Source organism: Ambystoma mexicanum, chromosome 13, assembly GCF_040938575.1.
Source record: "Ambystoma mexicanum isolate Mex_15411 chromosome 13, UKY_AmexF1_1, whole genome shotgun sequence".
Taxonomy (NCBI): Eukaryota; Metazoa; Chordata; class Amphibia; order Caudata; family Ambystomatidae; genus Ambystoma; species Ambystoma mexicanum.
Window position 1 is genome coordinate 780182360 of NC_090938.1, and position 72089 is coordinate 780254448.

Below are 72089 nucleotides of genomic sequence, written 5' to 3' on the forward strand. Positions count from 1 at the left end.
ATGTCATGCTATTTGCAGGTAAACAAAGTAATCCCCACAACATGACACTAGTGTCACAATGTACAGTGTCCCTATTAGAAACTTGCAACACCTGAAATGCTCACAGTAATGCCGGACCAACAACAAACTTGAGCACGTACTACCATTAACATGACATCACTAATGTTTAATATTAGTAGTCTCACCACCTGGAAATGCCTGCACTCCCACCACTACCAACTGTGCAGTGTTGGCGCCTGTAGAGTTGTAGGTGCACTGCTGCCAACATGGACCACATCTCCAGACTAGAGGTCCTTGTGTAGACATGAGGAAGGGACCTGCAAATTGGGAGGTAGACACAGAAGATGAGTTACACATCAATGCAACATGCAGTGTACAACACAACAGCAATATGCACTAGGAATGTATACACAGTATTAACTACAGACTGCCCACACAGCTCATGGGAGTCCAACGTCACTGTGTAATTCACTGTCACTTGGGCACACCCTTTGCAAGCCCATGGAAACGGGAAGCAGGAGGGGTGTGTGTGACTCAAACCCAAGCATCTGAACCAAATACATTACAAGCCTGCATGTGCCCAGCCACAATGCAGCGTATGCCCACAGGAACCACGGAAGCCAACAAATCGTCCCAAAAAAATTGGGAATAAAAGAAATAAAAATAAAAACAAAAATAAAAATTAAAAAAAATCAAAAATGGCCATTGAAGGGCCCGGGGGGGTTGGGGAGGCCACCCAGGAGGTCCGAGGACAGGATGCACACCAGAACCCACCTGCGTGGATCCTGGGAAAAAAAAACACCTCCATGGGCTCATGGCCCACACGGCTACCCTATTGTGGGAGTATCACTGCTGTCGCTATTATCACCCTGTGCAGCTGCATCCGGAGGTGGTTGCACTATGGGAGGCAGCCCACGCAAGGCCCTAGTCTGCTCCTCCATGGCTGCAAGCATGCGGGTGTGGTAGGTCTGGTTCTGGAGGATGAGTGTGCGGAGGTCCCCATGCAACAACTCACGGGATGCCCGGACCTCCGCCCTCGTTGCCTGCATCTCAGCTGAGAGCGTACGGGTGAGACGCTCCAGCTGCTGTTCTGTCCTTTGGTGTGTTGAAGCCTCAAGCTCAACAAGAGTCGTCCTGAGGTGAAGGAGCTCCTGCCTCAGGGCTTCCCTGTGGCCCTGGGACTCAATGGAGATGGCCTCCTGCAGAGTCGCCAGTGCCGCCCGCCTGTCCCTGTTGGACCCCAACATGTCCTCCCTGTGTGACTGGCAGATGGAGTCGGTTGCCTGCTCTAGTCGCTCCATCAGCCTTTCTTGGGGGACAATGGAAGTGGCCACCCTATCCATGGCCTGAGCCATCATCTCGGATGATGCAGCCTGTTAGGTTGCCATACCGTAAATGGATTGCTCCCATGCGGTATTGCCGGGTGGCGTACGGCCACCACGTCGGCGGGCACCACACCTGTCTGGGGCAAGGCGAACTGCGCCTTGCTGTGCCGGCACTGCCTGAGGCTGCAGGACTGCATTCCCCCTCTGATCTGCTGGCCCAGGAACAGGATCAGATGTCGCGGAGTGTGACCCTGCATCCGTAACCACCGAAGGCGTAGCTGCCAACACTGACATCCCCATGGAGGGTACTGACCCTGGTGCAGGTGGGTGAGACAGAACAGAATCCCTCCCTGGAACACTCACCTGCGACGGCACGTAGGTCTCATCCGAATCAACACCTGAGTACAGCTCGGGGGAGGTGCAGCCAGAGACACCCCTTGAGAGCAGGACCTGCAGCACTTGTGGGTTCTCACCCACCACCACACCACGTCCCTCACTGGTGGTTGGTCGGCCCTCGGACCCCTCCTGGGTCTGCACCATCTCCACAACCCCAGCAGTATCAGGTGCGTCTTCCCCTGCAAAGACATAAAAACAAAGACATGGAAACAGACATTAGCACCATGGCACACAATGAGGGCTGAGAAGCAAGAGAAACAGTACTTGTTTGACACATGTCCCACATGACTAAAACCCTCCCATGCATGCACCCTCACTGCGTATGAAGGGCAGGCAAATGGCACACACTGATGACACCAAGATGGAAGATGAACACATTTTCTGCATGCTGCCTGGCAGTGGCATCACACATTGGCCTGTGATTGGCAGGTGAAACACACATGCCATCACACAGATGGCATGTACCATTGCTATTGAGTGAAGATGGAGAGGAGGGCAGCACCTATTCATTCTGTCCAGTTCCCGCATGTAATAGCTTTTCTAATTCAAACAGGTCAGATTCTTCACCTAGAGCTGCCAGTCCGAAATGGTCCAATTGCACAGGGACATGTTTGAACAAATGATATCCAGGTAACAAAGTCACTCCACTTTACCATAGCCATGTCAGACATGTGACTAGAGGACTGCGACATGGCTAGTAAAAGTGGTGGAATGCAAAAAATCTGACTAAATGAACACTGGAAAATTTAGCAACAATGTTGTGGCAAGGTGACACTTCAAGGGCAACTGGCGTGCAGTTGGGCTAGATGTCTACTGTTGGCAGAAGGGATACTGCTATGGCCAAATGCAGCTGCGCAGGATGTATTGCATGAAGCACATGGCTGACCCATACGACTCAGGCGCACACACTCTCACCTGTCACACAAACAGAAGCCCTCACACACACCATGCACATGGATGACACACACATGCATGTGCACTCACCGGACAATGCCTCGTAATCAGCCAAATCTCCCACGCCTTGGATCTGTTCCTCCGTGACGTAGGTCCCAGCGACTGACTCATGTGGAGTGAGTTCCATGTCTACTACTGGAGACCCACCTCCAGTCACTAGAGTTGCGGCATGACTTGAGGCCAGCTTACTCTTTGCCCTGCGCTTTAGGTCATTCCAGCGCTTATAGCAATCATTGGCTGTGCGCCTCACGATTCCAAGGGCACTTACGATGTCCGCAACGGTCTGCCAGTGTGCCTGGCGTTGTGCAGGTGTGGTCTTGGATCCTGCAACAATGACCATCTCGTTGTCATGTGCGGACACATACTCGACAAGTGCATTCAGTTCGTCATCCGTGAAGCTGGGCTTCCTGGACGGGCCGGACTGTGTAGCCGTGTCTGGGGCATCAGCCTGTGCCGGACAAGCACTCTTCCTCTTCCGCTTGGAAGGTGGTGGTGATCCTGAGTGTCCTGCGCCGCTCTGGACACTAGGGACAGGAGCCCTGGTGGACTCTGTATCAGGAGTGTGGGATTGCACACTCAGCATGGGAGTTGGTGCAGGCATTGGCTCTAGTGTGATGGTGTCAGGGGGAATATCAGCAGCATGAACTAGGACCGACACTGTCCGGGCTGGGTGTGTGAGGGCTGGGGTGGATGGAGCCGCAGCTGCCCCTGCAGCCTCTCCGCCCTGCCTACTTGGTGCAGCAGATGACCTTGCTGCCCCAGATGCACGTGGCGTGGTGACATCAACGTGCACCAGCGCACGTGTCATAGGCCTGCTGACCTGGAAGTCAGCCATGGAGTCAGCCAGGTCTGGTGCCACAATGGGCTGGTCCAACAAGGGCTGAGCATGGATGGTGTCTGCCACATCAGCCTCAACGGGAGGGGGTGGGGATTATGGGTGCCCTTGACTGGTCCTCCACACATGGGGGGACAGGCTCACCCTGCAAGTAACGACCACGTCCCCTACCGGATCCACCACGGCCACCACTTGTGGCTCTTCCACCTTTGCCACCCTTACGGAATCCTCGCCTCCCAGCCATGGCACTGATGTTAATGTGCGTATGGGAGTGGCTGTAAAATATTGTCCTGGGCAATTGGGGGTCAAAGGGGTTGGGTACCAGATGGTAATTGTACCCTAGTGCTCTTGCAAGGCTGATTGTAACCCCTGGGGAAAGATGACGGGTCACGCTACGCACAGGAGCCCCAAAAAAGGGAGATGACGTGCACGCAACCCCTCCTAGACCACGTGTGCAGAAAGAAAAACCTGCACTACGCTGTGGCACCCAGTAACACAAGAATGAACGTATGCGTGTCACACACAGCCTAGAATGACCTCTGAAGGGGTAGGCTACACACAGGGCAAGCACAGATGTTAGATACGTGCGTGACTCACCGTCTGCCAGGTAAAAGAGCGTGATAAAGGAGCGCGTTTGGTTGGCAACAACCCCGCCAAAAGAAGATTTGTACGCTGTCTGAGGAGACAGGACAACAGCAGAAGGGAACACTGTTTGAGGGAACAGGCCCAGGTAAACCAGTAAAAGAGAAAAAAGAGAAAAATCTGTCAGAGGTAACAGGGAATACGAACTTGAAACGCCGTGAAGTAAATCGCGTGTGAACCGACAAGAAGTACAGAATTCACCCACTCGCTCTCCACGAAAAGCACGTACAAGGAAATGGTGTTCTACGCGTACCTTTTATACAGGGCCACACGTCCAGCGTCACTTACGCGGCGTCTACGCGCTAGCGCCATTTCCACCAATTACACGCTTTGTCACTTATGCGTGTAGGGCCATTTCCACCAATTACACGCTTTGTGACTTATGCGTGTACGGCCATTTCCACCAATTACACGCTTTGTCACTTCTGCGTGTACGGCCATTTCCACCAATCACACGCGATGACACTCTGACGTGCAGTCTTTCCACGTGTGCTCTGTCATCACGTGCTGTGTGGGAAACACCCGTGCGGGTCACGTCACAGACGCGCTTACGCGCTGAGGGCCTTTGGTCCAATAGAATCGCGTATGCGTGCTGACGCGCTTACGCGCTAAGGGCCTTTCCTCGGTTTTCACGCTGACGTGCAGGATTTTCACGTGCCAAATCACTCCGTACCAAGCTGGCCACGCGTAAGCACACGGAAGACCACGCTCCTGCCCAGAAGGCCGAACTACTGCCCCCCAGAGCCCCGAGCACGCTCTCACCTGCCATCTGCTGCTGCCTGACTGCCTGCTGCCCACGTGCACTGCCATTTGCTGCCTGCACATCAGCCAGGGGTGCTGTTGCTGTGACCACCCCTGCTGGAACCGAAGACTCCCGACTGGAATTCCATCGCTCCACAGCCCAGCCCCAGGACCCAGTTGCCCACCCACTCCTGCCTCTGGGGTTGTCATGTCGGGGCAAATACCATCTATGACCACTGACAACCCCCGGCCAGAGAGGCAGAGGGGCACCAGCTTCAGTGCCACCGAAGTTGGTGTCCTGGTGGAGCAAGTCCTGGGGCAGTATGATGCCCTCTTCGGAAGTTCCCGCGCCGACAAGGAAGGACGGACTCGGATCTGGACTGACATCGTGACTGCCATCAACGCGGAGGGGGTGGCAGTCCGGGACTTACAACATGTCAGGAAGCGCTGGGAGGACTTCAGGTCCAAGACCCTGAACAAGGCCCGGCGCCTCTTGAAGGCAGCAGATGCCAAGGGGCGCCGGGGCCACTTGTCGGAAGAACAGATGGGGGTCCTGGAACGCATATCCCCAGCGCTCCACGTCCAGGTCCTAGAGAAGCAGACCCGTCTGGAGTCGAGCGGTGAGTGTACATGCATCCTGATTGTGAGCAGTGCGTGTGGTGATTATTCGGCATTGTGCCGGTTGCACATCTGTTTGTATGGGGTCGAGTATGGGTGAGGGTGTACAGGGCCATGGGGCTGACACATGTGAGGGCTGTAATGTGTGAGACATGGATGGTGCTTGTGTGTGTGGGCTTGCATGGCAAATGCAGTTGTGCGTGCACACGTTTGGATGAATGTGTATGTAAGTAGACATGTCCGTGATGTCAGGCATGTATGTTGTTTTCGGCTGCATGTATGAGCACTGTGTACATGTGCATGTGTGTGTATTTGACAAGGGTGCAACAGTGATGCAACATGGATGCATGTGACAGCGGTATGTGGAAGCCTGATTGGCAGATGTGACATGGATGCCCGTCTGAACAGTGCGACACTTGGCAGAGGTGTAGACATGCATGCAAGTGTGTTGGTGTGTGTACATGTGTGGTGCACTTCCTGTGTTGCATGTGATGTCTGGCTCCCCTTTGGCTGCTGATGCTGTTGTATGTGTAGGGATGGTGGTGGCAGTTGCGATATGGCTGTGGTATGGCTCATGTGTGCCAGTTGCAATGACATGTGTGTTGGGGATTGTGATGACATGTCTGAGGTTTGCCAATGCCACTCATGTGCAACTGTCATGCGTGTATGTTTCCATTGTACAGTGCCCTGATGCCTGTGTTTTGTTTCTCCCTGTCTGCAGCGTCAACTGATGAAGAGGGCGGAGAAGGTGCTGTGGAGCACAGCGGCGGGGATCCAACCGCCAGCCGGAGACGCAAGGCCCGGCTCCCCTCCCGTGTTGTCATCTCGTCGGGGAGTGAGGAGTCCGGTGCCGCGTCCCAGGCCGCAGCTGCCGGGGGGGAGGTCCAAGAGGCAGAGGTTGCAGTTGGACTACTCGGCAGCAGAAGGGGCAGCTGGGACCCCACAGGGCCCAACAGGGGAAGATGGCACGGAGTCATCCAGGTTGGTGGGGGGTTTGGTGGAGGAGGGGGCCGTGCAAGCACCAGAGACGGGGTCTGGAGGTGGGGATCCCACTGGTGCTAGTGGTGCAGTGCAGGACCAGGGACAGGAGGCAGCACAGGCGGCCGCGGAGGTGCCTGTGTGCAATCCTGTCCCCGATCCTGTCCCTGCATCATCTTGCACCAGCAGGGATGCCTATGTCCAGACCCGTTTTCAGGCAGGGGATGAGCTGACATCAACTGGGTTTCCTCTGCCTGCGGACGTGGCCATCCAGGTCCGGGTTGAGCCTGTCCTGGCTGGTGTGGCGTTGCGTCAACGGGCCATGCGAGGTGACCTGCAGTCTTTTCATGGAGAGACTGCATGTCACCTCGAATGGCTCGTTGACCACGTCAGCCTGCTGGGACAGGTCACCCAGGCCGGATTCCGCTGTCTGATGGGGCTTGCTCCGACCCCCTCCTCAACTGGACCCCCTACGCGCCAGTCGTCCTCTGTGCCATCTTCCCACCCATCAGTCACCTGGGTGCCCTGTGGAGCTGCCTCTGACGGTGCGGCCAGGCTGGTGGAGGAGGCATCCCTGCCACAGTCGGGAGTCGGAGGTCCAGCAGGGGTGGCCACATCAACAAGTGCACCCCAGCCGGCGGAGGATGTGCAGGCAGCAGGAGGCAGTGCACGGGCAGAGGCAGAGCAGCAGCAACATGGTGGGAGACATGAAGGCTCGGGGCTTTCGACATCGGAGGGGCAGGCATTGGCCGGAGGGCAGGGGGACCCAGGACAGAGAGTGTCTTCCGTGTGGCAGCGGTTGGGCCACGCCATAGGTGCGGAGCGGCGGCGGGCAGAAGAGGCGCGGCTCACAATGGTCAGGGCGGAGAACTCCATGCGGAGGGCCCTGAGGCGGGCCAAGTGCCTCGAGGCAATCCGCAGGGGGTTGGAGGAGGACACAGCGTCGTCCCTGCGGACCCTCGGGGCCATGGAACTGGACCGCCTCCGGGACATCGGACAGGAGTTCGATGATGCCCTGGCCCGGGACACCACGGAGTGAGCCGCTGGACTTGCCCGCCGCCTTTGTATATAGTTCTTTAGTTTTAGGTTTCCTTTCTTTCTTATTATGATTTGGAGTCGACGGACACTGCTCCACTTTTTGTATATAGTTGATTTTTAGGTAGGTTTTTTAGTAGGTTTCCTTTGTTCAGTTGGGCTCATGGACCCTTGGTATTTTTGTACATAGTTCTTTATTGCATGGAGATTTTTTTACATTTGACTTTGGACACATTTTTTTTGGATTTGGATTTCCAGTTTTGTGTTTTTATACGGACATGCAGCTTATTTTTTCTCATTCACATTGTAGTTTGTTTTCTTTCTTTAGCATTCTTTATTTTTTTCAATACAATTTTGTTTGCATACTTCACTGTGTGGTATCATCTCATTGGTTTCATGCATGTCATGTTGTGTGTTTTCCCATTCAATTGCAACCATTGTGTGTGACGGACATGGGTTCATTAGCTTCATGAACATTGGGGGTGTAACATGTGATTTCCATTTCCATGTGGGTGAATGGGTTACTTGGTAGGGCTTTTTGGCTGTGGAGGCTGACCATTACGCACATGATTGGGGATTGTGAGGACCTGGTGGGGGCTGCCCATGGTGGCAGGGGGGTGGGGGTGGTGGGAGACATGAGTGGGGGCCTGGTGGAGGGTGACCCTGGATGCTGGGGGGTGGGGGTGGTGGGAGACATGAGTGGGGGCCTGGTGGAGGATGCCCATGGTGGCAGGGGGGTGGGGGTGGTGGGAGACATGAGTGGGGGCCTGGTGGAGGCTGCCCCTGCACTGCTGGGGGGTGGGGGTGGTGGGAGACATGAGTGGGGGCCTGGTGGAGGCTGCCCCTGCACTGCTGGGGGGTGGGGGTGGTGGGAGACATGAGTGGGGGCCTGGTGGAGGCTACCCTTGCACTGCTGGGGGGTGGGGGTGCAGGGGAACATGAGTGGGGGCCTGGTGGAGGCTGCCCCTGCACTGCTGGGGGGTGGGGGTGGTGGGAGACATGAGTGGGGGCCTGGTGGAGGCTGCCCCTGCACTGCTGGGGGGTGGGGGTGGTGGGAGACATGAGTGGGGGCCTGGTGGAGGGTGACCCTGGATGCTGGGGGGTGGGGGTGCAGGGGGACATGAGTGGGGGCCTGGTGGAGGATGCCCATGGTGGCAGGGGGGTGGGGGTGGTGGGAGACATGAGTGGGGGCCTGTTGGAGGCTGCCCCTGCACTGCTGGGGGGTGGGGGTGGTGGGAGACATGAGTGGGGGCCTGGTGGAGGCTGCCCCTGCACTGCTGGGGGGTGGGGGTGGTGGGAGACATGAGTGGGGGCCTGGTGGAGGCTGCCCCTGCACTGCTGGGGGGTGGGGGTGCAGGGGGACATGAGTGGGGGCCTGGTGGAGGATGCCCATGGTGGCAGGGGGGTGGGGGTGGTGGGAGACATGAGTGGGGGCCTTGTGGAGGCTGCCCCTGCACTGCTGGGGGGTGGGGGTGGTGGGAGACATGAGTGGGGGCCTGGTGGAGGCTGCCCCTGCACTGCCGGGGGGTGGGGGTGGTGGGAGACATGAGTGGGGGCCTGGTGGAGGCTGCCCCTGCACTGCCGGGGGGTGGGGGTGGTGGGAGACATGAGTGGGGGCCTGGTGGAGGGTGACCCTGGATGCTGGGGGGTGGGGGTGCAGGGAGACATGAGTGGGGGCCTGGTGGAGGCTGCCCCTGCACTGCCGGGGGGTGGGGGTGGTGGGAGACATGAGTGGGGGCCTGGTGGAGGGTGACCCTGGATGCTGGGGGTGCAGGGGGACATGAGTGGGGGCCTGGTGGAGGCTGCCCCTGCACTGCCGGGGGGTGGGGGTGGTGGGAGACATGAGTGGGGGCCTGGTGGAGGGTGACCTTGGATGCTGGGGGGTGGGGGTGCAGGGGGACATGAGTGGGGGCCTGGTGGAGGCTGCCCCTGCACTGCCGGGGGGTGGGGGTGGTGGGAGACATGAGTGGGGGCCTGGTGGAGGGTGACCCTGGATGCTGGGGGGTGGGGGTGCAGGGGGACATGAGTGGGGGCCTGGTGGAGGCTGCCCCTGCACTGCTGGGGGGTGGGGGTGGTGGGAGACATGCATTGTTGATCAGTAGTGCAAGGTGACATGTGGGTTGGCTGGGGGGCATGGCCATGGTGGATGGGCTGCCTGCGGGACATGGGCAGGGGTGCAGGGTAGTCCCCCGTGGTGTGGGCTGCCTGCAGGGGCCGTGGAGGTTGTGGAGCGTACACCTGGGAGGACCCACACGGCCAATTCACGTGTAGTACTCCCCAGAACCCCTGAAATACACATTCCCTGCTGGTATCGCGTGTGCAACTTCCCGCGCACCCCTGAAATACACGTACCCTGCTCGCACTGGGACTATCGCGTGTGGAACTTCCCGCGCACCCCTGAAATACACGTACCCTGCTCGCACTGGGCCAATCGCGTGTGTAACTTCCCGCGCACCCCTGAAATACACGTACCCTGCTCGCACTGGGACAATCGCGTGTGCAACTTCCCGTGCACCCCTGAAATACACATACCTTGCTGAAATCGCGTGTGGAACTTGCCGCGCACCCCTGAAATACACGTACCCTGCTGAAATTGCGTATGCAACTTCCCGCGCACCCCTGAAATACACGTACCCTGCTCGCACTGGGACAATCGCGTGTGCAACTTCCCGCGCACCACAGAAATACACGTACCCTGCTCGCACTGGGACTATCGCGTGTGGAACTTCCCGCGCACCCCTGAAATACACGTACCCTGCTCGCACTGGGCCAATCGCGTGTGTAACTTCCCGCGCACCCCTGAAATACACGTACCCTGCTCGCACTGGGACAATCGCGTGTGCAACTTCCCACGCACCCCTGAAATACACATACCTTGCTGAAATCGCGTGTGGAACTTCCCGCGCACCCCTGAAATACACGTACCCTGCTCGCACTGGGCCAATCGCATGTGTAACTTCCCGCGCACCCCTGAAATACACGTACCCTGCTCGCACTGGGACAATCGCGTGTGCAACTTCCCGCGCACCCCTGAAATACACGTACCCTGCTCGCACTGGGACTATCGCGTGTGGAACTTCCCGCGCACTCCTGAAATACACGTACCCTGCTCGCACTGGGCCAATCGCGTGTGTAACTTCCCGCGCACCCCTGAAATACACGTACCCTGCTCGCACTAGGACAATCGCGTGTGCAACTTCCCGCGCACCCCTGAAATACACATACCTTGCTGAAATCGCGTGTGGAACTTGCCGCGCACCCCTGAAATACACGTACCCTGCTGAAATCGCGTATGCAACTTCCCGCGCACCCCTGAAATACACGTACCCTGCTCGCACTGGGACAATCGCGTGTGCAACTTCCCGCGCACCCCAGAAATACACGTACCCTGCTCGCACTGGGACTATCGCGTGTGGAACTTCCCGCGCACCCCTGAAATACACGTACCCTGCTCGCACTGGGCCAATCGCCTGTGTAACTTCCCGCGCACCCCTGAAATACACGTACCCTGCTCGCACTGGGACAATCGCGTGTGCAACTTCCCGCGCACCCCTGAAATACACATACCTTGCTGAAATCGCGTGTGGAACTTGCCGCGCACCCCTGAAATACACGTACCCTGCTGAAATCGCGTATGCAACTTCCCGCGCACCCCTGAAATACCCGTTCCCCGCTTGGCGTTTGCTGTTTGGCAGCCCGGTGAACTGGTCCAGGGTTCGCGCAGCCCTTTGCGATGATTTAGCGATTTTGATGGCTTTTCCTTGCGCGAGGGCGTTCTTGGGGGCGTTACTGGCGCTGCTGCAGGGTCGCTGCGATTCTCTGTGCCACGGCTGGTTTGGGAGCCTGAAATCCATGAATACGCTGTGCGCAGAAATCGGTTTTAGCGCACGTGCCTGGCGCAGACAATCGCACGCGGACACTCTGCGCCAGCCGCTTGCGACACTTTTCTGCGAAATTCTATGAATTACCCTGCAAGTTTGCGGGCTTGTTAGTCCAGTTTGAACAAAATCGCAAAGGGTCAAGTTTTCATGCCTTTAATAGCACTAATTAAAAATATCACAGTGCAGTGGAATAATGCATACGCTTTTGAAGTCTCAAATACCTCCTTCATCAGATGGTAGCAGGCCGAAAGTGAGCAGCGAAAAAGCTGCTGGGAGTTTTGCATCCAAGGATGTCATGCAAGGAATGCAGCAAGGATGGCGTGCAAGGAATTCAGCAAGGGTGGCGTGCAAGGAATGCAGCAAGGATGGCGTGCAAGGATGGCGTGCAAGGAATGCAGCAAGGATGGCAGGCAAGGATGGTGTGCAAGGAATGCAGCAAGGATTGCATGAAAGGATGGCGTGCAAGGAATGCAGCAAGGATGGCATGGAAGAAATGCAGCAAGGATGGTGTGCAAGGAATGCAGCAAGGATGGCTTGAAAGGAATGCAGCAAGGATGGTGTGCAAGGAATGCAGCAAGGATGGCATGCAAGGATGGCGTGCAAGGAATGCAGCAAGGATGGCGTGCAAGGAATGCAGCAAGGATGGCGTGCAAGGATGGCGTGCAAGGAATACAGCAAGGATGGCAGGCAAGGATGGCGTGCAAGGAATGCAGCAAAGATTGCGTGCAAGGATGGCGTTCAAGGATGCAGCAAGGATGGTATGGAAGAAATGCAGCAAGGATGGCATGGAAGAAATGCAGCAAGGGTGGCTTGAAAGGAATGCAGCAAGGATGGCGTGCAAGGAGTGCAGCAAGGCTGGCATGCAAGGATGGCGTGCAAGGAATGCAGCAAGGATGGCAGGCAAGGATGGCGTGTGAGGAATGCAGCAAGGATGGCATGCAAGGATGGCGTGCAAGGAATGCAGCATGGATGGCGTGCAAGGAATGCAGCAAGGATGGCAGGCAAGGATGGCGTGCAAGGAATGCAGCAAGGATGGCAGGCAAGGAATGCAGCAAGCATGGCATGCAAGGAATGCAGCAAGGATGGCATGCAAGGAATGCAACGCTGTGCTCATCTTATCTAACAATTGTAAGTCTACACTGCAGAACCCTTAGCTTATAGGCAGGGCAGTTAGAAATATTGCACTGTTTAAAGAGATGCTTGCATTACATAGTTAGCGCAGTCTAGTCTTGTGTGCATTACCACACATGGTGGAAGTGCTTTCTAGAGAGGGGCCCAGTGGATTTTCTAATATGTGCATTTCTGTTCATGATTGCCTGCCACCATCTGATGAAAGGGGCCTTCCATACTCCGGAAGCTAATGCATTATTCAATTGCAGCATAATATGTTCAGTTACTCTATAATAAAAAAGAATATCAAGACACAAACTCTTGTGATTTTTTTTAACGCCTTAAGTGCCAAGAACGAGTATGATCGTCCTTTTTACATTGACTTGCACAATAGCCTGGCAGTTACAACACAACAAGAAACATTTGTTTAACTGCAACAGATCAGCAAAATGTGCAGAAAACAGTTGCACTGCTGTTAGATAGAAGGGAAAGAAGCTTAGATGGAACGTGACATCTACATCCTATGGCCTGCAAGAAAAAAATATCTAATACCAATAGGAGTCGGGTTCTTGGACCCCTCCTACCCAACTCCCCAGGACCACCCATAACACAGAATACGCTGAGCAGACATGCTGAAAAACATCTGAAAAATTAAGGGACCATCTCATAGACCAAATTTACTCCAAGCGAACAACTACGAGCAAGGGCATAAACAATGTCACAACCAGGCTACCACAACATGAACTGCTCAGCACTCCAACTGACTTGTGAACTATAAAAGAATATCAAAACATGTGATTACTTATTAATTCAGAAGAACAAGAAATTACATTGCATTTGCAACTGCGCAGCTATGATAAAGCAAGTATGAAGTGCTGTTCTGTGGCTAGACTGGAAGTTTGGTGCAGCCAATCTAGCTATTTCTTACTTTGGCTTGGCATTGTGTTACTGGCCATCTATGATAAGCAAGCATGATGTGGTATTACTTAGTTAAACTGGCATGTTGGCGCAGCCGGGATAGATATTTCCAATTTTACCATGGCATTTTATTCTTGGCATCTATAATAAAGTAAGCATGATAAGCATTATTATTTGGCAAGGTTGGCATTTTGGTGCAGCCATTCTAGCTATTTCTTACTGCAACATGGCATTTTTTCTGGGTGTCTACTATATAACAAGCATGATGTCTTATTACTTGGCTAGTCTGGAATTTTGGTACAGCCAGTTTGGACATGCTTTCATATTGTGGCATAGCACTACTTACTGGAAAGGTCAACAGGAGCATCTTCTGGCGTGGGGATACTGCCATATATTAGCAAAATCAGCATAGACATGGTTTCTTATAGAATCATGATTAGAATCAGTACTGGCATTATGAGGAAAGCAAACTTCAGTATTTTCTTAAATGAGAATGCTGGCATATATCAGTGCAGCCAGCATGGAAATGTATGGGCACATTCATTCTGAAGATATTTCTGTATTTCTATACTGGCATATAATATGGGCAAAGGCATCAGGAAAATGCATTGGGAAATGCTCCTTTGCACTGTTGGTGATATGTGTCTGTAGGATTCTTTTAAGGGTTACCCTACTAAATTAATTGCAAACTGTCTGGCTTTTTACCCAATTTTTCACATAAAGTCTACAGAAAAGAAGATTTGGTTTTGACGTGCCACTCTGCAAACCATAAACCAGGACCAAAGCAAACACAGAACAATACAGAATGAAGAACCACACCCTCACACCACTCACATACTACACACACCCAGAGATCACCTGAAACCAACTAACCACCCACTTCTGTTCTCCACACCCTCACGCCTCTCACACACTACACACACCCAGAGATCACCTGAAACCAACTAACCATCCCCTTCCCCACACCCTCACACCTCTCACATACTACACACACCCGGAGATCACCTGAAACCAAATAACCATCCCCTTCCCCACACCCTCACACCTCTCACATACTACACACACACCCAGAGATCACCTGAAACCAACTAACCATCCCCTTCCCCACACCCTCACACCTCTCACATACTACACACACCCAGAGATCACCTGAAACCAACAAACCATCCCCTTCTCTTCTCCACACCCTCACACCTCTCACACACTACACACACCCAGAGATCACCTGAAACCAACTAACCGTCCCCTTTGCTTCTCCACAGCCTCACACCTCTCACACACTACACACACCCAGAGATCACCTGAACCCATCTAACAACCCTCTTCTCTTCTCCACAGCGTCACACCTCTCACATACTACACACACCCAGAGATCACCTGAAACCAACTAACCATCCCCTTCTCTTCTCCACACCCTCACACCTCTCACACACTACACACACCCAGAGATCACCTGAAACCAACTAACTATCCCCTGCCCTTCTCCACACCCTCACACCTCTCACACACTACACACACCCAGAGATCACCTGAAACCAACTAACCATCCCCTTCCCCACAGCCTCACACCTCTCACATACTACACACACCCAGAGATCACCTGAAACCAACTAACCATCCCCTTGCCCACACCCTCACACCTCTCACATACTACACACACCCAGAGATCACCTGAAACCAACTAACCATCCCCTTCTCTTCTCCACACCCTCACACCTCTCACATACTACACACACCCAGAGATCACCTGAAACCAACTAACCGTCCCCTTCCCCGCACCCTCACACCTCTCACATACTACACACACCCAGAGATCACCTGAAACCAATTAACCATCCCCTTCCCCACACCCTCACACCTCTCAAATACTACACACACCCAGAGATCACCTGAAACCAACTAACCATGCCCTTCTCTTCTCCACACCCTCACACCTCTCACACCTCTCACATACTACACATACCCAGAGATCAAATGAAACCAACTAACCATCCCCTTCCCTTCTCCACACCCTCACACCTCTCACATACTACACATACCCACAGATCACCTGAAACCAACTAACCATCCCCTTCCCCACACCCTCACACCTCTCACATACTACACACACCCAGAGATCACCTGAAACCAACTAACCATCCCCTTCTCTTCTGCACACCCTCACACCTCTCATGTACTACACCCACTCAGAGATCACCTGAAACCAACTAACAATCCCCTTCCCTTCTCCACATCCTCACACCTCTCACGTACTACACACCGACAGAGATCACCTGAAACCAACTACCCATCCACTTCCCTTCTTCACACCCTCACACCTCTCATGTACTACACCCACTCAGAGATCACCTGAAACCAACTAACGATCCACTTCCCTTCTCCACACCCTCACACCTCTCACATACTACACACACCCAGAGATCACCTGAAACCAACTAACCATCCCCTTCCCCACACCCTCACACCTCTCACATACTACACACACCCAGAGATCACCTGAAACCAACTAACCATCCCCTTCCCTTCTCCACACCCTCACACCTCTCACATAGTACACACACCCAGAGATCACCTGAAACCAAATAACCATCCCCTTATGTTCTCCACAGCCTCACAACTCTCACATACTACACACACCCAGAGATCACCTCAAACCAACTAACCATCCACTTCCCTTCTCCACACCCTCACACCACTCACGTACTACACACACCCAGAGATCACCTGAAACCAACTAACCACCCTTCCCTTCTCCACAGCCTCACACCTCTCATGTACTCCTCACACCCAGAGATCCCATGAAACCAACTAACTATCCCCTTCCCTTCTCCACATCCTCACACCTCTCATGTACTACACACACCCAAAGATCACCTGAAACCAACTAACCATCCCCTTCTCTTCTCCACACCCTCACACCTCTCACATATGACACACATCCAGAGATCACCTGAAACCAACTAACCATCCCCTTCCCTTCTCCACACCCTCACACCTCTCACATACTACACATACCCACAGATCACCTGAAACCAACTAACCATCCCCTTCCCCACACCCTCACACCTCTCACATACTACACACACCCAGAGATCACCTGAAACCAACTAACCATCCCCTTCTCTTCTGCACACCCTCACACCTCTCATGTACTACACCCACTCAGAGATCACCTGAAACCAACTAACAATCCCCTTCCCTTCTCCACATCCTCACACCTCTCACGTACTACACACCGACAGAGATCACCTGAAACCAACTACCCATCCACTTCCCTTCTTCACACCCTCACACCTCTCATGTACTACACCCACTCAGAGATCACCTGAAACCAACTAACGATCCACTTCCCTTCTCCACACCCTCACACCTCTCACATACTACACACACCCAGAGATCACCTGAAACCAACTAACCATCCCCTTCCCCACACCCTCACACCTCTCACATACTACACACACCCAGAGATCACCTGAAACCAACTAACCATCCCCTTCCCTTCTCCACACCCTCACACCTCTCACATAGTACACACACCCAGAGATCACCTGAAACCAAATAACCATCCCCTTATGTTCTCCACAGCCTCACAACTCTCACATACTACACACACCCAGAGATCACCTCAAACCAACTAACCATCCACTTCCCTTCTCCACACCCTCACACCACTCACGTACTACACACACCCAGAGATCACCTGAAACCAACTAACCACCCTTCCCTTCTCCACAGCCTCACACCTCTCATGTACTCCTCACACCCAGAGATCCCATGAAACCAACTAACTATCCCCTTCCGTTCTCCACATCCTCACACCTCTCATGTACTACACACACCCAAAGATCACCTGAAACCAACTAACCATCCCCTTCTCTTCTCCACACCCTCACACCTCTCACATATGACACACATCCAGAGATCACCTGAAACCAACTAACCACCCCCTTCCCTTCTCCACAGCCTCACACCTCTCACACACTACACACCCTCAGAGATCACCTGAAACCAACTAACCATCCACTTCCCTTCTTCACACCCTCTCAGATACTACACACATCCAGTGATCACCTGAAACCAACTAACCACCCCCTTCCCTTCTCCACAGCCTCACACCTCTCATGTACTACACCCACTCAGAGATCACCTGAAACCAACTAACCATCCACTTCCCTTCTCCACATTCTCACACCTCTCAAGAACTACACACACCCAGAGATCACCTGAAACCAACTAACCACCCCCTTCCCTTCTCCACATCCTCACACCTCTCACATACTACACACACCCAGAGATCACCTGAACCCATCTAACAATCCCCTTCTCTTCTCCACAGCGTCACACCTCTCACATACTACACACACCCAGAGATCACCTGAAACCAACTAACCACCCCTTCCCTTCTCCACAGCCTCACACATCTCACATACTACACACACCCAGAGATCACCTGAAACCAACTAACCATCCCCTTCCCTTTTCCACACCCTCCCACCTCTCACATAGTACACACACCCAGAGATCACCTGAAACCAAATAACCATCCCCTTCTGTTCTCCACACCCTCACACCTCTCACACACTACACACACCCACAGATCACCTGAAATCAACTAACCATCCCCTTCCCCACACCCTCACACCTCTCACATACTACACACACCCAGAGATCACCTGAAACCAACTACCCATCCCCTTCCCTTCTGCACACCCTCACACCTCTCACATAGTACACACACCCAGAGATCACCTGAAACGAAATAACCATCCCCTTCTGTTCTCCACACCCTCACACCTCTCACACAATACACACACCCAGAGATCACCTCAAACCAACTAACCATCCCCTTCCCGTCTCCACACCTTCACACCACTCACGTACCACACACACCAAGAGATCACCTGAAACCAACTAACCACCCCCTTCCCTTCTCCATAGCCTCACACATCTCACGTACTACACACCGTCAGAGATCACCTGAAACTAACTACCCATCCACTTCCCTTCTTCACACCCTCACACCTCTCATGTACTACACCCACTCAGAGATCACCTGAAACCAACTAACGATCCACTTCCCTTCTCCACACCCTCACACCTCTCACATACTACACACACCCAGAGATCACCTGAAACCAACTAACCATCCCCTTCGCCACACCCTCACACCTCTCACATACTACACACACCCAGAGATCACCTGAAACCAACTAACCATCCCCTTCCCTTCTCCACACTCTCACACCTCTCACATAGTACACACACCCAGAGATCACCTGAAACCAAATAACCATCCCCTTCTGTTCTCCACAGCCTCACAGCTCTCACATACTACACACACCCAGAGATCACCTCAAACCAACTAACCATCCCCTTCCCTTCTCCACACCCTCACACCACTCACGTTCTACACACACCCAGAGATCACCTGAAACCAACTAACCACACTTCCCTTCTCCACAGCCTCACACCTCTCATGTACTCCACACACCTAGAGATCCCATGAAACCAACTAACTATCCCCTTCCCTTCTCCACATCCTCACACCTCTCATGTACTACACACACCCAAAGATCACCTGAAACCAACTAACCATCCCCTTCCCTTCTCCACACCCTCACACCTCTCACATACGACACACATCCAGAGATCACCTGAAACCAACTAACCACCCCCTTCTCTTCTCCACAGCCTCACACCTCTCACGCACTACACACCCTCAGAGATCACCTGAAACCAACTAACCATCCACTTCCCTTCTTCACATCCTCACACCTCTCACATACTACACACACCCAGAGATCACCTGAACCCATCTAACAACTCCCTTCTCTTCTCCACAGCGTCACACCTCTCACATACTACACACACCCAGAGATCACCTGAAACCAACTAACCATCCCCTTCCCTTTTCCACACCCTCACACCTCTCACATAGTACACACACCCAGAGATCACCTGAAACCAAATAACCATGCCCTTCTGTTCTCCACACCCTCACACCTCTCACACACTACACACACCCAGAGATCACCTCAAACCAACTAACCATCCCCTTCCGGTCTCCACACCTTCACACCACTCACGTACCACACACACCAAGAGATCACCTGAAACCAACTAACCACCCCCTTCCCTTCCCCATAGCCTCACACATCTCACGTACTACACACACTCAGAGATTACCTGAAACCAACTAACTATCCACTTCCCTTCATCACATCCTCAGACCTCTCATGTACTACACACACCCAGAGATCCCATGAAACCAACTAACAATCCCCTTCCCTTCCCTTCTCCACATCCTCACACCTCTCACGTACTACACACCGTCAGAGATCACCTGAAACCAACTACCCATCCACTTCCCTTCTTCACACCCTCACACCTCTCATGTACTACACCCACTCAGAGATCACCTGAAACCAACTAACGATCCACTTCCCTTCTCCACACCCTCACACCTCTCACATACTACACACACCCAGAGATCACCTGAAACCAACTAACCATCCCCTTCCCCACACCCTCACACCTCTCACATACTACACACACCCAGAGATCACCTGAAACCAACTAACCACCCCCTTCTCTTCTCCACAGCCTCACACCTCTCACGCACTACACACCCTCAGAGATCACCTGAAACCAACTAACCATCCACTTCCCTTCTTCACATCCTCACACCTCTCACATACTACACACACCCAGAGATCACCTGAACCCATCTAACAACCCCCTTCTCTTCTCCACAGCGTCACACCTCTCACATACTACACACACCCAGAGATCACCTGAAACCAACTAACCATCCCCTTCCCTTTTCCACACCCTCACACCTCTCACATAGTACACACACCCAGAGATCACCTGAAACCAAATAACCATGCCCTTCTGTTCTCCACACCCTCACACCTCTCACACACTCAAACCAACTAACCATCCCCTTCCCGTCTCCACACCTTCACACCACTCACGTACCACACACACCAAGAGATCACCTGAAACCAACTAACCACCCCCTTCCCTTCCCCATAGCCTCACACATCTCACGTACTACACACACTCAGAGATTACCTGAAACCAACTAACTATCCACTTCCCTTCATCACATCCTCAGACCTCTCATGTACTACACACACCCAAAGATCCCATGAAACCAACTAACAATCCCCTTCCCTTCCCTTCTCCACATCCTCACACCTCTCACGTACTACACACCGTCAGAGATCACCTGAAACCAACTACCCATCCACTTCCCTTCTTCACACCCTCACACCTCTCATGTACTACACCCACTCAGAGATCACCTGAAACCAACTAACGATCCGCTTCCCTTCTCCACACCCTCACACCTCTCACATACTACACACACCCAGAGATCACCTGAAACCAACTAACCATCCCCTTCCCCACACCCTCACACCTCTCACATACTACACACACCCAGAGATCACCTGAAACCAACTAACCATCCCCTTCCCTTCTCCACACCCTCACACCTCTCACATAGTACACACACCCAGAGATCACCTGAAACCAAATAACCATCCCCTTCTGTTCTCCACACCCTCACAACTCTCACATACTACACACACCCAGAGATCACCTCAAACCAACTAACCATCCACTTCCCTTCTCCACACCCTCACACCACTCACGTACTACACACACCCAGAGATCACCTGAAACCAACTAACCACCCTTCCCTTCTCCACAGCCTCACATCTCTCATGTACTCCACACACCCACTCACACCTTCACATACGACACACATCCAGAGATCACCTGAAACCAACTAACCACCCCCTTCCCTTCTCCACAGCCTCACACCTCTCACGCACTACACACCCTCAGAGATCACCTGAAACCAACTAACCATCCACTTCCCTTCTTCACACCCTCTCACCTCTCACATACTACACACATCCAGTGATCACCTGAAACCAATTAACCACCCCTTCCCTTCTCCACAGCCTCACACCTCTCATGTACTACACCCACTCAGAGATCACCTGAAACCAACTAACCATCCACTTCCCTTCTCCACATTCTCACACCTCTCAAGTACTACACACACCCAGAGATCACCTGAAACCAACTAACCACCCCCTTCCCTTCTCCACATCCTCACACCTCTCACATACTACACACACCCAGAGATCACCTGAACCCATCTAACAACCCCCTTCTCTTCTCCACAGCGTCACACCTCTCACATACTACACACACCCAGAGATCACCTGAAACCAACTAACCACCCCTTCCCTTCTCCACAGCCTCACACATCTCACATATTACACACACCCAGAGATCACCTGAAACCAACTAACCATCCCCTTCCCTTTTCCACACCCTCACACCTCTCACATAGTACACACACCCAGAGATCACCTGAAACCAAATAACCATCCCCTTCTGTTCTCCACACCCTCACACCTCTCACACACTACACACACCCACAGATCACCTGAAACCAACTAACCATCCCCTTCCCCACACCCTCACACCTCTCACATACTACACACACCCAGAGATCACCTGAAACCAACTACCCATCCCCTTCCCTTCTGCACACCCTCACACCTCTCATGTACCACACACACCAAGAGATCACCTGAAACCAACTAACCACCCCCTTCCCTTCTCCACATCCTCACACCTCTCACGTACTACACACCGTCAGAGATCACCTGAAACCAACTACCCATCCACTTCCCTTCTTCACACCCTCACACCTCTCATGTACTACACGCACTCAGAGATCACCTGAAACCAACTAACGATCCACTTCCCTTCTCCACACCCTCACACCTCTCACATACTACACACACCCAGAGATCACCTGAAACAAACTAACCATCCCCTTCTCCACACCCTCACACCTCTCACATACTACACACACCCAGAGATCACCTGAAACCAACTAACCATCCCGTTCCCTTCTCCACACTCTCACACCTCTCACATAGTACACACACCCAGAGATCACCTGAAACCAAATAACCATCCCCTTCTGTTCTCCACACCCTCACAACTCTCACATACTACACACACCCAGAGATCACCTCAAACCAACTAACCATCCCCTTCCCTTCTCCACACCCTCACACCACTCACGTTCTACACACACCCAGAGATCACCCGAAACCAACTAACCACCCTTCCCTTCTCCACAGCCTCACACCTCTCATGTACTCCACACACCTAGAGATCCCATGAAACCAACTAACTATCCCCTTCCCTTCTCCACATCCTCACACCTCTCATGTACTACACACACCCAAAGATCACCTGAAACCAACTAACCATCCCCTTCCATTCTCCACACCCTCACACCTCTCACATACGACACACATCCAGAGATCACCTGAAACCAACTAACCACCCCCTTCGCTTCTCCACAGCCTCACACCTCTCACGCACTACACACCCTCAGAGATCACCTGAAACCAAGTAACCATCCACTTCCCTTCTTCACACCCTCTCACCTCTCACATACTACACACATCCAGTGATCACCTGAAACCAACTAACCACCCCCTTCCCTTCTCCACAGCCTCACACCTCTCATGTACTACACCCACTCAGAGATCACCTGAAACCAACTAACCATCCACTTCCCTTCTCCACATTCTCACACCTCCCAAGTACTACACACACCCAGAGATCACCTGAAACCAACTAACCACCCCCTTCCCTTCTCCACATCCTCACACCTCTCACATACTACACACACCCAGAGATCACCTGAACCCATCTAACAACCCTCTTCTCTTCTCCACAGCGTCACACCTCTCACATACTACACACACCCAGAGATCACCTGAAACCAACTAACCACCCCTTCCCTTCTCCACAGCCTCACACATCTCACATACTACACACACCCAGAGATCACCTGAAACCAACTAACCATCCCCTTCCCTTTTCCACACCCTCACACCTCTCACATAGTACACACACCCAGCGATCACCTGAAACCAAATAACCATCCCCTTCTGTTCTCCACACCCTCACACCTCTCACACACTACACACACCCAGAGATTACCTCAAACCAACTAACCATACCCTTCCCTTCTCCACACCATCACACCACTCACATACTACACACACCCAGAGATCACCTGAAACGAACTAACCACCCCCTTCCCTTCTCCACAGCCTCACACATCTCATGTACTACACCCACTCAGAGATCACCTGAAACCAACTAACCATCCACTTCCCTTCTCCACACCCTCACACCTCTCACATACTACACACATCCAGAGATCACCTGAAACCAACTAACCATCCCCTTCCCCACACCCTCACACCTCTCACATACTACACACACCCAGAGATCAACTGAAACCAACTAACCACCCCCTTCTCTTCTCCACACCCTCATACCTCTCACATAGTACACACACCCAGAGATCACCTGAAACCAAATAACCATCCCCTTCTGTTCTCCACACCCTCATACCTCTCACATACTACACACACCCAGAGATCACCTCAAACCAACTAACCATCCCCTTCCCTTCTCCACACCCTCACACCACTCACGTACTGCACACACCCTGAGATCACCTGAAACCAACTAACCACCCCCTTCCCTTCTCCACAGCCTCACACCTCTCATGTACTGCACACACCCAGAGATCCCATGAAACCAACTAACTATCCCCTTCCCTTCTCCACATCCTCAGACCTCTCACGTACTACACACACCCAAAGATCACCTGAAACCAAGTAACCATCCCCTTCCCTTCTCCACACCCTCACACCTCTCACATACTACACACATCCAGAGATCACCTGAAACCAACTAACCACCCCCTTCCCTTCTCCACAGCCTCACACCTCTCACGCACTACACACCCTCAGAGATCACCTGAAACCAACTAACCATCTACTTCCCTTCTTCACACCCTCACACCTCTCATGTACTACACCCACTCAGATCTCACCTGACACCAACTAACCATCCACTTCCCTTCTCCTCATTCTCACACCTCTCACGTACTACACACACCCAGAGATCACCTGAAACCAACTAACCACCCCCTTCCCTTCTCCACATCCTCACACCTTTCACATACTACACACACCCAGAGATCACCTGAAACCAACTAACCACCCCCTTCTCTTCTCCACAGCCTCACACCTCTCACGTACTACACACACCCAGAGATCACCTGAAACCAACTAACCACCCCCTTCCCTTCACCACAGCCTCACACATCTCACGTCCTACACACACTCAGAGATCACCTGAAGCCAACTAACCATACCTTTCTCTTCTCCACACCCTGACATCTCTCACATACTACACACACCCAGAGATCCCATGAAACCAACTAACTATCCCCTTCCCTTCTCCACATCCTCACACCTCTCACGTACCACACACCCTCAGAGATCACCTGAAACCAACTAACCATCCACTTCCCTTCTTCACACCCTCACACCTCTCACATACTACACACACCCAGAGATCACCTGAAACCAACTAACCATCCCCTTCCCCACACCCTCACACCTCTCATGTACTACACACACCCAGAGATTACCTGAAACCAACTAACCACCCCTTCGCATCTCCACACCCTCACACCTCTCACGTACCACACACCCTCAGAGATCACCTGAAACCAACTAACCATCCACTTCCCTTCTTCACACCCTGACACCTCTCACATACTACACACACCCAGAGATCACCTGAAACCAACTAACCATCCCCTTCCCCACACCCTCACACCTCTCACATACTACACACACCCAGAGATCACCTGAAACCAACTAACCACCCCTTCGCTTCTCCACACCCTCACACCTCTCATGTACTACACATACCCAGATATCACCTGAAACCAACTAACCACCCCCTTCTCTTCTCCACACCCTCACACCTCTCACACACTACACACACCCAGAGATCCCCTGAAACCAACTAACCACCCCTTTCCTTCTCCACAGCCTCACACCTCACACATACTACACACACCCAGAGATCACCTGAAACCAACTAACCACCCCCTTCCCTTCTCCACAGCCTCACACCTCTCACATACTGCACACACCCAGAGGGTCAGTGAAACAACCCACCAACCAACTCACAAACCACACACCCCGCTCTAATCATACTACAAACCCAATATCTGCAAACAGCAAACAACTCAGACACTGGACTACACCCTTAGGGACACAACAAGCCCAGTGTACAAAACAAAGCACACCTAGAAAGCTCACACACACATGCCAGTTCCTCTTGGTTCTGCACGCATCAACCGATGAGCACAAATTCTATCCATTCCTATCTCCCTCACTAACCAATGCTACCCACATTTCTTACATAGCCACGTGAGCGACTTGAGACCATGCAAAGGGCAGAGATGCACAGTATAAATCAACATAAGACCATATGAAGTGTGCTGTAAAATGCACTATTTTAACCCATTGTTCAAAACATTTTCTCGACGGGAGAACCCGATTTAATCCCTCTTGGTTGTTTTGGGGCTCATTCACTACGCTCTGTCACTCAAAAGTCACCAGTCAGTACTGCTGGACTCAAAGAGCTAATGCATGGCCAGGAGGCAGAGGAATGACTTATGCTCAAGAAAGCAGCCCCAGTGGCTGCAGATATCTGCTCATAGGATCAGCAAGTGGGTGTGTCTTCACATGTGGGCCTGCCATATCGAAGGGGTACCACTGATCCAGGTATCCCCTGTCTGCTGCCATGGTAGGGAGTTTAAGGGGTCAGAAATGTGAGGCAGACAACTTGGTATAAGGTTTTCACAAGATGCCATTTTATTAAACTCAAAAGGGTTTGATGAACACCACACTATCCCTAACCTAACAAGAATGTCCCTACCTATCAAAGTAAACTAAAGGAAACACTCTAATTAAAGGAATCTGTCTCACACTTATATATACATCAAACTCATAAAAGAAATATGTGGCAATTCAAATGTAACAAAAAAAACAGTTAAGTTCAACTTAGACCCAATAACTGTATATCCTCATAACCTGGGTTGTTTCCCCTTCCCCAGATTCAAACCAGGATTTTCACTTAAAAGTTCAAATAAATGAGTTCATTTTTGTAACCACGTTGGTATAGTAAAGTTCTCTTGACTCAAAAAGTTCTCCACTTCAACCTTAACCAATTTGATGAAACGTCTTTGTCTTTCCACTTATAGACAAAGTTCAACACAGCCTCTTTGTCTTCTTGAGAAACAAAATACTTTTATAATTCTTCTGTATCAACAATAAAGTTTGTCAGGATGCTCCCAAAACAATTCATGAAATATTTTAGTGTCTTGTTCACTTGTTCTTTAACAACTAAGCTCCTCTGTTTCAACAGCAAAGTTTTGTCAGGATAATTCCTGAATTCATAAAACCCTTCAATTACTTTTGCCACTTCTTCACAAAACCTTCTATCACAATGCAGTACTTCAACAATTTCTTCCTGGTCCACTAACCTGCCAGGACTACCGCCAAAAGGTATCTATCCTGGTATACTCACCTGCCAGGACAACACAAACTCCTAACACTACTGCAAGTACTCTGTGGTGAGGTCTATTTCAAATAGTTAGGAAAATCTTTAATTTTCAACAACTTTGACATTCACAACTCCTTTCAGGAACACATATTATACATTGATATTGTTCATTCCTCTCTTGATTTTGCCACAGGCTATGCAGGTTATGCTGTGATACTTTATATCGGGGGGGGGGCTCCTCTCCTGCCACTTCTGTTTTCCCACTTGCACACCAGTAAAATGTTCTCAATGTTTCTTTTTTACACCTGCGTCTGTTTGGCTTAGGCAATGCTTGTTATTCTGCGTGACTATGGCCTCTTCCTTATTCTGGCAAGGACAGTTACAATCTTCCTGCAAGAATGTTCTCCTATTATTCAGCCAACATGAATTGTAAGCTCTGTATATTATGGCCCCCTCTTTACTTTGGTAATGCTGGTTCTACTTATCTTCCTTTTGTTTTGCCTCTTCTTTGCTTTGATAAATGTGCTGACTTTTATAACAATAGTTGTAACTTTTCTCTACTTGCCTCCTTGCGTAGTTCGTATTCCACCAACATGCTGTTTTTATATTAGTTTGGTCATAGCTCTCAACTCACACGCTTTTGGCGGGTGTCACCCGCCCTGTAAAGGGCTGACTCACCCGCCAAGCCTCCTGCACGCCCATTAATTCCAATGGGCGTCTCACCCGCCTTTGCAACAGAAATGGTTGAGAGCTATGGTTTGGTATTCAAAACAATGGTCAGATGTCAGCAGTCGCATACAGAGCATACCATGATTACCTTCCACTGATAAAACTCACCGGCTCTGCTACCAGCGTCTGTGCGAACTGTTGACACAGCTCACTCTGCCTCTTCCTCTGCCTCCGTCTGCCCAGCAGGCTGTTTCCATCTTCCTGCGGCATGTGCCGAATAGGAAAGGAGCTTCCCTCGCTCCTCGTGTCTATCAGTGCTTGCCAGCTACTGGGACACTGCACACCAAAAGGAGAGCCTCTCTCTCTCCCAAAGAAAGCTTGCCGTAATGTCGCTTTCCACTGCACGACCTCTGCAATTTAGGCTATAAACCTCGGAGACCCTCTTGGGACCGTCCTATCCTTTACCAATAGTGGCAGCTCCGGGGTCTCCTCTGTTCTCCCACTACTGCTTCTCCTGCAACGGGTGGCTAATGGCCTACACCTGAGAGGGTTTTATATAGTCAAAGGTCCCGCTCAGGTGTGGGTCATTAGAACCACTAGACTGCATCTTGCAGTCTAGTGCCTCTGAGTCCCTCTTCGTTGTCACAGTACTTAGGGCACTGTGGGACTTGATGTCCCCAATGTGATTTTTATTTCTTTCTTCTAGAGGAAGCACTATAATATTATAAGGTTATAGAGGAGTGGATGTTAGGTTAATATTTAAAGGATAATTGTATCTGTCAGAAGCCAAGGTATCAATGTTTTGCTTCCCAACTATATCTTTCTCTGGTAAACATAAGTGTCTTTTATACCATCAAATATTGTGGCACCATATACATCGCCCTTTCTGAAGAAGACAAATACTGCGTCCCTTCTAACAGAATCCTCTTGTTCCCTTGGGGGCCGTCTCCTCCCAGGTGATCTACCCAGCTAACACCACCCCAGGGTTAGGATCAGGTAGCGTCTGCCTTCCCCTGGGCACCTAGGAGGAGAGTTTTGGCAGGGAATCTGTGAGGATTCCACAGGATTCATCATAGGGGCTTCTCTAGTGCAGAACTGACAGATTGACAAGGGCACCCAATTTTTTGGAGCCCACTATCCAACACTTTCCCCAAATATTCTAGGACTAGAGTTTGTTTATATAATTTCACCAGTCCTAAAATACGTTGGGAAGGGTGTTTAGTGGGTTAAAAAAAACATCGAGTTCCCCTCGATGTTTTTTCCCAGCGAATAAATCACATTTAACCAGAGATACCTATAAGAGCAAGGTGAACGCTCAAAGTCATTAGGGTAAAGCTGGAGACTGCCTGTGCCATCATAATCTCACAGAGAGACCCACGCATTATCCTGCATTATGTTATGTTAGGCAGGAGTTATATAGCACACAGATGCTGTATACATTTCCTCTTGGAATTAATGGCCACCTCTAGAGGTAGCTGATGTGCTGAGACATGGTAGGGATGTCCTGGTGAAGGTCTGTGGGGCTGATGAGGCAAAACACTTGGCAGAGGTGGGGGGAGTGAGGTCCTTATAGGCTTTCCCCACCTCCTGCATGACTGGGTTCATTGATGTGGCACATGTTAGACACATCTTCTACCGCTCGGAACATACTATTCTAGGCAGAGGTGGATTTAGCTCTCGGATGACGGACAAACAGTGAGCGGGCCCTGCCATGTCCTGGTCCACCACCTTCCCAATCTCCTCACATCAGCCACAACACATACACCCTCATCCCTGCTGCCTGGCAGTCAGGCACATTGGAATAACAAAGAGCATCTTACTGCTTGCCCACAGAGCCCGGTAAAACATTTATCAGGGCTTCTGGGGGGCCATTTCAATCTGATTGGGCTCCCCATTGCCTACAGTTACGGGGATGGTCACAGTATGTGGCACCCTTGGGTTGCTTAAATAAGAATGGATACAAAGGACTGCTCTTTAGGGGCAGGCAATCAGAGGGGAGCTGAAACACTAAACTGCCACTGAAAAGTTAGTAATTGCTCTGCCAGCAAAGTGCTAACGCAGATGAAACCTGAGTACAAGGCAAAAAGGTGATAACCCTGCTGGATGCTGCGTGCTATCACAGGCAAAGTGCACACTTAAAGTCTTCAGATAAGGTGACAGCAGCCAGCAAAGGGAAGCCTATAACATGGACACAAGGCAAAGTGCACATTTATTGCCATGATCGAAATGATATTGATTTTGATATTATCCGTCTGGACCGTATTTCTCCACAGCCCGCTGTTGGGGTCCCGGTGATATACCATCCTCAGTTTGGGGCTACTTCATTCCCTACCATGAAGATGGAGGCTCTTCTTGGTCTGCCGTACCATGTCAGCCTCTTGGTCAGTGTATGTTCTGACTGTTTATTGCCCCCCTGGCACTGATTCTTCCTTTTACAACTCCTTAGAATTTGCAGCTAATCTGCAGCTTTAATTTTTTTACTTGATTATTGTGGGTGATTTACATTTTAAATTTAATACCCTGATCTCTTTTTCTGACATTCAGTTCTTTGGTGCTATGCCCGATTTGTGCCTTAAGCAATACCTCGCGGAACCTACTCAGGTTATATTTTGGCTCTCGCTTTTTCTAGGGATTCACTTGCTGCCATGTTTCCTGTTTTTCAGGTCTCCTGGCACCACCACTTTGTGGTTCCTTTTCTGATCTGCTCCCCGACTGCGTGTCTGGCGCCTCCTATTAAGGAGATTTCTAAGCGCAGCTGGCGCACAGAGGCCAAGGAGGCTATTGATTCATGGCAGATGTTGTAATGCCAACCTGTGGCTCTTTCCTGCCTTTCTCAGGTGTGTACCTCTCTTGCTGAACATTTTGCGCCGTTAAAGTCTTTTCAGACTTTTCAGAACCCTGGGATAATGATGATCTTCGTCAGATCCCTCCGACTTAATCGGAGGCAAGCCGAGCACAAGTGGCGCCTCGCCTACTGCCATAATGACAAGGTAAGGCTCCAGAAAAATAGCAAACAGTAAAATCAAGCTACCCGGGATGCCAAGTGCGCTTGCTAAACCAACCAAGTGGGGAGTGCTTTAAATCAACCCAGGGATTTATTTTCCTTGCTTCGCCTGCTCTCTTCTAACTCCAGCTCTGCTGCGGTTGTCGTCCTCTCGCAAGTTCTGTCTGACTCTCTGATTGAGGATATTTGGAATACAATTCTATCGTCTGGGCTGAGATCGGATGTTCCTGCCTCTTCTGTCCCAGTAGCTGACCCATCTCACACGTGGTCCTCCTTTCCTCTGTTTATGCCTGAGGATATTTTAGTGGCCACTAGGCGATTTAATTCAGCCTCTGCCCTTGATCGGATTCCTTTAGGAATTCTAAAGGATGTTATGCCCGATATTGCTCCTTGTATAACTCCGGCTGTGAATTTCTCTATTCCTGCTGAGCTGAAGCAAGCGCTTGTCGTCCCTCTGTTGAAGAAACCTTCTCTTGATTCGACTGTCCTTGCTAACTTTTGTCCAATCTCCCTTCTTCCTTTATTGATGAAATTATTGGATTCCTTGATTGCCTGTCTTCTTAGTTCTTATCTGGAAAATTCTAAATTCTTTGACCCATTTCAGTCGGGATTTCAGGCTGCCTGTGGCACAGAGAGCGTTCTGGTCTCAGTGACTGAGGATCTCACTAGGCTGGTGGACCAGGGTGGTGTGGGTGCACTGATACTGCTAGATCGTTCAGCTGCATTCAACACTGTCAACCACTCCCTCCTGTCTGCCCTCTGGACCCAGGCTGGACTCTCCGGCCGAGTGATCGTGGTTTGCTCTTTCTTGGCTGACAGAGGCCAAACCCTTGATCTCTCTTCTTTCTGTACTCGGCCTTGTAGCCTCACCTGTGGGGTCCCCCAGGGCTCTGCCTTGTCCCCTACTTTAATATCTACATTGAGCCTCTTGTCCAACTCATTCGCTCCCACGGCTTCCGTTGCTAATCCGATGCTGATGACACCCAGATCATTGTTTGCCTTAATTCCACTCAGCCGGACGTGGCGGCTCATTTTAGGAGTTGCTTGGCGGCAGTGGGATGTTGGATGAGTGACAATTGGCTCAAATTGAATCGGGACAAGACGGAGGTAGTGGTGGTCATCTCTTTTTCTCTTTCTGTTTCCCCATCTCTTTGGACTTCTTCATTCTGTCCTCTTGCTCTGGGTCCCCTTCCTTCAACTGTTTCTGTTGTGAAAAAAGTGGGCTTCAACATTTCTTCTTTTCTTTCTACCGAGGCTCAAGTTTTCCGTCTGCCATGCCGGTCACCTTCAATTAAAGATTCTCTGGAAGGGTTGGCCATTTCTTCTTTGTTCTCTCCATGCCCCAGTTGTGGCTTATTTAGTTCGTAGTTGTATTGACTATTGTAACTCTCTTGTTCTTGTCCAGCCTCTCAACCTCACTCGTTGGCTCCAGCTTTTGTTGCTCGAGTCGCTACTGACACGCCTTATGGTTCCCATATTTCTTGGTGCTCTGTTCCCTCCATTGGCTTGCCGTCTCTAAGCAGATTAAATTTAAGTCATTTCAAATAGTTCATTGTGCATTCTATGGTCAGGGTGCGGAATACCTACAACCCAAGTTTCTAACGTATTCTCCCGGGCGTTTTTCACGGTCTCAGAATGCTCTGCTTATTTCTGTTGCTCCTTGCGGTGGTCGGTCTTTTCCCATCGCAGCGGCCACGCCCTGGAACTCTTTGCCGATCTCTCTCGGAGATACTGAAGATCATCTCCAGTTTAGCCGCTCTTTAAAGACCTTTCTTTGTGAGATATTCTGGTTTGGTTTCCGGTCAGACCTGTTATGTTCGTAGTGCCAAGATGCCTCTGGTGGATGCACGATACACAAAACATAACAACATAGAAAGAAATATGCTGCTGTGTAGTAGAACTGCCAAAACAGGGGCAGCTGCTTGGGCCCCCCACATCGCCTCCTATGAGGCTCTTGAACACATACACAGAACAACAGAATCACAACCCTGTGGGACCGTTAGGCATACAAGTCACTGATGTGTTCTAATTTGTTTTACGGACTGGTCCAGCAAAAGTAATGCAGAACCCTAATTTGCAAGATATGGACTGACATGATCAGAAGCGACATCACAGTAAATAACATCACAAGCAGTGACATCAATCTTCAATACTCTAGGACCCCATTGGTAAAGACATTAAAAGACGTTTTCACGGGCAAGTCAAGAGAATAATGTGCTGTGCAATATATAACTATTCACTATTATTAATAAAAGCAACTCAATAGTTTAGTAAACCATGAGGGTTTTTCTTCATAGCAACAATTGCAAACGAAATCCCTTCTAGCTACACCCAATGTCAGCAGATCAGGCACAGTGAGATTTAGTGATTTGTCCAGGATTACACATTTCGCTAAAGTGGTGAAATCAGTATTTGGACTCAAGCTATGATTTAAGCACTTGACTATATATGTTCCCGGTGATGGGTCACCAATATATTTTAAGGTGTGGGTTTCCAAAAACGAAATAAGTAGTGTTCCTATCAATGCCTTGAAAAGTACACAAATCACGTAATAAATGAACCTGACATTATATACATTGTTCTAGAAAGAGGTAAAGCTAAAAGACATGTAAAGCTTTCTTTTTTTCCGCCCTGAAGGCACAATTGCAGTAGCTGCCTGCCAAGGAATGTGGGACTAAAAACAATATCATTTAGTTTTTTAAAAAGGTATTCAAAATGAAAGAGAATTCAATATGCGGTAATCTACTTGAGCCATTATTTTACACAGCATGCAGTGTTATACCCCTCCCCCATTTATTATCACCCACCAATCAACCACTTAAGGGACAGCAATCCTTACCAAGGCGCCCCTTTGTCTGGGGCATCAACCTCTAATCGGTTTATTGAAATGAGGTTGACACAAAGCTGAACCTGGGGATAGTGGAGAGCAGTGGGAAAGGTGTTGTGCCCTTCTCTTTCTCCATTTCTGCCAATGGTTCTTTGTTATAACGATCCCGCTATCTTCCTCATTTTGCGGCTATTTACATACTCGCCTACCTTCCTTCACTCCTTTTTTCCTTCCCTCGTTCACCAAAGTCACACACCATTTGCCTTTACATTGCTGCACCTCCACTCCTCATTCCTTACTCACTTGCCTCCCTTTTCTTCCTTACTCCTGCGCTCCATCACTCTTCATTTCTCCCTGACTCTTAAGACTGCCGTTATTCCCCATTCTCCTTACACTCCTACACCCCCTGCTCTCTATTTTCCCCTCCCTTTCCTCCTCTTTACCCTGCATTTCCCCTCACTTTTGTCCATTATTAACTATTGCCCCATTCTCCTACCCTTATTCATTCTCTGTACCCATTCACCCCGTTATCCCCGCCTGGCTCAGTTTGATCACCTTATCTCCTGCTTTCCTTCACTCTCAATTTCTCACTCGCTCTTCTGCCAGTCTTCATTCTTCAGTCCCATCAGTGTTCATGTTGCCTGCCCCTTCTCTACTTTTCTCCCTCACTCTCCTGCCCTTATTTCCTCAGCTCTGTACATTGGGCCTGTGGAACTGGAGGGGATATGGAGGTGGTGGGTTGGAGGCCTTTCAAGTGTCACAAACAGCACCCACAAAATATGTAACCCCGGGTATGTTTTGAGATTAAAAGATGAACTCCTTTAAATCGGTGATGTTGAATGACATTTCAAGTGTGTGGGGTAAGAACACTGGGAACAGGCACAAAATGGTTATGTATGCTGTAGGAATTACCCCATGATAACACCTCCTGTAATGCCCCATTGCCCATGTTATTGCCCATTGCCTTGAACCCTATTATTTCCAACATTAGCTTCAGGCGTGATCATTCAATATTACCACCATTGACAGCAAAACCTGGCGAGGAGACCCAGCTGTCTCTGGCTAGAGTCAGACCCCCAAACACAGACAACTAAAAAAATACAACTTAAGGAAGAGGACAGGACAAGGTGCCCGCATCATGTAGCTGGGAGCCCCATGCTTCACCTGTCGAGCTAATGGGTACCCCTGCAGAAGGCACCAGCCAAGAGGGAAAAACCAAACAAAACAATCCCCTAGGCAACACCGCACCTCCCCACCGGAGGAGGAGCCCATCCGCCTCTGGAGCAACGTCGGGAGAATAACATCAAAACAGGAGGCATGTTGTTGCACGGCCCCAACGGCAGGAGAATCAGGGCACAAACATTCGCAAAGCCCCCAACTCCTTACCGCATCCAGGGCCCTGCAGGACCTTGGCCGTGATGCCCTCGTACCGGCCTACAACCTTGCAAAACACAACCGGGCGAGGCACCAGCCAGATCTGTCTCGGGAGGATAGCTCAGGGGCAACGCGCTCGCCACGGAAGCAAGACTACACGGAGCAACACAGGCTCGATCCCCGGGTCCTCGCTTAGAAACCTCTGGGTATTAAGCGCGTTATAAATAACCTATTGTATCTCCCTCCCAGTCCTTTCCCCTCCCCTTTGAGACTCCACTCCCCACTTGAGTACCGTTACCCGGCCTGCTCCCTCCCCACCCTCCCACGGATGTCCTCAGCCTGGGATCTCCTTCTCCATCCAACCATATGTGACTCCCTTTCCCAGCTTCCCTTGCTGCACGCAAGGAATTTCTCTGCACCCCAAACTCTGCCCTCAACTCTGCCGAGGCCTGCTACTACACCCAGACCTTCACCACCATCGGCAGAGAGTACGCCGGGGCAGAGGGTGCAACTGCCCCCATCAAGAGCTGCACTTTGCCCCCATAGAGATGTTGACACTATTCAGCTGCTGATTGTATTTCCCAAATGCAGGGTTCAAGGGCTAAAAATAAATCAAGGAGACCCCTGAAAAAAGTGGGGGGACTTCTGAAAAAATGGGGGGGGGGGGCTCCGTCCACCCGCGTGTACCCTCCACTTGAGGCCTGCCAAATAATACTACAAGCATGGTCAGTGCTGCAGGAGATGGTGCATGAGTCATGCACAGGAGCTGCACTGGTGCTATTGCAATCACTTTGAGAAGTATCATGGATCCGCCTGCAATGCTGAATTATTTGAAAGATGAGTGACAGCCCCCAAAGCAGAAAGCTGCAAGGTAGCGCAGCAGGTTAGGGGACTGTTGCTGAGACATTATCAGGGTAATTCATAGAATTTCGCAGAAAAGTGTCGCAAGCGGCTGGCGCAGAGTGTCCGCGTGCGATTGACTGCGCCAGGCACGTGCGCTAAAACCGATTTCCGCGCACAGCGTATTCATGGATTTCAGGCTCCCAAACCAGCCGTGGCGCAGAGTATCGCAGCGACCCTGCAGCAGCGCCAGTAACGCCCCCAAGAACGCCCTCGCGCAAGGAAAAGCCATCAAAATCGCTAAATCATCGCAAAGGGCTGCGCTAACCCTGGACCAGTTTACAGGGCTGCCAAACAAGGAACGCAAAGCGGGTAACGTGCATATCAGGGGTACGCGTGAAGTTATACACGCGATTAGCCAGGGTACGTGTATTACAGGGGTACGCGGGAAGTTTAACACGCGATTGGCCAGGGTACGTGTATTACAGGGGTACGCGGGAAGTGTAACACGCGATTAGCCAGGGTACGTGTATTACAGGGGTACGCGGGAAGTTTAACACGCGATTGGCCAGGGTACGTGTATTACAGGGGTATGCGGGAAGTTTAACATGCGATTAGCCAGGGTACGTGTATTACAGGGGTACGCGGGAAGTTTAACACGCGATTGGCCAGGGTACGTGTATTACAGGGGTATGCGGGAAGTTTAACATGCGATTAGCCAGGGTACGTGTATTACAGGGGTACGCGGGAAGTTTAACACGCGATTAGCCAGGGTACGTGTATTACAGGGGTACGCGGGAAGTTAAACACGCGATTGGCCAGGGTACGTGTATTACAGGGGTATGCGGGAAGTTTAACATGCGATTAGCCAGGGTACGTGTATTACAGGGGTACGCGCGAAGTTTAACACGCGATTAGCCAGGGTACGTGTATTACAGGGGTACGCGGGAAGTTTAACACGCGATTGGCCAGGGTACGTGTATTACAGGGGTATGCGGGAAGTTTTACATGCGATCAGCCAGGGTACGTGTATTACAGGGGTACGCGGGAAGTTTAACACGAGATTGGCCAGGGTACGTGTATTACAGGGGTAGGCGGGAAGTTTCACACGCGATTAGCCAGGGCACGTGTATCACAGGGGTACGCGGGAATTATCACATGCGATTTGGCTGTGTACGTGTATTACAGGGGTACACGGGAAGTTTTACACGCGATTCGGCTGGGTACGTGTATTACAGGGATGCGATTTGGCCAGGTACGTGTATTACAGGGGTGCGCAGGAATTATCACACGCGATTTGGCTGGGTACGTGTATTACAGGGGTGCGTGGGAATCATCACACGCGATTTGGCTGGGTACGTGTATTACAGGGGTGCGTGGGAAGTCACACGCGATTAGGCTGGGTGGGTCCTCACAGGTGTTCCCTGTACACCCTCCACGGCCCCTGCAGGCAGCCTACAAAACAGGGGACTACCCTGCACACCTGCTCATGTCCCCCTGCACCCCCACCCCCCAGCAGTGCAGGGGCAGCCTCCACCAGGCCCCCACTCATGTCTCCCACCACCCCCACCCTCCCGCCACCAGGGGCAGCCTCCACCAGGCCCCCACCCATGTCTCCCACCACCCCCACCCTCCCGCCACCAGGGGCACCCGCCACCAGGCCCCCACCCATGCCTCCCACCACCCCCAACCCCCAGCAGTGCAGGGGCAGCCTCCACCAGGCCCCCACCCATGCCTCCCACCACCCCCAACCCCCAGCAGTGCAGGGGCAGCCTCCACCAGGCCCCCACCCATGTCTCCCACCACCCCCACCCCCCCGCCACCAGGGGCACCCTCCACCAGGCCCCCACCCATGTCTCCCACCACCCCCACCCTCCCGCCACCAGGGGCAGCCTCCACCAGGCCCCCACCCATGCCTCCCACCACCCCCAACCCCCAGCAGTGCAGGGGCAGCCTCCACCAGGCCCCCACCCATGCCTCCCACCACCCCCAACCCCCAGCAGTGCAGGGGCAGCCTCCACCAGGCCCCCACCCATGTCTCCCACCACCCCCACCCCCCCGCCACCAGGGGCAGCCTCCACCAGGCCCCCACCCATGCCTCCCACCACCCCCAGCAGTGCAGGGGCAGCCTCCACCAGGCCCCCACCCATGCCTCCCACCACCCCCAACCCCCAGCAGTGCAGGGGCAGCCTCCACCAGGCCCCCACCCATGTCTCCCACCACCCCCACCCCCCCGCCACCAGGGGCACCCTCCACAAGGCCCTCACCCATGTCTCCCACCACCCCCAACCCCCAGCAGTGCAGGGGCAGCCTCCACCAGGCCCCCACCCATGCCTCCCACCACCCCCAACCCCCAGCAGTGCAGGGGCAGCCTCCACCAGGCCCCCACCCATGTCTCCCACCACCCCCACCCCCCCGCCACCAGGGGCACCCTCCACCAGGCCCCCACCCATGTCTCCCACCACCCCCAACCCCCAGCAGTGCAGGGGCAGCCTCCACCAGGCCCCCACCCATGCCTCCCACCACCCCCAACCCCCAGCAGTGCAGGGGCAGCCTCCACCAGGCCCCCACCCATGTCTCCCACCACCCCCACCCCCCCGCCACCAGGGGCAGCCTCCACCAGGCCCCCACCCATGCCTCCCACTACCCCCAACCCCCAGCAGTGCAGGGGCAGCCTCCACCAGGCCCCCACCCATGCCTCCCACCACCCCCAACCCCCAGCAGTGCAGGGGCAGCCTCCACCAGGCCCCCACCCATGCCTCCCACCACCCCCAACCCCCAGCAGTGCAGGGGCAACCTCCACCAGGCCCCCACCCATGTCTCCCACCACCCCCACCCCCCCGCCACCAGGGGCAGCCTCCACCAGGCCCCCACCCATGTCTCCCACCACCCCCACCCCCCCGCCACCAGGGGCACCCTCCACCAGGCCCCCACTCATGTCTCCCACCACCCCCACCAGTGCAGGGGCACCCTCCACCAGGCCCCCACCCATGTCTCCCACCACCCCCACCCCCCCGCCACCAGGGGCAGCCTCCACCAGGCCCCCACCCATGTCTCCCACCACCCCCACCCCCCCGCCACCAGGGGCACCCTCCACCAGGCCCCCACTCATGTCTCCCACCACCCCCACCAGTGCAGGGGCACCCTCCACCAGGCCCCCACCCATGTCTCCCACCACCCCCACCCCCCCGCCACCAGGGGCAGCCTCCACCAGGCCCCCACCCATGTCTCCCACCACCCCCACCCCCCCGCCACCAGGGGCACCCTCCACCAGGCCCCCACTCATGTCTCCCACCACCCCCACCAGTGAAGGGGCACCCTCCACCAGGCCCCCACCCATGTCTCCCAACACCCCCACCCACCAGCACTGTGGGGCACGTGGCCAGCAGGCAGTCAGGCAGCAGCAGATGGCAGGTGGGAGCGTGCTCAGGGCTCTGGGGGGCAGTAATTTGGCCTCCTGGCCAGGAGCGTGGTCTCTCGTGTGTGAACGCGTGGACAGCCTGATAGGGAGTGAAATCCCACACGTCAGCAAAGGCCCTTAGCGCGTAAACCCGTCAACAGCATATGCGCGCCTATAGTCACCTGCACGTGCAGGAAATTGTTGCGTGACACGTCCCAGTGTCAAAGCGTGTGATTGGTGAAAATGGATCTACACGTAGAAGTGACAAAGCGTGTGATTGGTGAAAATGGATCTACACGCAGAAGTGACAAAGCGTGTGATTGGTGAAAATGGATCTACACGCAGAAGTGACAAAGCGTGTGATTGGTGAAAATGTATCTACACGCAGGAGTGACAAAGCGTGTGATTGGTGAACGTACACGCCGCGTAAGTGACGCTGTACGTGTGGGCCTGTATATAAGGTACATGTAGAACACCATTTCCTTGTACGTGCTTTTCGTGGAGAGCGAGTGGGTGAATTCTGTACTTCTTGTCGTTTCACACGCGATTTACTTCACGGCGTTTCCAGTTCGTATTCCCTGTTACCTCTGACAGCTTTTTCTCTTTTTTCTCTTTTACTGGTTTACCTGGGCCTGTTCCCTCAAACAGTGTCCCCTTCTACTGTTGTCCTGTCTTCTCAGACAGCGTACACATCTTCTTTTGGCGGGGGTTTAGCCAGCCAAACGCGCTCATTTTTCACGCTCTTTTACCTGGCAGACGGTGAGTCACGCATGTATCCAACTTCTGTGCTTGCCCCGTGTGTAGCCTACCCCTTCAGAGGTCATTCTAGGCTGCGTGTGACACGCATACGTTCATTCTTGTGTTACTGGGTGCCACAGCGTAGTGCAGGTTTTTCTTTCTGCACACGTGGTCTAGGAGGGGTTGCGTGCACGTCATCTCCCTTTTTTGGGCCTCCTGTGCGTTGCGTGACCCGTCATCTTTCCCCAGGGGTTACAATCAGCCGTGCTAGAGCACTAGGGTACAATTACCATCTGGTACCCAACCCCTTTGACCCCCAATTGCCCAGGACAATTGTCTACAGCCACTCCCATACGCACATTAATATCAGTGCCATGGCTGGGAGGCGAGGATTCCGTAAGGGTGGCAAAGGTGGAAGAGCCACAAGTGGTGGCCGTGGTGGATCCGGTAGGGGACGTGGTCGTAACTTGCAGGGTGAGCCTGTCCCCCCATGTGTGCAGGACCAGTCAAGGGCACCCATCATCCCCCCCCTCCCCCCCTCCCCCCCTCCCGTTGAGGCTGAAGTGGCTGACACCATCCATGCTCAGCCCTTGTTGGACCAGCCCATTGTGGCACCAGACCTGGCTGACTCCATGGCTGACTTCCAGGTCAGCAGGGCTACGACACGTGCGCTGGTGCACGTTGATGCCATCATGCCACGTGGATCTGGGGCAGCAAGGTCATCTGCTGCACCAAGGAGGCAGGGCGGAGAGGCTGCAGGGGCAGCTGCGGCTCCATCCACCCCAGCCCTCACACACCCAGCCAGGACAGTGTCGGTCCTAGTCCATGCTGCTGACATTCCCCCTGACACCATCACACTAGAGCCAATGCCTGCACCAACTCCCATGCTGAGTGTGCAATCCCACACTCCTGATACAGAGTCCACCAGGGCTCCTGCCCCTAGTGTCCAGAGCGGCGCAGGACACTCAGGATCACCACCACCTTCCAAGCGGAAGAGGAAGAGTGCTCGTCCGGCACAGGCTGATGCCCCAGACACGGCTACACAGTCCGGCCCGTCCAGGAAGCCCAGCTTCACGGATGACGAACTGAATGCACTTGTCGAGTATGTGTCCGGACATGACAACGAGATGGTCATTGTTGCAGGATCCAAGACCACACCTGCACAACGCCAGGCACACTGGCAGACCGTTGCGGACATCGTAAGTGCCCTTGGATTCGTGAGGCGCACAGCCAATGATTGCTATAAGCGCTGGAATGACCTAAAGCGCAGGGCAAAGAGTAAGCTGGCCTCAAGTCATGCCGCAACTCTAGTGACTGGAGGTGGGTCTCCAGTAGTAGACATGGAACTCACTCCACATGAGTCAGTCGCTGGGACCTACGTCACGGAGGAACAGATCCAAGGCGTGGGAGATCTGGCTGATTACGAGGCATTGTCCGGTGAGTGCACATGCATGTGTGTGTCATCCATGTGCATGGTGTGTGTGTGAGGGCTTCTGTTCGGGTGCCAGGTGAGAGTGTGTGCGCCTGAGTCGTATGGGTCAGCCATGTGCTTCATGCAATCCTTCCTGCGCAGCTGCATTTGGCCATAGCAGTATCCCTTCTGCCAACAGTAGACATCTAGCACAACTGCACGCCAGTTGCCCTTGAAGTGTCACCTTGACACAACATATTTGCTTCTTTTTCACTGTTCATTCAGTCTGTTTGTTTGCATTCCACCACTTTCACTAGGCATGTCGCTGTCCACTAGTCACATGTCTGACATGGGTATGGTAAAGTGGAGTGACTTTGTTACCTGGATATCATTTGTACACACATGCCCCTGTGCAATTTGACCATTTCAGACTGGCAGCTCCAGGTGAAAAATCTGACCTGTTAGAATTAGAAAACCTATTACATGCGGGAACTGGACTGAATGAATAGGTGCTGCCCTCCTCTCCATCTTCACTCAATAGCAATGGTACATGCCATCTGTGTGATGGCATGTGTGTTTCACCTGCCAATCACAGGCCAATGTGTGATGCCACTGCCAGGCAGCATGCAGAAAATTTGTTCATCTTCCATCTTGGTGTCATCAGTGTGTGCCATTTGCCTGCACTTCATACGCAGTGAGGGTGCATGCATGGGAGGGTTTTAGTCATGTGGGACATGTGTCAATCAAGTACTGGTTCTCTTGCTTCTCAGCCCTCAATGTGTGCCATGGTGCTAATGCCTGTTTCCATTTCTTTGTTTTCATGTCTTTGCAGGGGAAGACGCACCTGATACTGCTGGGGTTGTGGAGATGGTGCAGACCCAGGAGGTGTCCCAGGGCCGACCAACCACCAGTGAGGGACGTGGTGTGGTGGTGGGGGAGAACCCACAAGTGCTGCAGGTCGTGCTCTCAAGGGGTGTCTCTGGCTGCACCTCCCCCGAGCTGTACTCAGGTGTTGATTCGGATGAGACCTACGTGCCGTCGCAGGTGAGTGTTCCAGGGAGGGATTCTGTTCTGTCTCACCCACCTGCACCAGGGTCAGTACCCTCCATGGGGATGTCAGTGTTGGCAGCTACGCCTTCGGTGGTTACGGATGCAGGGTCACACTCCGCGACATCTGATCCTGTTCCTGGGCCAGCAGATCAGAGGGGGAATGCAGTCCTGCAGCCTCAGGCAGTGCCGGCACAGCAAGGCGCAGTTCGCCTTGCCCCAGACAGGTGTGGTGCCCGCCGACGTGGTGGCCGTACGCCACCCGGCAATACCGCATGGGAGCAATCCATTTACGGTATGGCTACCCAACAGGCTGCATCATCCGAGATGATGGCTCAGGCCATGGATAGGGTGGCCACTTCCATTGTCCCCCCAGAAAGGCTGATGGAGCGACTAGAGCAGGCAACCGACTCCATCTGCCAGTCACACAGGGAGGACATGTTGGGGTCCAACAGGGACAGGCGGGCGGCACTGGCGACTCTGCAGGAGGCCATCTCCATTGAGTCCCAGGGCCACAGGGAAGCCCTGAGGCAGGAGCTCCTACACCTCAGGACGACTCTTGTTGAGCTTGAGGCTTCAACACACCAAAGGACAGAACAGCAGCTGGAGCGTCTCACCCGTACGCTCTCAGCTGAGATGCAGGCAACGAGGGCGGAGGTCCGGGCATCCCGTGAGTTGTTGCATGGGGACCTCCGCACACTCATCCTCCAGAACCAGACCTACCACACCCGCATGCTTGCAGCCATGGAGGAGCAGACTAGGGCCTTGCGTGGGCTGCCTCCCATAGTGCAACCACCTCCGGATGCAGCTGCACAGGGTGATAATAGCGACAGCAGTGATACTCCCACAATAGGGTAGCCGTGTGGGCCATGAGCCCATGGAGGTGTTTTATCTTCCCAGGATCCACGCAGGTGGGTTCTGGTGTGCATCCTGTCCTCGGACCTCCTGGGTGGCCTCCCCAACCCCCCCGGGCCCATCAATGGCCATTTTTGATTGTTTCTTATTTTTATTTTTATTTTGATTTCTTTTATTCCCAATTTTTTTGGGACGATCTGTTGGCTTCGATCTGTTGGCTTCGATCTGTTGGCTTCGATCTGTTGGCTTCGATGTGTTGGCTCCGATCTGTTGGCTCCGATCTGTTGGCTTCGATCTGTTGGCTTCGATCTGTTGGCTTCGATGTGTTGGCTCCGATCTGTTGGCTCCGATCTGTTGGCTTCGATCTGTTGGCTTCGATCTGTTGGCTTCGATGTGTTGGCTCCGATCTGTTGGCTCCGATCTGTTGGCTCCGATCTGTTGGCTCCGATCTGTTGGCTCGATCTGTTGGCTCCGATGTGTTGGCTTCGATGTGTTGGCTTCGATCTGTTGGCTTCGATCTGTTGGCTTCGATCTGTTGGCTTCGATGTGTTGGCTCCGATCTGTTGGCTCCGATCTGTTGGCTCCGATCTGTTGGCTCCGATCTGTTGGCTCCGATCTGTTGGCTTCGATGTGTTGGCTCCGATCTGTTGGCTCCGATCTGTTGGCTTCGATCTGTTGGCTTCGATGTGTTGGCTCCGATCTGTTGGCTCCGATCTGTTGGCTCCGATCTGTTGGCTCCGATCTGTTGGCTCCGATGTGTTGGCTTCGATGTGTTGGCTTCGATCTGTTGGCTTCGATCTGTTGGCTTCGATCTGTTGGCTTCGATGTGTTGGCTCCGATCTGTTGGCTCCGATCTGTTGGCTCCGATCTGTTGGCTCCGATGTGTTGGCTTCGATGTGTTGGCTTCGATGTGTTGGCTTCGATCTGTTGGCTTCGATCTGTTGGCTTCGATCTGTTGGCTTCCGTGGTTCCTGTGGGCATACGCTGCATTGTGGCTGGGCACATGCAGGCTTGTAATGTATTTGGTTCAGATGCTTGGGTTTGAGTCACACACACCCCTCCTGCTTCCCGTTTCCATGGGCTTGCAAAGGGTGTGCCCAAGTGACAGTGAATTACACAGTGACGTTGGACTCCCATGAGCTGTGTGGCCAGTCTGTAGTCAATACTGTGTATACATTCATAGTGCATATTGCTGTTGTGTTGTACACTGCATGTTGCATTGATGTGTAACTCTTCTTCTGTGTCTACCTCCCAATTTGCAGGTCCCTTCCTCAAGTCCACACAAGGACCTCTAGTCTGGAGATGGGGACCATGTTGGCAGCAGTGCACCTACAACTCTACATGGCGCCAACACTGCACAGTTGGTAGTGGTGGGAGTGCAGGCATTTCCAGGTGGTGAGACTACTAATATGTAACATTTGTGATGTCATGTTAATGGTACTACGTGCTCAAGTATGTTGTTGGTCCGGCATTGCTGTGAGCATATCAGGTGTTGCAGGTTTCTAATAGTGCCACTGTACATAGTGAGAGTGATGTCATGTTGTGGGGATTACTTTGTTTACCTGCAATTAGCATGACATGGCACGGTGTGTCGTGTGGCAGTGCTGGGGTTGGGTTGGCTGACATGGCACTGTCCTCTTGTTGCATTTTGCAAGTGGGTATTCATTTTAGCTGCTTCAATGTGTAACTTCACAAAACTGCATTGGTGGTGTCTGTGTGGGTAGGGATGCACACATTGTGACAGTTCCAGGTGAACAATCTCAGGCTGACATGGTATTCCCGGTTCATTCTCCAGACATTCATGATCAGTGTCAGGTTGAGTCATCATTGATTGTCAGATGGAATGTGCCAGGGCAGTGTGCACTCCACAGGGGTGTGATTTCTATGTGAAGTAATTAGCCACTAGCTGTGAACGGGCTGCCTCCCCCCGTGCCCTTTCCCCTCCCATGCGCAGCGGCTGTGCATGTGGTTGGGGATGTGGGGCCACCACCATGTCCACGGCCAGGCCCCGGCGTGTTGCAACGTTGTGCAGGACACATGCTGCCACTATGATCCTGCACACTACTGGGGGAGCGTATAACAGCTGCCCGCCAGAACGGTCAAGGGAGCGAAAGCGTGACTTTAGCACTCCGAATGTGCGCTCCACTATGCCCCTGGTTGTAATGTGGGCTGTGTTATATCTTACCTGGGGTGGCGTGGTGGGGTTCTGAATTGGCGTCATCATGTGGGGGCTGAGAGGGTAGGCACTGTCCCCTGTGGAGGTGGGGATTGGTATCATTGGTGAGGTTGTGACCTTGCTCAGTATCCAACATGCATGCATGTGCAGTGGCATACATACTCACCAAGCAGCCATGTATCGCCATGCCGCCCAGCTTCTAGGTCCCGGCTTAGGGTGGACATTCGGTAAATGAAGCTGTCGTGGGTGGAGCCGGGATAGTTGGCATATACTGAGGTGATGATTCCCTTGGCATTACATGCTACCTGCACGTTGATGGAATGCCAGTGCTTGCGGTTCCTATAGATGTGCTCAGATGCCCTGGGGGGACGTAGAGCCACATGGGTGCAGTCGATGGCACCTAGCACTTTGGGGAATCGTGCCACTGCGTAAAAATCCAGGGCGGCAGCATGCCTTTCTGCAGGTGTTCTGGGCAGGTATATGTGCCTGCGGACTGATGGGCGTGCAGTCATGATGTTCAAGACCTGGTGTAGGCAGCGTGACTGGGTGGCCTGTGACACCCCACCCACTATGGCACTTGTCCGCTGAAATGATCCAGTGGCTAAGAAGTGCAGTACATTGAGGACCTTCTCCAGGGGGCTGAGTGCTTGGGAGCACAGGGTGGGTGATGTGAGGTCATCCTCCCACTCACTCACCAGGTCCAGTATGATGTGTGGTGGAAACCTGTACCTCCCATACACCTGGTCATCAGGCATCCCGAAAAGGCTGGTTCTGGGTGTGAATATTCTGGCCCTGACTATCCTCCTCCTCCTCCTTTGGTAGCCCACTGCCACTGCTGCTAGGAACGGTATGTTCATCCTGGCGTCTGAGCTTGTTATTGTTAAAGTCCGCAATTTTATGCTTTGCGCGTGTTCTAGGCGAGCGTGTGACCCGCGCACCCCTGGAATCCAGTTCCCAGTCCAATAGCGTGTGGAAATTCACACGCACCACGGGATACAGCGTGTGACCCGCGCACCCCTGGAATCCAGTTCCCAGTCCAATAGCGTGTGGAAATTCACACGCACCACGGGATACAGCGTGTGACCCGCGCACCCCTGGAATCCAGTTCCCAGTCCAATAGCGTGTGGAAATTCACACGCACCACGGGATACAGGTTCGCTGACGTACTTGCGTGTGTAAGTGGCCGCGCACCCATTAAATACACGTACATAGGCCAATCGCGTGTACGCGCACTTTTGTCCAATTACACGCGATGACACTCTGACGTGCAGTATCTCCACGTGTGCCCCGTCATCACGTGCTGAGTGGGGAACACCCGTGCGGGTCACGTCACAGACGCGCTTACGCGCTGAGGGACTCTGGTCCAATAGAATCGCGTATGCGTGCTGACGCGCTTACGCGCTAAGGGCCTTTCCTCGGATTTCACGCTGACGTGCAGGATATTCACGTGCCAAATCACTCCGTATCAAGCTGGCCACGCGAAAACACACGGAAGCCCACGCTCCTGCCCAGAAGGCCGAGTTACTGCCCCCCAGTGCCCCGAGCAGCCTCCCACGTGCCATCTGCTGCTGCCTGCCTGCCTGCCTGCCTGCTGCCACCGTGCCCTGCCATTTGGTGCCTGCACATCAGCCATCTGCAGGGGTCCAGTTGCTGTGTCCACCCCTGCTGGAACTGAAGACTCCCGACTGGGATTACATCGCTCCACAGCCCAGCCCCAGGACCCAGTTGCCCACCCACACCTGCCTCTGGGGTTGCCATGTCGGGCACTTCCACATCTGGCACCAGTGGCAACCCCAGGCCAGAGGGGCAGAGGGGCACCAGCTTCACTGTCACCGAAGTTGGTGTCCTGGTGGAGCATGTCCTGGGGCAGTATGATGCCCTCTTTGGATCGTCCCGCGCCAGCAAGGAAGGACGGCAGAGGATCTGGGCCGACTGTGTGGTTGCCATCAACGCGGAGGGGGTGGCAACCCGCGACGTCCTGAAGATCAAGAAGCGCTGGGAGGACTTGAGGTCCAGGACCCTTGTGAAGGCCCGGCGCCTCGTGGAGGGGGGCCGGGGCCGCATGAGTTCCATCCAGATGAGGGTCCTGGAACGCGTACGCCCAGCGCTCCACGCCCAGATCCTTGAGAGGGAGGCCCGTCTGGAGTTGAGCGGTAAGTGTCCATGCATTACTGTGTGAGACAGGGCATGTTGCGGTGTGCTGGTTCTATGATACTTGCCTGTATGTGTGCCATAGGCCATGTATGCATGTATGTGTGCAGGGACATCATAGTAATGCATGTGCGACCAGTGATGTGTGATGCACATGGTTGTTGCATGTGTTGAAATGCCGCATGGGGAGCCCTATTCAGATTTTGAACATGAGAGCATGCCAGTCTCTGTACCTGGACATGGGTGGGGGTGAGGGATGGGTGCTGATGCCAGGTACATATATGGTAGCCATGTCTGTGTGCCTGACCTGCGTGTCTGTGACTTGTGCATGCCATGGATGCATGACACATGTGTGTGACAATGCAGAGATTCAGTAAAGCAGCCAAATTACCCTTGTATCCGCTGTGTTTGGTGTGTTTGGGGCCAGATGGATGTGACTGAGGTGAAGTGTGTGCATGTGATGGGCATGAGCCATGATGCATGTGAGTTACATATCATTGAATGTTTCAAGAGTCCATTGGACATGCATGGAAATGTCCATGGCATGCACCATGCCTGTTACTGTGTGTGTTTTGCCTGGACTGACCCATGTGTTGTGGAGGGACATGATGGAAGTGTACTTTGACAGTGGTGCTGATCTGCTATTGCTTCCAGTCTAGGGGACCATTGTACAGTGCCCTGATGCTTGTGTTCTTTGTCTCCCTCTACGCAGCGGCTAGTGAAGAAGAGGGCGGAGACGGCGCTGTGGAGCAAGGCGGCGGGGATGCCCCCACGGCTGCAGCGGAAGGGGTGGGTGAGCCCCCACAGGGGCCTGCTACGGTGGGAGACGGTGAGGAGCCATCCAGGTTGGTGGTTTGCACAGAGGAGGAGGAGGCCGCCACTGGGGCACACATGGGGCCTGGTGGGGGCATCCCTGCTGGTGCAAGTGGTGCAGTCCAGGGCCAGGGGCAGGAGGCAGCACAGGTCACCGTGGAGGGGCCTGTGCATGTCGCTGTCCCTGACCCTGTGAGTGCACCACCATGCACCAGCAGGGATGCCCCGTCCCAGGCCTGTCCGCAGGTAGAGGGGATGTCCATGTCACCTGACTCCCCTCCACCTGCGGACGTGGGAACCCCTGGCCATGCGGAGAAGGTCCTGATTGGGGTCGCGATGCGCACGGCTGTGATTCGTGATGCTGTGCGTGCTTCCCGGGAGGAGCACGCACGTCATCACGAAGTGCACCGTGCCGACGTGGCCCAATTGGGATCGGCCATGTTCGGGGGTTTCCTGCATGTGTTGGCCAATGTGGCGGCCCTCTCCTCCTCTGTGCAGGCTATCCACCAGTCGTTCTCCTTGCCGTCTTCCAGCCCAGATGCCACCAGGGCCCCCTGTGGACCTGCCCCGACCAATGCAGCCAGCTCGGTGGGGATCCCATCCCTGCCACAGTCGGGAGTCAGAGATCCAGCAGGGGTGGACACCAGAGCAACTGGACCCCAGCAGATGGAGGATGTGACGGCATCATCGGGCAGGGCACGTGCACGACGGCGTCGGTGGTTTCCATCAGCCTGGATGCCGTCGTGCTGGCACAGGCAGTTGCGTCAGAGGCAGCAGCAGGCTCAACGTGGGAGGCATCATGGCTCGGGGCCATCAACATCAGGGGTGCAGGCATCGGCCGGAGGGCAGGAGAACCCTGGAATGGGAGTGGCTTCCGTGTGGGAGAGGTTGTGCCGGCGGATAGGTGCGGAGCGGCAGCGGGCAGAGGAGGAACGGCTCACGATGGTCAGGGCGGAGGACTCCATGCGGAGGGCGCTGAGGCGGGCTGAGTGCCTCGAGGGTCTTCGCAGGGAGTTTGAGCTTGACACTGCGTTATCCCTGCGGGACCTCGGGGCCAGGGAACATGCCCGCCTCCAAGCCATTGACCAGGAGTTCGATGATGCCCTGGCCCATGACAACAACCAGTGAGCCGTCCGAATAGCCCGCTGCCTTTGTATATAGTTGTATAGTTAGGGTTAGGTTTCCTTTGTTTTTTTGATTTTTTTTTGGTTGCGATTGGACAATGCACCACTTTTTTGTATATAGTTCACTTTTTAGTTAGTAGTCAGTTAGGTTTAATTTGGTAGGGCTCATGGACCCAGGATGATCTTCTTCATTGGCTTATTTTAATTTTTCAGATTATTTTCTTGGACATTCATCTTGTTTTGTTTGATTTGCTTTGTTTATTTTCTTATTTCATTTCCATTCTACTTGCTGTTAAATACATATTATTTTTTTAATCTTCAATGTGTCGTATCATCTCATTGCTTTCAGGCATGTCATGTTGGGTGTTTTGTCATTCACTTGCAGCCATTGTGTGTGACAGACATGTGTTAAATTGCATTATTTAAATTGGGGGTGTAACATGTAATTGCCTTTGATATGTGGGTGGGTGTGATAGTTGGTTGGGCCTTTTGGCAGGGGAGGATGGGCATTACGGACATGATTGGGGAATGTTGGGACCCAGGTGCAGGGGGGCATGGATTGGACATGGGTGGGGGCCTGCTGGCAGGTGCCCCACAGTGCTGGGGGGTGGGGGTGGTGGTAGACATGAGTGGGGGCCTGGTGGAGGATGACCCTGCACTGCTGGGGTGTGGGGGTGGTGGGTGACATGAGTGGGGGCCTGGTGGAGGGTGACCCTGCACTGCTGGGGTGTGGGGGTGGTGGGTGACATGAGTGGGGGCCTGGTGGAGGGTGACCCTGCACTGCTGGGGTGTGGGGGTGGTGGTAGACATGAGTGGGGGCCTGGTGGAGGGCGACCCTGCACTGCTGGGGTGTGGGGGTGGTGGGAGACATGAGTGGGGGCCTGGTGGAGGCTGACCCTGGTGGCTGGGGGGTGGGGGTGGTGGTAGACATGAGTGGGGGCCTGGTGGAGGGTGCCCCTGGTGGCTGGGGGGTGGGGGTGGTGGGAGACATGAGTGGGGGCCTGGTGGAGGCTGACCCTGGTGGCTGGGGGGTGGGGGTGGTGGTAGACATGAGTGGGGGCCTGGTGGAGGGTGCCCCTGGTGGCTGGGGGGTGGGGGTGGTGGGTGACATGAGTCGGGGCCTGGTGGAGGGTGACCCTGCACTGCTGGGGTGTGGGGGTGGTGGGTGACATGAGTGGGGGCCTGGTGGAGGGTGCCCCTGGTGGCTGGGGGGTGGGGGTGGTGGGAGACATGAGTGGGGGCCTGGTGGAGGGTGCCCCTGGTGGCTGGGGGGTGGGGGTGGTGGTAGACATGAGTGGGGGCCTGGTGGAGGGTGACCCTGCACTGCTGGGGTGTGGGGGTGGTGGGTGACATGAGTGGGGGCCTGGTGGAGGGTGACCCTGCACTGCTGGGGTGTGGGGGTGGTGGGTGACATGAGTGGGGGCCTGGTGGAGGGTGCCCCTGGTGGCTGGGGTTTGGGGGTGGTGGTAGACATGAGTGGGGGCCTGGTGGAGGGTGACCCTGCACTGCTGGGGTGTGGGGGTGGTGGGAGACATGAGTGGGGGCCTGGTGGAGGCTGACCCTGGTGGCTGGGGGGTGGGGGTGGTGGTAGACATGAGTGGTGGCCTGGTGGAGGGTGCCCCTGGTGGCTGGGGGGTGGGGGTGGTGGGAGACATGAGTGGGGGCCTGGTGGAGGCTGACCCTGGTGGCTGGGGGGTGGGGGTGGTGGGAGACATGAGTGGGGGCCTGGTGGAGGGTGCCCCTGGTGGCTGGGGGGTGGGGGTGGTGGGAGACATGAGTGGGGGCCTGGTGGAGGGTGCCCCTGGTGGCTGGGGGGTGGGGGTGGTGGGAGACATGAGTGGGGGCCTGGTGGAGGCTGACCCTGGTGGCTGGGGGGTGGGGGTGGTGGGAGACATGAGTTGGACATGGGTGGGGGCCTGCTGGCAGGTGCCCCACAGTGCTGGGGGGTGGGGGTGGTGGGGGACATGAGTTGGACATGGGTGGGGGCCTGCTGGCAGGTGCCCCACAGTGCTGGGGGGTGGGGGTGGTGGGGGACATGAGTTGGACATGGGTGGGGGCCTGCTGGCAGGTGCCCCACAGTGCTGGGGGGTGGGGGTGGTGGGAGACATGAGTGGGGGCCTGGTGGAGGGTGCCCCTGGGGGGTGGGGGTGGTGGGTGACATGAGTCGGGGCCTGGTGGAGGGTGACCCTGCACTGCTGGGGTGTGGGGGTGGTGGGTGACATGAGTGGGGGCCTGGTGGAGGGTGCCCCTGGTGGCTGGGGGGTGGGGGTGGTGGGAGACATGGGTGGGGGCCTGGTGGAGGCTGACCCTGGTGGCTGGGGGGTGGGGGTGGTGGTAGACATGAGTGGGGGCCTGGTGGAGGGTGCCCCTGGTGGCTGGGGTGTGGGGGTGGTGGGTGACATGAGTGGGGGCCTGGTGGAGGCTGACCCTGGTGGCTGGGGGGTGGGGGTGGTGGTAGACATGAGTGGGGGCCTGGTGGAGGGTGCCCCTGGTGGCTGGGGGTGGTGGTAGACATGAGTGGGGGCCTGGTGGAGGGTGACCCTGCACTGCTGGGGTGTGGGGGTGGTGGGTGACATGAGTGGGGGCCTGGTGGAGGGTGACCCTGCACTGCTGGGGTGTGGGGGTGGTGGGTGACATGAGTGGGGGCCTGGTGGAGGGTGACCCTGCACTGCTGGGGGGTGGGGGTGGTGGGGGACATGAGTTGGACATGGGTGGGGGCCTGCTGGCAGGTGCCCCACAGTGCTGGGGGGTGGGGGTGCAAGGGGACATGAGTTGGTGTTCATTAGTTCAAGGAGACATGTGCCTTTGCTGGGGGGCATGCCCATGGTGGGTGGGCTGCCTGCGGGACATGACCAGGGATGCAGGGTAGTCCCCTGTGGTGTGGGCTGCCTGCAGGGGCCGTGGAGGGTGTACAGGGTACACCTGGGAGGACCCACACTGTCAAATCACATGTGGAACTTCCCGCGCACCCCTGATATACACGCGCCCAGGCTATTCGCGTGTGGAACTTCCCGCGCACCCCTGGAATACACGCGCCCAGGCTATTCGCGTGTGGAACTTCCCGCGCACCCCTGAAATACACGCGCCCAGGCTATTCGCGTGTGGAACTTCCCGCGCACCCCTGAAATACACGCGCCCCCAGCCTATTCGCGTGTGGAACTTCCCCCGCACCCCTGAAATACACGCGCCTAGGCTATTCGCGTGTGGAACTTCCCGCGCACCCCTGAAATACACGCGCCCATGCTATTCGCGTGTGGAACTTCCCGCGCACCCCTGAAATACACGCGCCCAGGCTATTCGCGTGTGGAACTTCCCGCGCACCCCTGAAATACACGCGCCCAGGCTATTCGCGTGTGGAACTTCCCGCGCACCCCTGAAATACACGCGCCCAGGCTATTCGCGTGTGGAACTTCCCGCGCACCCCTGAAATACACGCGCCCCCAGGCTATTCGCGTGTGGAACTTCCCGCGCACCCCTGAAATACACGCGCCCAGGCTATTCGCGTGTGGAACTTCCCACGCACCCCTGAAATACACGCGCCCAGGCTATTCGCGTGTGGAACTTCCCGCGCACCCCTGAAATACACGCGCCCCCAGGCTATTCGCGTGTGGAACTTCCCGCGCACCCCTGAAATACACGCGCCTAGGCTATTCGCATGTGGAACTTCCCGCGCACCCCTGAAATACACGCGCCCAGGCTGTTCGCGTGTGGAACTTCCCGCGCACCCCTGAAATACACGCGCCCAGGCTGTTCGCGTGTGGAACTTCCCGCGCACCCCTGAAATACACGCGCCCAGGCTGTTCGCGTGTGGAACTTCCCGCGCACCCCTGAAATACACGCGCCCAGGCTGTTCGCGTGTGGAACTTCCCGCGCACCCCTGAAATACACGCGCCCAGGCTATTCGCGTGTGGAACTTCCCGCGCACCCCTGGAATACACGCGCCCCCAGGCTATTCGCGTGTGGAACTTCCCGCGCACCCCTGGATCTTCCCGCGCACCCCTGTAATACACATAGCCCGCTCCCCCAGGCCCGATCGCGTGAGGAACTTCACGCGAACCCCTGTAATACACGTAGCCCGCTCCCCCAGGCCCGATCGCGTGAGGAACTTCACGCGAACCCCTGTAATACACGTAGCCCGCTCCCCTAGGCCCGATCGCGTGAGGAACTTCACGCGAACCCCTGATATACACGTAGCCCGCTCCCCCAGGCCCGATCGCGTGTGAAACTTCACGCGAACCCCTGTGATGCACGTACCCTGCTGAAATCGCGTGTTAGACTTCCCGCGCACCCCGGTATACACGCACACGTATTTTTTGTCAGCGGGTGTCCGTGTTTGTGGGTACCCCTTTGCACGTCATTTTTCCTGGAGGGCCACAGTATGGGACATTCATCATGGCAGTATATAGGTGCGATTTGTTGGCGCACCTTTTGGCGCACATTTCTTACAGCCGCAGAGACGCTACCGCCTGCTTTCTTGTGGCGGTCGTGTTTGTGCCTGTGCGCTGGTTTGAGCGTGCGCTTTTTTCCCCTATTCTATTCCATGAATACGTGTTGTAGGCGAGCGTGTGGGCGTTCCGCGCACTTGTGCCCTGTACTTCCCCCGTGACGCCCACGTTTTGGCAAGTTGTTCCCCATTCCGAGTGTTACGCCCGTGTTCTGCCTACTTTTGTTGCGTGCGCCGCGCTATGTGCGAATTTCGCTGTGGCCTGTGCGATTTTCGCTGTGACCTGGCGCACGCTGTTAGATGGCCTGTGCGCCAACGTGCGCCGCGCACTTTTTTATCGCACATCCGCTGGTTTTCTCGCGCACGGCCTTCCATGAATCGGCGTGCGCTGCTTTTCGTGCGATTTTCGCAATTGCACTGCGATTTTCGCTATTCCACTGCGAATCGCACGTTTTTGCCCACTTGCGCCGCGCTAATTATTCCATGAATCGGCTTGTATGTGTTGAGGTCAACCTATCAAGCCTTGAGGTTTTTTAGAACTCCTGTATAATGTGCTTTAAAATCCACTGTTCACTCCTTGGAAGGGGTCGAGCTCGGTTCCTTGCACATATGGAGTAGGGGGATTTTTGCCGGCGCAGTGAAAATCAAAAGTAGGTGCCCATGCTCGTCACCACAAGTTGACGGAAACTTCCTGTCCACCCTCTACTCTCCATTCCTTCCCCTCTCACTGCTGATGGCTTTGCCTACTACTTCTCTACTACAATCTTCAAACTCTTTGTCATTTCGACAGCCTTCTGTCGCGCCATCCTTTTCTCCACCCTGCCCCCCAGTCGCACCTCCTCTGCGCTCCCTCTTATTGTTCCCTTGCCAATCCGGCGGCACGGGCACCGTTCCTGTGCTCTGCCAACTCTTCCTGTGCTCCTGCAAGCCATTTGCACACCGAACCGTCAAGAGTGTGGTACTCCTTTCCTAAATGTTCTTCTTCCATCTCTTCAACCTCTCCTTGACCTCTAACATCTCCCCAACCTACTATAAGGTGTCCACCGTCCAACCCCCCCTCCCTAGGGAAGACCCCAACAACCCTGCCAACATCTGACCTGACACACTTCTCCCTCGCTACCCCAAAGTTCTTAAGCGAATAGCCTTCAGCCGTAGCATCACTTTCCTGGAGAAACGTGAATGTATTTATTTATTTATTTACATTACAGAGGAACAGTGTTCTTTTGATCACAAAAGAACGTGCAATTGATAAGAAATCAGATATGACAGGAAGTCGTGAACTTCTTACAATGGGGTGAGTTCGAGGCACATTCGGAACAGGTATGGAGAGGACTAACTGGAACAGTCACTGGGGACAATACAAAAGTGGACATGCATAGATTAAGGACAACCAACTTTGGGCATTTTTAAGTGCAGGTAGGCGGTACGGACAAATGTGCTCGGGATATGACCATGATGAAATGGGCGACACCCTCCGGTTGGGGTTCTACGGGCCTCACTCCATAGAAATAGCACACACTCCTGCCTCAAGCTTACTCATTCCTGTCCCTCTAAGGTGCTCTTCCTTGATCCCTCTGCTGCTTTCTACTCTCTTGCCCACCAATTCCCCCCTCCTTGACTCTCTCCACTCAGCTTCAAGGACACTTCCTAGACCGCCTCCTGCTCACAAGGTCGCCCCTTTTACATTCCCTGGAATGCTGGAATATCTGGAGTAACAGCTAATTGCCAACTATACCTCCTTCCCTCCTGTACCCCCGAGCTTTCTTCCTGCAGCACACGCTGCACAACCATCATTCGCCACTGGAGGGCACTTTGCTGACACCTCCTGCACCTCTGAGCTTTCTTCCCGCAGCACAGGCCGCAGGGCCATCATTCGCCACTGGAGGGCACTTTGCTGACACCTCCTTCCCTCCTGTACCCCTGAGCTTTCCTCCCGCATCACAGGCTGCAGGGCCATCATTCGCCACTGGAGGGCACTTTGATATGATATGATATGATATGATATGGCATTTGTAACGCGCCTATACACAAGTGTTTCAAGGTGCGACGAGGCAGGGAGGGGGGAACAAGGGGAAGACAGAAAACGATCCTACTAGGCCAGGTATCATTTAGATCGCGCAAGTGCAGGGGTAGGGGGAAGGGAAAAAGTGCAAGGGGAAGTTCAGTACAGGGTAAGTAGAATAAAAATAAATAAATAAATAGGGCCAGCTGGTGGCAAGTGCAAGGTAAATGCAGACAAGTGCTGGGAAGGGGGGGGGCTGTAGGGATACAGAGACAGTCCCGCAGTGCAGGGGTTGCCAGGGAGGCAGTGCAAGTGGAGAGTGGCTGGGCCAAGGACCTAGGTCGGTGAGAGTGGCCCAGTTGCAGATTCAGTGCAGTTTCAGTGAAGAATTTAGCAGGGGAGAGGGAGAGAGAAAGCAGAAGCAAAGAGGAAGGTTTTGTGGTGCTTCCGGAACCGGAGATGGTTCTCCTCAAGTTTCAGGGAGGCAGGAAGGCTGTTCCAGAGGGAGGCCCCTGCCGCGGAGAGAGATCTACCCCCAGGTCATTGCTTCGAGAAGCGTCTGACCCTGAGGGAGTTGGAGATGGATGAGCGAAGGGCTCGGGAAGGAAGATATTTAGGAAGAGAGAGTTGAAGGTATTTAGGCCCCAGATGGCCTTGTGGACAATCAGAGGGTTTTGAACTTAATCCTCGCAGCCACTGGGAGCCAGTGTAGAGATTTCAGTCCTGGAGAGATACGGTCCAGGGGCTTGAGGCCAAGGACAAGTCTCGCAGTCCTGTTCTGGATGAGTTGCAGAGGGCGGAGAGTGGAGGCAGGCAGATTAAGATAGAGGCTGTTACAGTAGTCCATCTTCGAGAGAACCAGGGCTCTGGAGACCGTGTGCTTCTGGGGGAAGGAGAGGAAGGGAAGAATACCTCTGATGAGGTGCAGCTGGTAGTGTGACTTTTTAGAGACGTCAGATATATGAGGAGAGAAGGAGAGTGTGTAGTGGAAGATGACCCTGAGGTTTTTTGCCTTGCAGGCAGTAGCAGGAAGAGGGCCAAGAGAGGCTGGCCAGAGAGCTGCATGGAAGGAGGGAGTGGGTGTGCCGACTTTGCTGACACCTCCTTCCCTCCTGTACTCCTGAGCTTTCTTCCCACATCACAGGCTGCAGGGCCATCATTCGCCACTGGAGGGCACTTTGCTGACACCTCCTTCCCTCCTGTACCCCTGAGCTTTCTTCCCACAGCACCGGCTGCCCAACCATCATTCGCCACTGGAGGGCATTTTGCTGACACCTCCTTCCCTCCTGTACCCCTGAGCTTTCTTCCCACATCACAGGCTGCAGGGCCATAATTCGCCACTGGAGGGCACTTTGCTGACACCTCCTTCCCTCCTGTACTCCTGAGCTTTCTTCCCGCAGCACAGGCTGCACAACCATCATTCACCACTGGAGGGCACTTTGCTGACACCTCCTTCCCTCCTGTACCCCTGAGCTTTCTTCCCGCATCACAGGCTGCAGGGCCGTCATTCGCCACTGGAAGGCACTTTGCTGACACCTCCTTCCCTCCTGTACTCCTGAGCTTTCTTCCCGCAGCACAGGCTGCACAACCATCATTCGCCACTGGAGGGCACTTTGCTGACACCTCCTTCCCTCCTGTACCCCTGAGCTTTCTTCCCGCATCACAGGCTGCAGGGCCATCATTTGCCACTGGAGGGCACTTTGCTGACACCTCCTTCCCTCCTGTACCCCTGAGCTTTCTTCCCGCAGCACAGGCTGCAGGACCATCATTCGCCACTGGAGGGCACTTTGCTGACACCTCCTTCCCTCCTGTACCCCTCAGCCTTCTTCCCAATTCACAGGCTGCAGGACCATCATTCGCCACTGGAGGGCACTTTGCTGACACCTTCTTCCCTTCCTGTACCCCTGAGCTTTCTTCCTGCAGCACAGGCTGCACAACCATCATTCGCCACTGCAGGGCACTTTGCTGACACCTCCTCCCCTCCTGTACCCCTGAGCTTTCTTTCTGCATCACAGGCTGCAGGACCATCATTCGCCACTGGAGGGCACTTTCCTGACACCTCCTCCCCTCCTGTACCCCTGAGCTTTCTTCCAGCATCACAGGCTGCAGGACCATCATTCGCCACTGGAGGGCATTTTGCTGACACCTCCTTCCCTCCTGTACCCCTGAGCCTTCTTCCTGCAGCACAGGCCGCAGGGCCATCATTGGCCACTGGAGGGAACTTTACTGACAACTCCTTCCCTCCTGTACCCCTGAGCTTTCTTCCCGCAGCACAGGCTGCCCAACCATGATTCGCCACTGGAGGGCACTTTGCTGACACTTCCTTCGCTCCTGCACCTCTGAGCTTTCTTCCCGCAGCACAGGCCACCCAACCATCATTCGCCACTGGAGGGCACTTTGCTGACACCTTCTTCCCTTCCTGTACCCCAGAGCTTTCTTCCTGCAGAACAGGACGCAGGACCATCATTCGCCACTGGAGGGCACTTTGCTGACACCTCCTTCCCTCCTGTACCCCTGAGCTTTCTTCCCGCATCACAGGCTGCAGGGCCATCATTCGCCACTGGAGGGCACTTTGGTGACACCTCCTTCCCTCCTGTACCCCTGAGCCTTCTTCCTGCAGCACAGGCCGCAGGGCCATCATTGGCCACTGGAGGGAACTTTACTGACAACTCCTTCCCTCCTGTACCCCTGAGCTTTCTTCCTGCATCACAGGCTGCACAACCATCATTCGCCACTTCGGCGCACTTTGCTGACACCTCCTTCCCTCCTGTACCCTTGAGCTTTCTTCCCGCAGCACAGGCCGCAGGGCCATCCTTCGCCACTGGAGGGCACTTTGCTGACACCTCCTTCCCTCCTGTACCCCTGAGCTTTCCTCCTGCATCACAGGAGGCAGGGCCATCATTCGCCACTGGAGGGCACTTTGCTATGATATGATATGATATGATATGATATGGCATTTGTAACGCGCCTATACACAAGTGTTTCAAGGCGCGACGAGGCAGGGAGGGGGGAACAAGAGGAAGACAGACAACGATCCTACTAGGCCAGGTATCATTTAGATCGCGCAAGTGCAGGGGTAGGGGGAAGGGAAAAAGTGCAAGGGGAAGGGGAGGGGGGGAAGTGCAGTACAGGGTAAGTAGAATAAAAATAAATAAATAGGGCCAGCTGGTGGCAAGTGCAAGGTAAGTGCAGACAAGTGCTGGGAAGGGGGGGGGCTGTAGGGACACAGAGACAGTCCCGCAGTGCAGGGGTTGCCAGGGCGGCAGTGCAAGTGGAGAGTGGCTGGGCCAAGGACCGAGGTCGGTGAGAGTGGCCCAGTTGCAGATTCAGTGCAGTTTCAGTGAAGAATTTAGCAGGGGAGAGGGAGAGAGAAAGCAGAAACAAAGAGGAAGGTTTTGAGGTGCTTCCGGAACCGTAGATGGTTCTCCTCAAGTTTCAGGGAGGCAGGAAGGCTGTTCCAGAGGGAGGCCCCTGCCGTGGAGAGAGATCTACCCCCAGCTCGTTGCTTCGAGAAGCGGCTGACCCTGAGGGAGTTGGAGACGGATGAGCGAAGGACTCGGGAAGAAAGATATTTAGGAAGAGAGAGTTGAAGGTATTTAGGCCCCAGGCCCCAGAAGGCCTTGTGGACAATGCAGAGGGTTTTGAACTTAATCCTCGCAGCCACAGGGAGCCAGTGTAGCGATTTCAGTCCTGGAGAGATACGGTCCCGGGGCTTGAGGCCAAGGACAAGTCTCGCAGTCCTGTTCTGGATGAGTTGCAGAGGGCGGAGAGTAGAGGCAGGCAGATTAAGATAGAGGCTGTTACAGTAGTCCAGCTTCGAGAGAACCAGGGCTCGGGAGACAGTGAGCTTCTGGGGGAAGGAGAGGAAGGGAAGAATACCTCTGATGAGGTGCAGCTGGTGGTGTGACTTTTTAGAGACGTCAGATATATGAGGAGAGAAGGAGAGTGTGGAGTAGAAGATGACCCCGAGGTTTTTTGCCTTGCAGGTAGTAGCAGGAAGAGGGCCAAGAGAGGCTGGCCAGAGAGCTGCAGGGAAGGAGGGAGTGGGTGTGCCGACTTTGCTGACACCTCCTTCCCTCCTGCACCTCTGAGCTTTCTTCCCGCAGCACAGGCTGCCCAACCATGATTCGCCACTGGAGGGCATTTTGCTGACAACTCCTTCCCTCCTGTACCCCTGAGCCTTCTTCCCGCAGCACAGGCTGCACAACCATCATTCGCCACTGGAGGGCACTTTGCTGACACCTCGTTCCCTCCTGCACCCCTGAGCTTTCTTTCCGCATCACAGGCTGCATGGCCATCATTCGCCACTGGAGAGCACTTTGCTGACACCTCCTTCCCTCCTGTACCCCTGAGCTTTCTTCCCGCAGCACAGGCTGCACAACCATCATTCGCCACTGGAGGGCACTTTGCTGACACCTCCTTCCGTCCTGTACCCCTGAGCTTTCTTCCCGCATCACAGGCTGCAGGGCCATCATTCGCCACTGGAGGGCACTTTGCTGACACCTCCTTCCCTCCTGTACCCCTGAGCTTTCTTCCCGCAGCACAGGCTGCAGGACCATCATTCGCCACTGCAGGGCACTTTGCTGACACCTCCTTCCCTCCTGTACCCTTGAGCTTTCTTCCCGCAGCACAGGCCGCAGGGCCATCATTCGCCACTGGAGGGCACTTTGCTGACACCTCCTTCCCTCCTGTACCCCTGAGCTTTCCTCCCGCAGCACAGGCTGCCCAACCATCATTCGCCACTGGAGGGCACTTTGCTGACACGTCCTTCCCTCCTGTACCCCTGAGCTTTCTTCCCGCATCACAGGCTGCAGGGCCATCATTCACCACTGGAGAGCACTTTGCTGACACCTCCTTCCCTCCTGTACCCCTCAGCTTTCTTCCCACATCACAGGCTGCAGGACCATCATTCGCCACTGGAGGGCACTTTGCTGACACCTTCTTCCCTTCCTGTACCCCTGAGCTTTCTTCCTGCAGCACAGGCTGCAGGACCATCATTCGCCACTGGAGGGCACTTTGCTGACACCTCCTTCCCTCCTGTACCCCTCTGCTTTCTTCCAGCAGCTCCGGCTGCACGACCATCGTTCGCCACTGGAGGGCTCTTTGCTGACACCTCCTTCCCTTCCTGTACCCCTGAGCTTTCTTCTGCAGGACAGGCTGCAGGACCATCATTCGCCACTGGAGGGCACTTTGCTGACACCTCGTTCCCTCCTGCACCCCTGAGCTTTCTTCCCGCATCACAGGCTGCATGGCCATCATTCGCCACTGGAGAGCACTTTGCTGACACCTCCTTCCCTCCTGTACCCCTGAGCTTTCTTCCCGCAGCACAGGCTGCACAACCATCATTCGCCACTGGAGGGCACTTTGCTGACACCTCCTTCCGTCCTGTACCCCTGAGCTTTCTTCCCGCATCACAGGCTGCAGGGCCATCATTCGCCACTGGAAGGCACTTTGCTGACACCTCCTTCCCTCCTGTACCCCTGAGCTTTCTTCCGCAGCACAGGCTGCAGGGCCATCATTCACCACTGGAGGGCACTTTGCTGACACCTCCTTCCCTCTTGTACCCCTGAGCTTTCTTCCGCAGCACAGGCTGCAGGACCATCATTCGCCACTGCAGGGCACTTTGCTGACACCTTCTTCCCTTCCTGTACCCCTGAGCTTTCTTCCAGCAGCCCCGGCTGCACGACCATCATTCGCCACTGGAGGGCTCTTTGCTGACACCTCCTTCCCTTCCTGTACCCCTGAGCTTTCTTCCCACATCACAGGCTGCAGGACCATCATTCGCCACTGGAGGGCACTTTGCTGACACCTCCTTCCCTTCCTGTACCCCTGAGCTTTCTTCCTGCAGCACAGGCTGCAGGACCATCATTCGCCACTGGAGGGCACTTTGCTGAACCCTTTTTCCCTTCCTGTACCCCTGAGCTTTCTTCCTGCAGCACAGGCTGCACAACCATCATTCGCCACTGGAGGGCATTTTGCTGACACCTCCTTCCCTCCTGTACCCCTGAGCCTTCTTCCTGCAGCACAGGCCGCAGGGCCATCATTGGCCACTGGAGGGCACTTTGCTGACACCTCCTTCCCTCCTGTACCCCTGAGCTTTCTTCCCGCAGCACAGGCCACCCAACCATCATTCGCCACTGGAGGGCACTTTGCTGACACTTCCTTCCCTCCTGCACCTCTGAGCTTTCTTCCCGCATCACAGGCTGCACAACCATCATTCGCCACGGGAGCGCACTTTGCTGACACCTCCTTCCCTTCCTGTACGCCTGAGCTTTCCTCCCGCAGCACAGGCTGCAGGGCCATCATTCGCCATTGGAGGGCACTTTGCTGACACCTCCTTCCCTCCTGTACCCTTGAGCTTTCTTCCCGCAGCACAGGCCGCAGGGCCATCATTCGCCACTGGAGGGCACTTTGCTGACACCTCCTTCCCTCCTGTGCCCCTGAGCTTTCCTCCCGCAGCACAGGCTGCCCAACCATCATTCGCCACTGGAGGGCACTTTGCTGACACCTCCTTCCCTCCTGTACCCCTGAGCTTTCTTCCCGCATCACAGGCTGCAGGGCCATCATTCACCACTGGAGAGCACTTTGCTGACACCTCCTTCCCTCCTGTACCCCTGAGCTTTCTTCCCGCAGCACAGGCTGCAGGACCATCATTCGCCACTGGAGGGCACTTTGCTGACACCTCCTTCCCTCCTGTACCCCTCAGCTTTCTTCCCACATCACAGGCTGCAGGACCATCATTCGCCACTGGAGGGCACTTTGCTGACACCTTCTTCCCTTCCTGTACCCCTGAGCTTTCTTCCAGCAGCCCCGGCTGCATGACCATCGTTCGCCACTGGAGGCACTTTGCTGACACCTCCTTCCCTCCTGTACTCCTGAGCTTTCTTCCCGCAGCACAGGCTGCCCAACCATCATTCGCCACTGGAGGGCACTTTGCTGACACCTCCTTCCCTCCTGTACCCCTGAGCTTTCTTCCCGCAGCACAGGCTGCAGGACCATCATTCGCCACTGGAGGGCACTTTGCTGACACCTCTTTCCCTCCTGTACCCCTGAGCTTTCTTCCCGCATCACAGGCTGCAGGACCATCATTCGCCACTGGAGGGCACTTTGCTGACACCTCCTTCCCTCCTGTACCCCTGAGCTTTCTTCCCGCAGCACAGGCTGCAGGACCATCATTCGCCACTGGAGGGCACTTTGCTGACACCTCCTTCCCTCCTGTACCCCTGAGCTTTCTTCCCGCAGCACAGGCTGCAGGACCATCATTCGCCACTGGAGGGCACTTTGCTGACACCTCCTTCCCTCCTGTACCCCTCTGCTTTCTTCCAGCAGCTCCGGCTGCACGACCATCGTTCGCCACTGGAGGGCTCTTTGCTGACACCTCCTTCCCTTCCTGTACCCCTGAGCTTTCTTCCAGCAGCCCCGGCTGCATGACCATCGTTCGCCACTGGAGGCACTTTGCTGACACCTCCTTCCCTCCTGTACTCCTGAGCTTTCTTCCCGCAGCACAGGCTGCCCAACCATCATTCGCCACTGGAGGGCACTTTGCTGACACCTCCTTCCCTCCTGTACCCCTGAGCTTTCTTCCCGCAGCACAGGCTGCAGGACCATCATTCGCCACTGGAGGGCACTTTGCTGACACCTCCTTCCCTCCTGTACCCCTCTGCTTTCTTCCCACATCACAGGCTGCAGGACCATCATTCGCCACTGGAGGGCACTTTGCTGACACCTCCTTCCCTCCTGTACCCCTGAGCTTTCTTCCAGCAGCTCCGGCTGCACAACCATCATTCGCCACTGAAGGGCACTTTGCTGAACCCTTTTTCCATTCCTGTACCCCTGAGCTTTCTTCCCACATCACAGGCTGCAGGACCATCATTCGCCACTGGAGGGCATTTTGCTGACACCTCCTTCCCTCCTGTACCCCTGAGCCTTCTTCCTGCAGAACAGGACGCAGGACCATCATTCGCCACTGGAGGGCACTTTGGTGACACCTCCTTCCCTCCTGTACCCCTGAGCTTTCTTCCCGCATCACAGGCTGCAGGGCCATCATTCACCACTGGAGAGCACTTTGCTGACACCTCCTTCCCTCCTGTACCCCTGAGCTTTCTTCCCGCAGCACAGGCTGCAGGACCATCATTCGCCACTGGAGGGCACTTTGCTGACACCTTCTTCCCTTCCTGTACCCCTGAGCTTTCTTCCAGCAGCCCCGGCTGCATGACCATCGTTCGCCACTGGAGGCACTTTGCTGACACCTCCTTCCCTCCTGTACTCCTGAGCTTTCTTCCCGCAGCACAGGCTGCAGGACCATCATTCGCCACTGGAGGGCACTTTGCTGACACCTCCTTCCCTCCTGTACCCCTCTGCTTTCTTCCCACATCACAGGCTGCAGGACCATCATTCGCCACTGGAGGGCACTTTGCTGACACCTCCTTCCCTCCTGTACCCCTCTGCTTTCTTCCAGCAGCACAGGCTGCACAAACATCATTCGCCACTGGAGGGCACTTTGCAGACACCTCCTTCCCTCCTGTACCCCTGAGCTTTCTTCCCGCATCACAGGCTGCAGGACCATCATTCGCCACTGGAGGGCACTTTGCTGACACCTCCTTCCCTCCTGTACCCCTGAGCCTTCATCCTGCAGCACAGGCCGCAGGGCCATCATTGGCCACTGGAGGGCACTTTGCTGACACCTCCTTCCCTCCTGTACCCCTCTGCTTTCTTCCAGCAGCTCCGGCTGCACGACCATCGTTCGCCACTGGAGGGCACTTTGCTGACACCTCCTTCCCTCCTGTACCCCTCTGCTTTCTTCCAGCAGCACAGGCTGCACAAACATCATTCGCCACTGGAGGGCACTTTGCTGACACCTCCTGCCCTCCTGTACCCCTGAGCTTTCTTTCCGCATCACAGGCTGCAGGACCATCATACGCCACTGGAGGGCACTTTGCTGACACCTCCTCACCTCCTGTACCCCTGAGCTTTCTTCCCGCATCACAGGCTGCAGGACCATCATTCGCCACTGGAGGGCATTTTGCTGACACCTCCTTCCCTCCTGTACCCCTGAGCCTTCATCCTGCAGCACAGGCCGCAGGGCCATCATTGGCCACTGGAGGGCACTTTGCTGACACCTCCTTCCCTCCTGTACCCCTGAGCTTTCTTCCCGCAGCACAGGCCGCCCAACCATCATTCGCCACTGGAGGGTACTTTGCTGACACCTTCTTCCCTTCATGTACCCCTGAGCCTTCTTCCTGCAGCACAGGCCGCAGGGCCATCATTCGCCACTGGAGGGCACTTTGCTGACACGTCCTTCCCTCCTGTACCCTTGAGCTTTCTTCCCGCAGCGCAGACCGCAGGGCCATCATTCGCCACAGGAGGGCACTTTGCTGACACCTCCTTCCCTCCTGTACCTCTGAGCTTTCTTCCCGCAGCACAGGCTGCCCAACCATGATTCGCCACTGGAGGCACTTTGCTGACACCTCCTTGCCTCCTGTACCCCTGAGCCTTCATCCTGCAGCACAGGGCGCAGGGCCATCATTGGCCACTCGAGGGCACTTTGCTGACACCTCCTTTCCTCCTGTACCCCTGAGCTTTCTTCCCGCATCACAGGCTGCAGGGCCATCATTCGCCACAGGAGGGCACTTTGCTGACACCTTCTTCCCTTCCTGTAACCCTGAGCTTTCTTCTTGCAGCACAGGCTGCAGGACCATCATTCGCCACTGGAAGGCACTTTGCTGACACCTCCTTCCCTCCTGTACCCCTGAGCTTTCTTCCCACATCACAGGCTGCAGGGCCATCATTCGCCACAGGAGGGCACTTTGCTGACACCTCCTTCCCTCCTGTACCCCTGAGCTTTCTTCCCGCAGCACAGGCTGCAGGACCATCATTCGCCACTGGAGGGCTCTTTGCTGACACCTTCTTCCCTTCCTGTACCCCTGAGCCTTCTTCCAGCATCACAGGCTGCAGGGCCATCATTCGCCACAGGAGGGCACTTTGCTGACACCTCCTTCCCTCCTGTACCCCTGAGCTTTCTTCCTGCAGCACAGGCCGCAGGGCCATCATTCGCCACTGGAGGGCACTTTGCTGACACCTCTTTCCCTCCTGTACCCCTGAGCTTTCTTCCCGCAGCACAGGCCGCAGGGCCATCATTCGCCACTGGAGGGCACTTTGCTGACACCTCCTTCCCTCTTGTACCCCTGAGCTTTCTTCCCGCAGCACAGGCCGCAGGGCCATCATTCGCCACTGGAGGGCACTTTGCTGACACCTCCTTCCCTCTTGTACCCTTGAGCTTTCTTCCAGCAGCACAGGCCACAGGACCATCAATCGCCACTGGAGGGCACTTTGCTGACACCTCCTTCCCTCCTGTACCCCTGAGCTTTCTTCCCGCATCACAGGCCGCAGGACCATCATTCGCCACTGGAGGGCAGTTTGCTGACACCTCCTTCCCTCCTGTACCCCTGAGCTTTCTTCCTGCAGCACAGGCCGCAGGGCCATCATTGGCCACTGGAGGGCACTTTGCTGACACCTCCTTCCCTCCTGTACCCCTCTGCTTTCTTCCCACATCACAGGCTGCAGGACCATCATTTGCCACTGGAGGGCACTTTGCTGACACCTCCTTCCCTTCCTGTACCCCTGAGCTTTCTTCCTGCAGCACAGGCTGCACAAACATCATTCGCCACTGGAGGGCACTTTGCAGACACCTCCTTTATCCTTGTAGCCCCTCGCCCCACCCCTTCTCCTTGTTGTCTCCCCCAAGCAACCTGCATTCTATCCCCCATGTCTCTTAGCCTGGGGGTCCTCTTTAACAGCACTTCTCCCTCTCCTGTTGGAAGGTTTCACCTCCTCTACATCATTACAATCCACCCTGTTATGATATGATGTGATATGTTATTTATAACGCGCTTAATACCCAGAGGTTTCTAAGCACAGACCCAGGGATCGAACCTGTGTTGAGCACGTTGCCCCTGAGCTATCCTCCCACCTTTCACTCTGTTCAGACTCTCATTTCCACCCACGTCCTCAGGAGGCTGCAATCTTGCTCGTGGATCCTCCTAGGAGTAGCTCTGCTCCTTTACCCTATTTAAAATGTACTCAGCTCACCACCGCGCACCGCCTTCGTGTACACAGGTCTTCGTGAGTAACCGCTTCCTCTTTAAATTCCCCTTTCTAGTCTACAAACCCACCCATGGCATGGCCTGGCACCCTCTCCCTGACCAACTCCGTCTCTCATTAGTCATCGCCTCGTGCTCTGAGCTCTGAAGCTCTCCGGAGCCCGGCTGCCTCCCCCCCTCTCTCTGCTACTCTCTTTCGCCCCTTGCACCCCACCTCTGGAAGTCCTTTCTCCCTGGCATTTAACCTACCCCCACTTTACCAGGTTTTAAACTGCCTGGAATGGGCACCTCGCCTGAGATCCCCTCCCACTCTCACCCCCACCCTCTGCTGTCGCTTGTACACGCATATCAAATTTGAGATAATCCCGTAAAATATGTAATTATACCATACAATGACATGAATTCACCTTCGCTTCAACGTGCCTCCATCACCCCCACCTTAAAATGGCAACGAATTAAAAGTAGATTACATGTTCAACTAAAGAGTATGCTGTAGGGGAGAGGAGCCTCTTTGCCAGCGTCCCTGATACCTCCCACACCGTTCATGCTGGCTGATCGAGCCACAAGCACGTTCACAGAGGCTTGTTTCTGCGCGAAAGAGCTGCTCGGGTATCATTAAGATTCTCCTCACCCGGGATAGCCCCCTTTTTCATGATCTTTTGCAAAAAAAAATCTGTTTTGTTAGACCTCTGTTAGATCTGTTCAGCCTGAACAGCTGTTGCGAGCTACCTTGCTGCTTTTTTGTAAGAAATGGCTGCACTGGTATTGTGCTATTTGTCTGCTGCATGTGGATCTTGGGACATTGCGGCTGTCCAATGTCAAGAATAGACTCCCTGAAAATAATCACAAGTCTTCCACTTCTGCGCTCCAAAAATACATTTTATATGTTGCACAAATTGTTCAATACATTATTTCATGTGGATTTTTTGAACGTACATGACAAGAAAAAATGTTGGAAAAGAATAAATCATAGTTTCCACTTTTGACAAAAAGGAGCTTTTGTTTGTATTTGCAAATTCCTCTTTGCTGTTCAATTTTTAGTGGCTCCTCTATTCTATAGGTAAGTGGTTTGGTAAGATTGTATCGATCGGACAATCGGATCCGATGCACACCCTCGAAAGCAACCGTGAAGAAGAGTCCAGACCAAGTAATATATTCAGACTGTTTACAAATCTTTGGGCACATGCAACCAACTTGTTCAAAAAACGGGACGGTTATAGGAAACTCTATCCAACACCAGAGGACAGCCTAAACAAGGGAATCCCAAGACATCTTCAATTAGCGCCATTGTATGTTACAAATCCCTCCTGAAGATCCTTGCCAACACAAGCAGGGTGAAACACGTGTAGAGGGTGAACCTTACTTAGAAGGTAGAGGGTGAACCTTATAACCCTCTCAATAATCGAGAAGATCGATACAATCTTACCAAACCACTTACCTATAGAAAAGAGGAGCCACTAAAAATTGAACAGCAAAGAGGAATTTGCAAATACAAAAAAAAGCTCCTTTTTGTCAAAAGTGGAAACTATGATTTATTCTTTTCCAACATTTTTTCTTGTCATGTACGTTCAAAAAATCCACATGAAATAATGTATTGAACAATTTGTGCAACATATAAAATTTATTTTTGGAGCGCAGAAGTGGAAGACTTGTGATTATTTTCAGGGACTCTGTTAGATCCGGTTTGAGCAACCATTTTTGATGTTAGATCCGATACAGAACAGGAGTTATAAGCAATTCTTACGAGGGGGGTCTAACCAGTAGCAAACCCCCCTCAATCAAAAAATGTACAACAATGTATGGTGTTTGTTAGATCTTGGTTAGATCCGGTATGATCAACCCTTTTCAACGTTAGATCTGCCATTCCAAGTGCTGGTTCAAAGTTCGAAGCTAAATGCCCTCCCTTTTTGCCTGACTTCAAAATGGCAGCTAGGGCTCTTATGCACTCGGTTACTGCTGTGCATGTGGGGATTAGGAAAAATAAATGGATGGGGGGATAACAAGAATACCCAGTAGATGTCTTGGTAAAGCAAGGGGACTCAACTGTAAGAGAGAGCATAGAAAAGAGGCACACCAATTTCGGTCAGGAAGAGGAGAATATTAGGGAATAACCAATCAAACTTCATTGAAGAACCAGACTTATCAAAAGCATAACAAACAAGCTCAGTGTTCTGGCATTAGTGTCAGAGAGCCGGCAACAACCCTGAGAGCAGAGGATGGTTAGAAGGAGCCACCGGAGGCAAGTTCTAATATCATGCTCAGGGCCACATCTGGTAAGCCAAAGAGGAGGAGCAGAGAGCCTTCTGGGGGCTATCATACATACCATCACTCCCGATTAAGACGGGAGACTCGCGATTTTTCAGTGAAAAATATTGCTATTTTTCATGTTCTCCCGTCTAAAATCATTCTAGCCCCAATGCATTCCTATGGGAAAATGTATGTCTACCGATTTCTCTGATGAAATCTCCCTCCCAGGTGCGTCGGAATGTTGCCATGTATGGCCTCCATCCTAGACACAGGGGGGACGAGACCAAGAGAAAGAGCAGAGTCTGCTGCAGGCTACATCCTAGACACAGTGGGGGGCCAGACCAAGAGAAGGAGCACAGAGCATGCTGGGGTTTATATCTCAGACACAGGGGGGAACGTACCAAGAGAAAGAACAGAGTCTGCTGTGGGCTACATCGTAGACACAGTGGGGGGGCCAGACCAAGAGAAGGATCACAGAGCATGCTGGGGTTTATATCTCAGACACAGGGGGAACCAGACCAAGAGAATGAGCAGGGTCTGCTGCGGGCTACATCCTAGAAACAGTGGGGGGCCAGACCAAGAGAAGGAGCACAGAGCATGCTGGGGTTTATATCACAGAGACAGGGGGACCAGACCAAGAGAACGAGCAGAGTCTGCTGCGGGCTACATCCTAGAAACAGTGGGGGGCCAGACCAAGAGAAGGAGCACAGAGCATGCTGGGGTTTATATCTCAGACACAGGGGGGACCAGACCAAGAGAATGAGCAGAGTCTGCTGCAGGCTACATCCTAGACACAGTGGGGGGCCAGACCAAGAGAAAGAGCAGAGTCTGCTGCGGGCTACATCCTAGACACAGTGGGGGGCCAGACCAAGAGAAGGAGCACAGAACATGCTGGGGTTTATATCTCAGACACAGGGGGGACCGGACCAAGAGAAAGAGCAGAGTCTGCTGTGGGCTACATCCTAGACACAGGAGGGACCAACCAAGAGAAGGAGCACAGAGCATGCTGGGGTTTATATCTCAGACACAGGGGGGACGAGACCAAGAGAATGAGCAGAGTCTGCTGTGGGCTACATCCTAGACACAGTGGGGGGCCAGACCAAGAGAAGGAGCACAGAGCATGCTGGGGTTTATATCTCAGATACAGGGGGACCAGACCAAGAGAACGAGCAGAGTCTGCTTCAGGTAACATCCTAGAAACAGTGGGGGCCAGACCAAGAGAAGGAGCACAGAGCATGCTGGGGTTTATATCTCAGATACAGGGGGGACGAGACCAAGAGAACGAGCAGAGTCTGCTGCGGGCTACATCCTAGACACAGTGGGGGGCCAGACCAAGAGAAGGAGCACAAAGCATGCTGGGGTTTATATCTCAGACACAGGGGGGACCAGACCAAGAGAATGAGCAGAGTCTGCTGCAGGCTACATCCTAGACACAGTGGGGGGCCAGACCAAGAGAAAGAGCAGAGTCTGTTGCGGGCTACATCCTAGACACAGTGGGGGGCCAGACCAAGCGAAGGAGCACAGAGCATGCTAGGGTTTATATCTCAGACACAGGGGGACCAGACCAACAGAACGAGCTGAGTCTGCTGCAGGCTACATCCTAGACACAGTGGGGGGCCAGACCAAGAGAAAGAGCAGAGTCTGCTGTGGGCTACTTCCTAGACATAGTGGGGGGCCAGACGAAGAGAAGGAGCACAGAGCATGCTGGGGTTTCTATCTCAGACACAGGGGGGACCGGACCAAGAGAAAGAGCAGAGTCTGCTGTGGGCTACATCCTAGACACAGGGGGGGCCAGACCAAGAGAAGGAGCACAGAGCATGCTGGGGTTTATATCTCAGACACCGGGGGGGACGAGACCAAGAGAACGAGCAGAGTCTGCTGCGGGCTACACCCTAGACACAGTGGGGGGCCAGACCAAGAGAAGGAGCACAGAGCATGCTGGGGTTTATATCTCAGATACAGGGGGACCAGACCAAGAGAACAAGCAGAGTCTGCTGTGGGCTACATCCTAGACACAGTGGGGGGCCAGACCAAGCAAAGGAGCACAGAGCATGCAGGGGTTTATATCTCAGACACAGGGGGAACAGACCAACAGAACGAGCATAGTCTGCTGCGGGCTACATTCTAGACACAGTGGGAGGCCAGACCAAGAGAACGAGCAGAGTCTGCTGCGGGCTACATCCTAGACACATTGGGGGCCAGACCAAGAGAAGGAGCACAGAGCATGCTGTGGTTTATATCTCAGAAACAGGGGGACCAGACCAAGAGAACAAGCAGAGTCTGCTGTAGGCTACATCCTAGACACAGTGGGGGGCCAGACCAAGCAAAGGAGCATAGAGCATGCTGGGGTTTATTTCTCAGACACAGGGGGACCAGACCAACAGAACTAGCATAGTCTGCTGCGTGCTACATCCTAGACACAGTGGGGGGCCAGAACAAGAGAAAGAGCAGAGTCTGCTGTGGGCTACATCCTAGACACAGTGAGGGGCCAGACCAAGAGAAGGAGCACAGAGCATGCTGGGGTTTATATCTCAGATACAGGGGGACCAGACCAAGAGAAAGAGCAGAGTCTACTGCGGGCTACATCCTAGAAACAGTGGGGGGGCAGACTAAGAGAAGGAGCACAGAGCATGCTGGTGTTTATATCTCAGATACAGGGGGGACGAGACCAAGAGAATGAGCAGAGTCTGCTGTGGACTACATCCTAGACACAGTGGGGGGCCAGACCAAACGAAGGAGCAAGGAGCATGCAGGGGTTTATATCTCAGATACAGGGGGGGCGAGACCAAGAGAACGAGCAGAGTCTGCTGTTGGCTACATCCTAGACACAGGGGGGACCAGACCAAGAGAAAGAGCAGAGTCTGCTGTGGGCTACATCCTAGACACAGGGGGGACCAGACCAAGAGAAAGAGCAGAGTCTGCTGCAGGCTACATCCTAGAC